The sequence below is a fragment of the Etheostoma spectabile genome, unplaced genomic scaffold (genome assembly GCF_008692095.1).
Source record: "Etheostoma spectabile isolate EspeVRDwgs_2016 unplaced genomic scaffold, UIUC_Espe_1.0 scaffold340, whole genome shotgun sequence".
Classification (NCBI taxonomy): domain Eukaryota; kingdom Metazoa; phylum Chordata; class Actinopteri; order Perciformes; family Percidae; genus Etheostoma; species Etheostoma spectabile.
Window position 1 is genome coordinate 60,943 of NW_022605588.1, and position 71,378 is coordinate 132,320.

At 43.7% G+C, this 71,378-nt stretch overlaps 3 protein-coding genes and 2 long non-coding RNA genes across 5 annotated transcripts; 2 read left to right on the top strand and 3 right to left on the bottom strand.

The window, feature by feature from the left end:
* Positions 1 to 976: 976 nt before the first annotated feature.
* Positions 977 to 34,637, top strand: LOC116686263 (collagen alpha-1(XXVIII) chain). Its single transcript, XM_032511236.1, has 35 exons — positions 977 to 1,092; positions 2,368 to 2,506; positions 2,886 to 3,451; positions 4,415 to 4,435; positions 5,080 to 5,139; positions 6,116 to 6,169; positions 6,268 to 6,312; positions 7,699 to 7,725; positions 8,093 to 8,137; positions 8,229 to 8,273; positions 17,678 to 17,731; positions 17,900 to 17,968; positions 18,085 to 18,153; positions 19,394 to 19,462; positions 20,437 to 20,505; positions 20,592 to 20,660; positions 20,751 to 20,819; positions 21,920 to 21,988; positions 22,082 to 22,153; positions 22,787 to 22,855; positions 23,232 to 23,303; positions 23,649 to 23,717; positions 25,205 to 25,273; positions 25,444 to 25,512; positions 25,622 to 25,690; positions 26,687 to 26,755; positions 26,882 to 26,950; positions 27,859 to 27,927; positions 28,115 to 28,195; positions 28,969 to 29,004; positions 29,104 to 29,140; positions 30,045 to 30,599; positions 31,353 to 31,501; positions 32,394 to 32,655; positions 33,943 to 34,637. The coding sequence occupies exons 2-35, from the start codon at positions 2,380 to 2,382 to the stop codon at positions 34,113 to 34,115; spliced, it is 3,516 nt and encodes a 1,171-aa protein (XP_032367127.1). The 5' UTR covers positions 977 to 1,092; positions 2,368 to 2,379; the 3' UTR covers positions 34,116 to 34,637.
* LOC116686267 (uncharacterized) lies at positions 12,323 to 16,818 on the bottom strand. The gene is made up of 3 exons (XR_004331205.1): positions 16,683 to 16,818; positions 14,661 to 14,665; positions 12,323 to 12,428 (listed from the first exon to the last, which is right to left on the bottom strand). It is a non-coding gene; the product is annotated as an uncharacterized LOC116686267 (long non-coding RNA).
* LOC116686266 (uncharacterized) lies at positions 16,861 to 32,475 on the bottom strand. The gene is made up of 4 exons (XR_004331204.1): positions 32,466 to 32,475; positions 26,968 to 26,977; positions 23,757 to 23,759; positions 16,861 to 16,959 (listed from the first exon to the last, which is right to left on the bottom strand). It is a non-coding gene; the product is annotated as an uncharacterized LOC116686266 (long non-coding RNA).
* A 2,578-nt stretch (positions 34,638 to 37,215) lies between the features above and the next one.
* On the bottom strand, positions 37,216 to 38,827 carry c1galt1a (core 1 synthase, glycoprotein-N-acetylgalactosamine 3-beta-galactosyltransferase 1a). The gene is made up of 2 exons (XM_032511237.1): positions 38,190 to 38,827; positions 37,216 to 37,381 (listed from the first exon to the last, which is right to left on the bottom strand). Exons 1-2 carry the CDS (start codon positions 38,793 to 38,795, stop codon positions 37,220 to 37,222), a joined length of 768 nt encoding a protein of 255 aa, XP_032367128.1. The 5' UTR covers positions 38,796 to 38,827; the 3' UTR covers positions 37,216 to 37,219.
* Positions 38,828 to 41,701: 2,874 nt separating this feature from the next.
* On the top strand, positions 41,702 to 58,126 carry sdhaf3 (succinate dehydrogenase complex assembly factor 3). The gene is made up of 2 exons (XM_032511239.1): positions 41,702 to 42,041; positions 57,083 to 58,126. Exons 1-2 carry the CDS (start codon positions 41,865 to 41,867, stop codon positions 57,275 to 57,277), a joined length of 372 nt encoding a protein of 123 aa, XP_032367130.1. The 5' UTR covers positions 41,702 to 41,864; the 3' UTR covers positions 57,278 to 58,126.
* The last annotated feature ends 13,252 nt before the right edge of the window (positions 58,127 to 71,378 follow it).

Consider the following 71,378-nt stretch of genomic DNA (forward strand, 5'->3'; position numbering starts at 1 on the left):
TAGTGGTCCCTAATACTGTATCTGAAGTCTCTTTATATAGACCTTAGTGGTTCCCTAATACTGTATCTGAAGTCTCTTTATATAGACCTTAGTGGTCCCTAATACTGTATCTGAAGTCTCTTTTATATAGACCTTAGTGGTCCCTAATACTGTATCTGAAGTCTCTTTTATATAGGCCTTAGTGGTCCCTAATACTGTATCTGGAGACTCTTTTATATAGACCTTAGTGGTCCCTAATACTGTATCTGAAGTCTCTTTTATATAGACCTTAGTGGTCCCCTAATACTGTATCTGAAGTCTCTTTTATATAGACCTTAGTGGTCCCTAATTCTGTGTCTAAAGTCTCTTTATATAGACCTTAGTGGTCCCCTAATACTGTATCTGAGGTCTCTTTTATATAGACCTTAGTGGTCTACAGTTACTACGTACTGTCAGGGCCCTCATACTCTGCTATGTTGTTCAATAACACTCTGGAAAAATGATTAGTACTTCTTTTTACTAACTTTTTTCTTCAACAGTTAGCTAATAGGTATGCTGCGTTTTGCAAGGTGTATACTTTTATATTTATTTTTTATTTGTTTTATATTTCAAGAAATATTCTTGAATTGGGGCTTTTTTTCACACGAAAATGCACTAATATAAGAATATGAAATTTCTGTACTATACAGGCTTCTGATATTTGTGGCACACTACCAGTCACTCAATCAGAATCAGTAAAAAGTGAATGTTCGCTGCAGCTGTGGTAGTTTGCAGAAGGATTTGCCTTCAAAATAAAAGCACTTGACACCGTACAGAGCTACAAATAGCATAGTCCTAATTGCTTAGTAAAACGTGTAGCTAAAAGTAAAAATACAAGTGTAAAAATTCTTAACAAAAATCACCTAACGTTGCATGGTTTCTCAAGTAAAGTTTTATTGTGAAGGGAGCGAGAGGAAGTCGTGGTTGCTTGAATGTGGGTGACTTGTCACCGGTGTGCCGGGCCATCCGAACTGCAGCAGGTTGGACTCAGAGCTGAGGGGGACCGCAGACAGCACGGCAGAGCCCGGGCCACGCGCTGATGGGCACACCTGGAGCTCTCATTCTAACACACAGGTACGTGTCTCGTGCTAGAGGAACTTTAGCCAAACTGCCACTGCCATGCTAATGTGGACACTAGCTGTTTGCCTTGTTTTAATGTGTCTTCAAATACATTTTCAAAATGTAGTTCAAATACGTCTTCCAAGACGTTAGCTAGCTAAACACGTCCTGAAACTAGCTAACAGTTAATGGGGTTGAGTCAGTGTGTGAGTGAAATTATCAGGAACAATTTATTGTATGTGTGTGTGTGTGGTGTGTGTGTGTGTGTGTGTGTGTGTGTGTGTGTGGTGTGGTGGGAGGGGGGGGGGCATTTCATACATAGTAGTAGGTCAAAATGTGAGTACCCGTACTACACTGGTGCAGTAGTAGTGGTAACGTTATGGAGTATTTCAGTGGTACCAGCAGAGCAGTGGTAGTATTACACCAGAGTTATTAATGATAATAGCTCTAGTAGCAGGCATTTTAATAGCAGCCCCATTGTAGTGGTAGAAATTGTAATAGGAGATATTGTAATACTATCATTTCTAGTAATTTCAGTAGCCCTAGTGACAGAAGTTTTAGGGGTTGGGTGATATGAATGAAATTCTTTGTCATGGTTTATATGTAGTTTTTTAAAATCACAAAATCAATGCAGCCTACATGTACAGTATATTGTAGCATAAAATTGTGCAATTTATCGAATATCGATCCTCAATTACCAAAACAATGTCATTGAGAAAAACTATGATTTTGCACATTACTTTTTGCAAAGTAAACTCATATTTAGTCTGCGTGGGAATTTTCATAAAGTTTAACAGGAGAAGTATGAAGGCAAAGCCCACTGAGAATGTAACATCTTTCTAAAAGTTAACGACCAACAGTGTTAAATAGTTGTGATTTCAACATTGACCAAAATAATCTTGATGATGATTTTTACACACCCCCGGACCCCCCTAGATGACTTCTCTGGCCCGGGCTAAGCACCCAGTGTTTCAAGATCCTAACAACGCCTCTGCTTCCTTACATCCATGTACAACTCCTAGAATAGTGCTATACATCAGTCAAACAGCCCCCCCCCCCAAAAGCCGACTGAGGGATGGATGCGCCTGCTGAGGACACTCTTCTGTGAGCAGTCCTGTCTCCCTCTGGTGTCCATGTGGACTCTCCTTGCTACTCCTGACTGCGGGTGGATTTAGGTGATGCTGCATGGCTGATGTCGAAGGGCCGATGCTGTGCATCATATTGCAGAATTATACTTCACCACTAATGCTTCGTCTCTATAATCTTCCCTCCGTTTCCCGGGCTGAGCAGCCGGATTGAACCATGACCATGCGGTGGCTCCTAAAGGTTGTGATCCTCACGTTGGCCCTGTCGAGACCGACCACATGCCAGAACAGAAGGAGGAAAGGCCAGAGAGACGATAACCAGGTCATCATTAACGAGGCAAAAAGTAAGTGGTTGTTAAAAAAACTCATAAAGTGACATTTTCATGCCATGGGACCTTTAATTTCTGTTTCAATGATTAAAAAAAGTCAGATTATTGCAATTCCTACATGATCAGAACTCAAAGCCTTATGTCTCACTGTAGGTACTAAGTGTGTAAATGACTATCAATTATCGATTCATCTGCTGGTTATTTTCTAGGTTAATCCATTGATCGTTTGGTCTATACCATGTCAGAATCTAGTGAAAGAAATGTCCCTCAATGTTCAGAATGATGTGTCTAAACTTAAGCTGTCAAGCGCTTAAAAATAACAATCCAATTAATTGCATGGTTTGTGATTAAAAAATCGAAAGTCAGTGCATTTGCATGTATCAACAATGTATAGCCCTGATCTGCCCGGTGGAGATCATGTTCATCGTGGACAGTACCGAGAAAGCCAAATCTCTGCAGTTTGAGCGCCAGAAGGACTTCATCCTGCGCTTCAGCACCAAGCTGATGCAGCTGCAGTCGGCCGGCTGGCGTCTGCGCCTGCGCCTGGCCGCGCTGCAGTACAGCAGCAGAGTGTCTGTGGAGCACAACTTCCGGGACTGGCAGGACGTGGACGTCTTCCAGAGCCGCGTGGCCGCCATGACTTTCATCGGCCACGGCACCTACTCGGCCTACGCCATCACCAACGCCACGCAGGTGTTCACCCGCGAGACGTCGCCCAGCAGCCTGAGGGTGGCGCTGCTGATGACGGATGGAACGGACCACCCGCGCAGCCCCAGCGCCGTGACGGCCGCCGCCGAGGCCAAGCAGCACAACATCAGGGTGTTCACCATCAGGCTGTCGGGCCTGGAGAGGGACGGCCCCATGGGCACAAGACTGAGGTCCATCGCCAGCGCCCCCCCACAGCAGCACGTCCTCAGCCTCACCGACAGCCATCTGGACGACAGACTCTTCAAGGAGCTGGTCAGTCATGTCTGTGTTCAGGGTTGCATCAGTGGTATTCAATAATGATGATGGTTTCTCTCTGCCAAATCAAAAATCACACGTTTTATTCTTTGAACAACGATACAATATTTAGTGATATCACAAAGCCATGATTTCAGTTCAGTTCTGGGTCCTGTGACCTATACGAGATGATACATATTAACACATCTGTTACATTTGTATTTATTCACTAAAAAGCAAATACAATATGATAAGACAATGTCATTACTAAGCTCTTCCAGTCATTTTAATTAAAACAAACTACTCCTTTTAGTAAAAAGAATATATGCAAAGTAGGAATTTCAAAATAAAGGTGACCATATGTATCAATGTTTTCACTTTATATCAATAATATTGGATGGTTGAGGATTGAAACAAAATATCGTTACACCACTCACGTCCACTAGCATTCATAAGGAGAGCAGAGTGTATCTATACTCAGACCATAAAACAAGCAATGAAATGTAGGATTATATACACATACTGTATGCTGTACCAGGGGGTACTTCTGCAGTTGCCAGGGGTTACGGGGAAAGGTTGTAGAGTTGAGCTACTCTACTCTACAGTCTTTCAACTAATTTGAAAAAAATTGAAATTAGGACTTGATGGAAAGAATATAGAAAGAAAGAGGAAGGAGACAGATATCCGGCCAGAAATATATCGATATAACTAGGCTCATTCAGACCATTAATAACACTACAGAGCACTATGTTGCCACTGAGGTAAAAGCTTTGGCAAAACATCCAAAGTTGTTTGGCAAAACAAATGCAAAACCTTTTCCATTGAAATACAATGAAAGTTTAAAAAAAGTTTTGTTTTGACAACTCACGGTACCTGAGAATATAAATGACACATGAGCACCTCTAATGTTTGTGGTTGTGTTGGTCCCTGCAGGACGGGACTATGAGTAACTGTCCATCTTCCTCTCTTTTTTTCTTTCAGAACACAATGGTCAAATCTGGGGTAAGTACCATGAGTCTTAGAACTAGAGGTCAAGTCTCAAGTCTCTGAGCTTGAGTCTATTTTGCAATAAGCAGTTTTTTGTATAGACAGTGTATGAAGTTTTTAAAACTAAAGCTTATAATGAATGGCATAGCAGCAGCAGGTGTGATCAACCTGAGAGGTCAAGGGAGAGAGACCCTGTGCTGTTGGCAGAAGAGCCGTGGACTGGGATTACTCCGAACAGCATGCATGGAAATCACTTCCAATATAATAAATATCTGGCTTTTCCCTGATACTCTGAAGTTGCTAAATTTGTCGCAAGTCACTTAAAGAAAAGAAGGTTTCAAAAAATGTTAAATCTAAGGAGGCATCCTTATGTCATATCATTATTTACTCACATTATTATTATTATTATTATTATTATTATTATTATTATTATTATTATTATCATCATTTAAAACAGTGTTGTATTGTGATACTGGGTGCATGAAACACATTCAAGGTACAAAAAAGACCAAAACCAGACAAAATAATTTTGTCAACACAAGCAAGCATTTTTTTTTCCCTTTCATTTTTTCTTCTTACTATTTCACCTTCTGCTTCGTATCTAAAGCACACTGTTGATAGTTTTGTTTATGTATTTGTCTTTTCCCCCTTTATTACAGTGTCCCCAGCCAAAGAGCTGTCTCTGTGAGAGGGGGGAGAGGGGTCACCCTGGAAGCCCGGTGAGTGTGTTATAGTATGCTCATTCATCTTTATGTGCTAACATCTACTGTATCACACAATCTGTGTTCCAACGTTCATCAATCACTGCATTTCATACCATACTAATTCCTGAAATGACAGACAGACAGACACGCTGGTAGGGGGTGCTAGACAGAGTTATTCAAATCAGGCTGGCATCACAAATAAGATCATAAAGTTCTTTGGAGATATTACGAGTTCTGTTGTTTTGTGTAATGAGGAAATTGTAATGCTGGTGCTAAAGGCAAAGTCAGGGTTGGCGAAGACAAGTGTCATGTAGATGTGGACAATGAACTAAATTCATGCAAATCGGATCATTTCTCTGCATGAGCGGGGAAATGTAATTCCCGACCTTGGAAACAGCAATTTGACAAACAAGGTCCACCTATTAGCTTTTCTATTAGCTTTCATCTTAGGTGATGTGATGTGCAATCTACAGAATATCATCGCAGTTTTCAAAACAATCCTAACTTGAGGTCCACTAACGATAAAGGGATGGACAGGTGGACAGAGCGACTGGCCCGTCTCACCATCCCTGAGCCGTGCTGCTAGCTGCCGAGCTCACTTCCTCCGCCACACAGAGCCCAGTAAGCCTCACACAGTGGCGTGTTATTCCGCCAGCAGGTGCATCTGGCCGGCAGGAAATGTTTCCCACAACGCAAGTGTAGCAGGTGGCGCAGGGGCCCCGCTTTAAGGGCTGTTTTCACTGGGGGAGAGGCCCTCGGAAAGAAGCAAAGGTCAAAGACGGAAGATTAAACACGGGCAAACACACGGGGCTGAGAAGATCTGAGAACCTGCTGCACTGAGGTGGACGTTTGTGTTGGACAGGGGTTACAGACAGGTCACACCGAGAATGTCCCCTTTTCTCACCTTGGGCTAAAAACACACAGGGTCCAAACTGAACAAGGGGCCCAAATATTCTCATTGGCCATAATCTCTCACTTTTCTTTCATGTAGGGGAAACCAGGCGAGCCGGGCTCTGATGGAGCTCCAGGTCCAAAGGGATCTCGTGTAAGTCTCCTATTGTCTCCATAATCCAGCGCTGGTTACAGAAAGAATCCATGAAGTGTCGTTTGATGTGCTGTTTTGTCTGGGCTCGGTCACTGTAGGGGGAACCGGGCATTAATGGACGTCCAGGAATGGAGGGCCTTGAGGTAATCATCCAATGTTTTTCCCAACCTTCTCTTGCCTGGGTCAAGCTGTAAATCGGAATATGGTATTCAGTTAATATTCTCTAATATCTCCATGCTATTATCGAAGCATGCAAGGAGCTCCAAATGGCCCTTTCTGTACAGAGTTGCACCGTTAAAACACTGTACTGTTACATAGGGGTGGGAATCTTCACTGGTCTCACAAACTCAATTTGATTACAATTATCCTGTCAATGGTTGGATACCATTCGATATCACCATGCATCACGTTGCGCCTATTTCTCAAATTTATTATATTTTGCTACACATGGTTTACATCAACAAATTCAAGTTGTCAGACATACAGTACAAGAACTCGCCTCCTGCTCTTAAAAAAACTCTTCCTGAATGTAGCAGAGTCTGAACGCAGCAGACAACAGACAAAAAGCAAACAAAATAAAATCAACAAGTAACGTCGGTAGGCAATAATGGATTATGGTCTGTCGCTGCATCGATGCAGAATGGTCCACGTCCGCACCGTGATGGATTGATGCAACGATTCATTTCAACACCCCTACAGTTAAATACTGCAGTGCAGTCATGTAAGAGCTTGTTGACGTTTTCATTCATCTGTTGGTTTGGCGATATGGAGAAAATCAAATATCACAATATTTTTGACCAAATACCTCGACATTGATACCACAACGATATCAAAGTGTTGACTATTGATGCATTCACAAAATATTTAAAGTACACAATGAGATTTTTGATGAATAATCATCAGTAATGTAGATATAATGACTAAGTGGGTAAAGGCAAATAATAGAACAGTTACAGTCTAATAAGTTCAGAGAATGACATCGCTTTACTGGAATGCAGCCTATAAAACCAGGAAAAGACAATACTTATGTCATATTACAATATTATGATATCCCAAATCTAAGATGATATCTAGTTTCATAACACAATATTGATATAAGATTTATTTATTTACAGAAACTGCCTAAATATTATCGCCGAAACGTATTGTTAATCATGGCCATATTTTGTCCACTAATACCTCCAAGAAAGACTAACCCAAACGTTCATTCCCTCGGCCTTTAAGCTGCTGAATGCGGAGTAGCTGTCTTGATGGAAATGTATTTCGCACAACTATATATTGGTTATGTGTTTAAAATTACTGGGTTGCAATTGTTTGTTGTATCTGCTATCTGCATCTGTGTCTAGTAAGAAGCATTGGGCCAATTGGCTTTATTAGTTATTCAGACAGATTTCCCACTGTCAAGTTTCAGGTTGTCTCTTTCAGACTTTGGTTGGTTGACTTTCTTAAACAGACGCATGATGGTTGGTGGACAGCCAACTGATTTACTGGACCGCTGTCATAGTGAATTAAAATGTCCCTCTCTCTAGGGTCGGCCTGGCAGCAAAGGGGAAAAGGTATGTCTCATCACTATTTTTGATAAAATATGTTTTTTATAAACCATTTCTATTTATAATGCTTCACCACTGCCGAATCCAGATAAAGAAAACGCGTCTTAACTGTTTAATGTTAGAGGGCTGTGTGATCCTACACACACACAGTTAGTGTCAGACTCGGCTCCACTCACCTGGAACTGTACATATTACTGTTATTACTCTCTTCTTATTGTTTTATTTCCTATTTTATTCTTTTTTTATTTTTCTGTCCTATGTATATTTGATGTGTGTGTTGTTTTGTGCTGTGCTACATTAAGCTGCTGTGACAAGTTAATGTCCCCGTTGTGGTGTCAATAGTCTCTTTTATCTTATCTGGTTGTGTTTATAGGGAGAACAGGGTGAATGTGGTGTCTCCGGTAAAAAGGGAGAACAGGTAGGTGTTATTATTTTATCAATTTAATCAACATGTTTTTCTGTTGCTAAGAACTACTTTTAAATGTAGTGATGCTGATGTCTTTCCTTAGGGTGCAGATGGAGCTCCTGGCCTCAGAGGCCCCAGAGGAGAGCAGGTGAAGTTTATTTTTATTTTTATCCCATTAAGCAATACTCTTTATGCTGTAAGAAGCTTCCTGCTTCTTACAGTGCAGACGCTTTGCTGCTTGCTCCTGCTTCTGCTTGCATATTTTTGCTGATATTTTTGCTGATAATCGTGCTTTTCCTCTGAGAAACTATGAGCAGCGGCTCTTGGACACTTCAAAAACACTGGACTATACATTTTTTGTAGACATAGTAGGCTATTGCCATATTTTAAAATTTTTCTGCGTGAGCGTGGCCTACCAATAGCTCAAGCCTGTCCTACAGTGATTGTAGCTAAAGCTAATTAGCAGCAAGATGCCTCCTTTCTCCGTAGAAGACTACTACAAACTCCTTCAGAAGATTGCACTTCTGGAAACCAAGGTTTACCTTCTAGAAGTGAACGTGGAAGTTAACGGATCTTGTGGAAATGACACCACTTTACCATGGACCCATAACAATGGACAGAAGTATGCTAACACACGGCTAATTAGCACCAACAAGACTACAAAGAAACAGGAGGGTGGAACTGGTAACAAATCAACAAGTGGCGGTCCTCCCTGGAACTCGTCTGGTGCGAAGCCTAAGAGTAAATCATTTTCCTGGGAAATGGGAGGACGACTAACGGGCCGGGCACAGCGCCCTGAGGTTTGTGATATGACCGGCTGGCCTGCATTATCATCTGGGCAGAGCGCCTCTTCAACCCCTGTACCTAGTAGGACACAGCCGTGGACAGCTGCAAAAGGGAAAATAAGCATTTGGTTGGATCGTGTCTCAGCTCAGATGTCTTCCCTCTCGTTGCACTCTCAAATACTTATAATAGACAACAAGTAAATCCTGTTAGAGTTATGACTGGCTGAGCTAACATTCACATGGAGGGCATTAGAGGTAAGAAGGGAAAGAGAACTGTTTCACACTGTAACCACCATGTTCTTTTTTTATTGTTACTTTTTATTGACTGTTTTTATTTAGTTTTTTAACTTTGGACCGAGCCAGGCTAGCTGGATGCCCCTGCTTCCATTAAGTTCAGTATGCTAGGCTGGCCTAACCACATGCTGGCTCCAGCTCTGGACTTTACACAGACATGAGGTTTATATAGATCTGAAAAAGCCACTAGCCAAAATGTAATCTATCCTTTTAAGAAATGGCCAACAATGTGTGTCGCTCACATTCAAAGTAGTAGACTAGAATCTCAGGGTCAGTTATTGTTTCAGTAGGTGTTCATGGTTATGTTGGATATTATCATCATGCAGTACACCCATGGAACAGAGGCATGTTTTCATTTAAATATTGAAGAGACTCTATGCGGATGAGTCCTCATACCTGAATGGGTGTGTGGTCAAATTGAATGATTCCTGTGTCCCCCCACATCCGCGCTGAAACAATCAGCGCTGCGGAGAGAGCCACGCACTCCGAGTCCATCTCCTGCTCTGCACTTGTGGAATGTGAGCTGTGGATTAGGTCTTATCCCCCTCCTAATGTAGCCTTTCCAAAGCGGGGAATCCAAGCTCAAAATGTTTGGTTGTAGTCTTTGAGCAAACGTTGTCCCAGAGGATTTGGATTTGAGCACATGTTATCAATTCCCCCTCTTCTTAAATGCCTGTTGCCCCCTCTAGCATCAGTAGAACAACAGCGGCCATCGTCAGCGTGCCATCTCACGTCCTTCTCATCCGTCTATCTCCATATTCCCATGAAATGTACCTACCCACCCTGCCCAGCGGTGTATTCACAAACCAGAGTACACACCATCTCACAGTCTCAGTATGAGACCACCGGGCTCAGTGTAATTTATATCTTATTTAACGTCACAACTTCAAATTAGGAAATTATCTCAATTTAAAGAAACAGTTGTTTTTTTTGCACGTTTGTGCCCACTGACTATTTTCTATTTTCCATTCCATTTTGTAAAAGCATGCTTTTGCCTGGAGCTACATTACAGAAGCTCAGTTTTGCCCCTCAATACAGTACGGGATTAGTTTGAAGAGTCCAGTGGCTTACTGTGTGGGGCCTGTACTTCACCACCAGTGTGTAACTGGTGGCCTCTACGTTATAAACCCAAAACCTGATCTTTTCCAAAACCTCATCAAGTCATTTAATGTGCCTAGAGCAGACTCGCATTACAGATGTATAAAACGCAGTGACAGCTCACTCAGGTGGCAGAATTAAAAAGGTAGTGATTATTAACCAATCACTACATGCCCGCTAGTCTATATCTGGAGGACTAGGTTACCTGGTCCTCAGATCTCTGCAGGGTAAATCCAGACAGCTAGCTAGACTATCTGTCCAATCTTAGGACCATGGTTACCTGGTCCTCAGATCTCTGCAGGGTAAATCCAGACAGCTAGCTAGACTATCTGTCCAATCTGAGGACTATGGTTACCTGGTCCTCAGGTCTCTGCAGGGTAAATCCAGACAGCTAGCTAGACTATCTGTCCAATCTGAGGACTATGGTTACCTGGTCCTCAGATCTCTGCAGGGTAAATCCAGACAGCTAGCTAGACTATCTGTCCAATCTGAGGACTATGGTTACCTGGTCCTCAGATCTCTGCAGGGTAAATCCAGACAGCTAGCTAGACTATCTGTCCAATCTGAGGACTATGGTTACCTGGTCCTCAGGTCTCTGCAGGGTAAACCCAGACACCTAGCTAGACTATCTGTCCAATTGGAGTTTTCTCTCGCACAACTATTTTGCAGAGGCTCCGATGAGATCTTAGCCCCGCCCATGACGATTGTGATTGGTTTAAAGAAATGCCAATAAATCCGTGCAGGTTTTTCTCCCATCCCAGAATGCGATGTGGACTAGCCAGACCCTCCATCTGGCAAAGCGAGACTACATGCCAGCTAAAACCCATTCTCACATGACTAGTGAAATACAATAAATGTTCAGTTAAAGTAAATAAAAAATAAAACTCAAAAGCGAATGAATACAACTGTATATCGATCGCTTTCCCAACTTGCACTCTAAACGCGTACTACGTGTACTACTGAGTACTACTGAGTACTACTGAGTACTCCCAGAGCTGAAGAGTAAAAACGGAAAAAGGAAAGATTGTGACTCAACAATGGTGAAAAACTATGTTCTTTGATTGGATTGAATATAAGGAGTCAAACTCAAAAACACAAACAGTAGTTTAAATGGTATTAATTAAAATATATAATATTTAATATCATAATCAACTTGCTGACGTGTAATTCCTGCTTCAGTCAGGAAGTCTATCCCAGTCAACATTATGCCTGCTGTTGTGGCTAATGCGTAGCACGGTACTGCATTCAAAGGCTTGGCTTGTTTTGAAATATCAAAAATACTAAAACTTTGACATATATTTAACGCAGACATGATCGGATGACTTCTCAAAGTTATCCCAATGTATGGCTTAAAAGATGAACAAACTGGCCAGACAGACTTGTTTGTTTACTTTTTCCTGTTTCTGTGGATGTGTTACATTTGAGGATGTAATGTGTGTCAGAGAGCTTCCGTGTGGAGCAGACATTCCCACTGTGGTCACACTCCTCTCAGCTTCCAGCAGAGGGCAGTCACAGCTCCCCGACCACAGACACACACTCTCTTCCCAATGTTTCACATGTCAAATATGTCGCTCATGGGGCGACCTCTAGCTCAGCCAGTAGAGTGTGCAGCCAGTCCTTGGCAGTGGCCCGGGTTCAAATCCGACCTATGGCTCTTTGCTACGTGTCCTCCCCTCCCTCTCTCTCCCCCCTATCCTATCTATCTACACAACTGCTCAAAAGTTTGGGGTCACTTAGAAATTTTCATTGCACTCCATTATAGACAGAACACCAGCTGAGATCAGTACAAACAGCATTTCTCATATTACATTATATTCTTACATAGTAGCAAAAGGGTTCTCTAATGTTTTCTCAGGTAGTTTTGTAAAATGATATCAGATTAGTGAGCCTTTGGAACATTGGAGGATTTTGTAAGTGACCCCAAATGGTTGACCGGTAGTGTACACCAGGGCTGTCAAACATACCTTAACTGAGGGCCACACTGGAAATGAGAATCACAGTTAAAGTCAAATATCTTTGCATTATTGCATGTCTCATACAGCCTTCTCCCATACAGATTGGTCGACATAAAACCCTTCGTAGAATTGAACAAATCATGAAAAACAAAGATTACTATTTCAAAGCAGCTGTAGTGACTGTGACATACATAATTCACCTTGTTGATAAGTGTTGTTCCACACAAATTTATATTAGACAATTAATTTACTGCCCTTGAGTCACCACAGTTAATGATAACTGTTCAGGGAACACGGCCCCTTTAAATGTTGTGAAGGCGTGATGACGTGTGACGTTATGAGGTTGGCATCAGGCTTAGCACCTTATTCTGTACTCTCTTGGTTTTCCCTGTTGAATAAACGAGCCACGCTTTTCGTGTGCTCAAAGTGAGAAATTGTCTCTTGCATCTTGCCGCAATTTCCACACTGGTGACCCCGACTTTAGTCTGCTGGACGGATCCGGAGACACGTCACGATCATGACCGCAAACGCTGTCACCCTCAAACTCCCCGAATTCTGGGAATCATCGGCGTCTGCATGGTTTGCCCAGACAGAAGCGCAGTTCGCGTTGCGGGAGATCACCGCGGATACAACAAAGTACTACTATGTCGTGTCTGCCCTCGGAAGTTCAACAGCATCCAAGGGTGGTGAACTTGCTAAAAACCCCTACGGCAACTGGGAAGTATGCAGCACTCAAGGCCCACCTGTTGAAAACATTTGAACTGTCAGACGCCGAGAGAGCCAGTAGGCTTTTCTCTCTTCAAGGACTGGGTGACAGCAAACCGTCTGAGCTAATGGACCGCATGCTGGACCTTTTGGGTGAGCACAGACCCGATTTTCTGTTCGTTCAGCTTTTCCTGCGTCAGCTGCCTTCCCAAGTTAGAGCTTAACTAGCTAACACCACAATCGTTGACTGTCGGAGACTGGCTGAGGAGGCGGATACGTTTTTCCTGGCGAGTCAGGGAAATTGTGTGGCGGCGACTTTTCCCGCGCGCATCACTCCTGTGACACTGGACGACTCCACACTCGTCGCTGCAACCACTTCCCGCCAGCGGCAGTCTTCAGGTCCCCAAAGGTCTTCAGGCTTGTGTTTTTACCATGCAAAGTTCGGACCCAAGGCTAGCAAATGCCGTTCGCCATGTAGTTTTTGGCGGGTCGAGAAACGCCGGGGCCGGCGCTCAGTAGTGGCCATGAGCGTCGGCCGCTTGGGCAGGCTGCTTTTCATCTGTGACAGCATCTCCGGACGACGTTTTCTGTGCGACACGGGGGCACAGAGGAGCGTCCTGCCTGCATCCCGTTTGGACATGTTGACCGGTGGCCACGGCCCCCCACTGGAAGCTGCAAACGGTAGCCCCATCCGCACATATGGAACGAGGTTCGTGGAATTGTGTTTTGAAGGACAGCGGTTTGGCTGGGATTTTGTTACAGCAAAGGTCGCCATTCCCCTCCTCGGCGCCGATTTTTTGTGTGCACATGGACTGTTAGTGGATGTAAAGAACCGCCGTTTGATCAATGCTGTCACGTTTTGCTCTTATACGTTCATACTCGGCGGGGGGGATTCTGTAAGACTGTCTAGCATGCTCTCAGTTTCGGATGACTTCCACCGTCTGCTTGCCGGTTTCCCAGCCCTCACGCAGCCCACTTTCTCTGCATCTACCATGAAGCATGGTGTGGAGCATCATATCGCCACTACGGGTCCGCCCGTCTACGCCCGCGCTCGGCGCCTCAACCCGACCAAGCTTGCCGTTGCAAAAGCTGAGTTTGCAAATATGGAACACCTGGGCATAGTCCACCGTTCCAACAGTTCGTGGGCGTCACCCCTCCACATCGCCCCTAAACCTGGCGGCGGCTGGCGCCCGTGCAGCAACTACCGACGGCTTAATGAGGCTACAACACCTGACCGCTACCCAGTCCCGAACATACAGGATTTCTCTGCACACCTGGCGGGTAAGGTGATCTTTTCCAAAGTGGACCTCGTCAGGGGATATCATCAGGTGCCAGTACACCCACTGGACGTTCCCAAAACAGCAGTGATCACGCCGTTTGGTCTGTTCGAGTTCCTGCGCATGCCATTCGGACTGAAAAACGCAGCTCAGTCTTTTCAGCGCCTCATGGACTCAGTTTTGCGGGACCTGCCCTTTCTTTTTGTGTACTTGGATGACATCCTGGTGGCGAGCACATCCAAATCTCAACACCTGGCACACCTTCGCACCCTGTTTGAGCGGCTTAGCCAACATGGACTAATTATCAACCCCGTCAAGTGCCAGTTTGGTCTCTCCACCATAGACTTCCTAGGACACAGAGTCACTGAGAGCGGGGCAGTCCCCCTCCCTTCAAAAGTGGAGGCGGTCGCACAATTCCCACGCCCCCTCACTGTCAAAGCCCTGCAGGAGTTCCTGGGAATGGTGAATTTTTACCATTGCTTCTTTCCTCGTGCCGCTCAGCTCATGCAGCCCTTGCATGAGGCTTTGAAAGGTAAACCCAAGCAGGCTGTGGACTGGACTGAGAGCAGGGAGAAGGCGTTCGCTGCCACTAAGGAAGCCCTAGCGAACGCCACCCTGTTGGCTCACCCTTCTCCCACAGCCCCCATCGCCATCACCTCAGATGCCTCGGACTACGCTGTCGGGGCTCTCTACGAGCAGTGGGTGGGTGGGGCCTGGCAGCCGCTGGCTTTCTTTAGTCGTCAGTTACGCCCCAGTGAGCGGAAGTACAACACTTTCGACCGAGAGCTATTGGGTCTCTACCTCGCCTTCAGACATTTTCGTTCCCTACTGGAAGGCCGACACTTCACTGCTTTTGTGGACCACAAGCCGCTGACTTTTGCCATGGCCAAGGTAGCTGAGCCGTGGTCCGCCCGCCAGCAACGTCATCTGTCCTACATTTCGGAGTTCACTACGGACTTGCAGCACGTTGCCGGTAAGAACAACCACGTGGCGGACTGCCTGTCACGGGCCGTAGCAGGGGCAGTCCATCTCGGTTTGGATTACAATCACATGGCAATGGATCAGACCACAGACCCGGACGTGGAACTCCTGAGGACCTCGACTACTGGGCTGAAAGTTGAGAATGTGGTTTTTGGCGATGCTGGCACCACACTCCTGTGTGACGTCTCCCCAGGCCGTCCTCGGCCACTCGTCCCCACAGGATGGAGACGTAAAGTTTTTGATGCCATTCATGGTCTCTCCCACCAAGTTTCGAAAGTGTCACAAAAACTGGTTGCAGCAAAGTTTGTTTGGCGCGGCCTCAAGAAGGACGTTAGGGACTGGGCCCACACCTGTGTTGACTGCCAACGGTTCAAAGTGAACCGTCACACTAAAGCCCCGTTAGAGGGGTTCCCCGTTCCAGAGAGACGTTTTGACCATGTGAATGTTGATCTGGTTGGTCCCCTGCCCCCCTCTAACGGTTTCACATACCTGTTTACCATGGTTGACAGGACCACCCGCTGGCCTGAGGCTGTACCACTGACGTCAGTGACGGCTGTTGAGATGACACGGGCATTTATCGGCACTTGGGTTGCCATCAGACATCTCCTCTGACAGGGGAGCACAATTCACATCAGAGCTGTGGAATGCTTTTGTCCCTACTGCCACGGTTCCCTGGTCTGCTACTCTCCAGCGGTCTACCTTACTGGACAATGCCAGGCTTTTTGTGCCTGTCCCCACTTCCTGTCACGGACTTCCTCAGTCACACATCCCCGCTGGGCTTCAGACGCCTGACTATGTTTTCGTCCGCCAGGAGGCCCACAGGGGACCGCTATGCCCGCCCTACGAGGGCCCATTTCGAGTTTTGGAGTCAGGTGACAAATATTTTGTAGTGGACAGGGGCGGGAAACCAGAGCGACTTTCCATTGACCGCCTCAAACCTGCTCACTTGGACATGGCCAGGCCTGTTGACCTGTCCAAACCCCCACAACGTGGTCGGCCACCGGCTCTGCCCCTGCCCCAAATCCCGCCCCCTTCCGAGCCTCCCACTGTGGACGCCCTACACCCGTGTCATGACGAGGCACCAGCTGTGGCTGGGCCCCCCCAGCCTCCACAGCGGCGCAGAAAAAATTCTTCTTTTGATATGGTGAATTCTGGGGGACGTGTGTAGTGACTGTGACATACATAATTCACCTTGTTGATAAGTGTTGTTCCACACACATTTAATTAGACAATTAATTTACTTCCCTTGAGTCACCACAGTTCATGATAACTGTTCAGGGAACACGGCCCCTTTAAATGTTGTGAAGGCGTGATGACGTGTGACGTTATGAGGTTGGCATTAGGCTCAGCACCTTATTCTGTACTCTCTTGGTTTTCCCTGTTGAATAAACGAGCCACGCTTCTCGTGTGCTCAAAGTGAGAAATTGTCTCTTGCATCTTGCCGCAATTTCCACACAGCGACCACACAGCCGACTCACAACAACCTGCTTCACAGCCTGAATATGGAAACTCTCTGCTTGTGGGGGGGGGTTTCTGAAGCTCAAAGTCGGCAAAGCTGCCCCAATCTGCTTTGAGTGTCACACAATTACAGTGTGAAAAACAGTTAACTAACTTTTTTGGACAACTAGTCGGGGCAAAATTTGCTGAAAAACCTAAAGTGATATGCGGGCTGGATCAAAATTTGGAAAGGGGCCGGATTTGGTCCCCGGGCCTTGAGTTTGACACGTGATCTACACTACCTAATAAAAAATATATACTATATACATATATAATCACTCGTGCATGATTACCAATTACATTAGAGATGCTCAGCCCTAGTTTCAACTGTCTCTAAGGGGATCTGAAGGGAAAGTAATATCAACATGATCCCATAAATAAAGGGGAACGCCGCTGATTTTACATATCGAGTCTGTCTCCAGGTGTTACTGCATATGTGAAAGAAGTTACATAAAGCCTTTTTCCCTTTGATGAATGGCCTTAACTGATGTCCCTTGAGTCAGTGTCAGTTGGGTCTAAAGCCTACAAGTTTAAACGTTTGGGGGTGGGGGTGCTGCAGGCTACGTTGGCCACTACCAGCATAACGCACCTGAATGTCTGCACCTGGCCGTGCTATGCTAAAAGCGGCTAATGTAGCCGTACCCCAACCCAAGCCTCCGACCAAATTGATGTTGCATTGTGGGTAGCGCACAAGGTTTTTCAAAAGGAAGAAAAACATAAAAAAGACAATATCTCTGGTTCTCTACACCACATTTAACTTCCCATAGTTAATAACCCCCCCCCCAATACGCTAAATATCACGGTGTGTGTCTCAAACCCAAAAGATACCAGCAATATCAACTAGTTCTTCACATTAGAAAATGGAAGACTTTATGTTTTTCTTTCATATTGATTTCCTTTTGTGTTATTTATAGAATCATATGTATTGATTTGCCCTTTCCTGTTTTGTTCCTGTCTCAGGGAGCCAGAGGAGCAACTGGAGATCAGGGTCCAGAGGGGACATCTGGATCTAAAGTAAGAACACTGATAGTCATGTGTGTGTGTGTGTGTGTGTGTGTGTGTGTGTGTGTGTGTGTGTGTGTGTGTGTGTGTGTGTGTGTGTGTGTGTGTATATATATATATATATATATATATGTGTGTGAATGTATATATTTGTAAGTGTCTTTTTCCCTCCCATAAAAGGGTGACCGAGGACTGAGGGGAGCATCTGGACCTCCAGGAGATAATGGCATTGGGTTCCCGGGTCCTAAGGTACGTTTATATCTGGTTTAGCATTTTATTACAATTTTCTTGCCTATCTGCGAGAAAGCCAATGTGTGTCTTGTATACTTTAATTTCTCTCTAATCTGTAAACTTGATTTTTTTAGGGTGACAAGGGGAACCAAGGAAGACCAGGTCCTCTTGGACCAATGGGTTTGGGTGAACCAGGGACACCAGTGAGTTGACAGAAAGTCCCTTTCCCACTGGACAAAACACCCTTTAACATCTGGTGTTTGTCTGCAGTGGGGAAGGTTACAATTGGCCCTAGGGGGTCCTCAGTGTCACTGTGGGGGGGGCCTCGAAATTTTTGTTACTTTTGAAAGTTTTTAAAAAAATGTCTTAACACGACTCCCACTTAGTATCAGCACATCAAAATCAGCCAACTGATGCTAGTCTTACCGGCCAATAGACAAGGTAGTCACGGAAGTAGCCATCCACAGAAACAGTTCATCCTAAGGAACCCTGTGCCACGTGCATGTTTAACATTAAACTAGAATTTATAAAACAATGGCAACTATTTTAATAGCTTAGTATTGTATGCACTAGAAAGGTATGTGTAAAGGCTTTAGGCTGCCCTACACGTTACTGTAGGCCCAGTTTAATATGCACTTTCATTTTATACAGTAGTAGGGTCCCTGCTTTCAGTTAACGGGTCCTTGGCTTAAAAATCATTGAAGCTTCAGAGACAATTTGGTCGGTGGCTGAAAAGTATTTTAAAGTGCGGTGGTGATGGTGTGGAAGGTATGACCCATGCCTTTGGTGTGGGAAATCCGGGATTCATTCCCACTGGAATACATCTACCAATGTGTCCCTGAGCAAGACCCTTAACCCCTAGGCGTGCAACCTCTGATAATTGTAGCACTTGTAAGTTGCTTTGGATAAAAGCGTCGGTACCCAGCCCTACTCCGCAGTAGGGCATCGGGTATTTATCTCCTTTTTGCCCCTTTTCCGGCGCTATGCTTTAGCTTATTGTTTCAGCCACAAATTCCGTCTGTCTTTCTGCAAGCGATGCTCGGACATTGTTCCAAATAAGTGGGCACCGAGTCCTTTTGGGCTGTGTGATGGAAAATCACATTTGTCTATAAACATATCTTACTATTGACTTGTTTTTTGTTTTTTTGCTGTGTCTTTTGTATTTTGATGTATGTACCCTGATGGCCTACCTGGATGTTCTTCTGTTTATCTAAAGTGCAGAGACGGGCTTTTCTCTACCTCCTATTTTGGTCACAGATTTGGGGGTCAGAGGTCAGATGGACTGATAGTCAGAAGGGCTGTTCATTTGACCCCCGGCAGCTTTTATTACAGCAACTTTATACTTTATATTAATATTATAGTGCTTCCAGTTTAAAATTACTAATAAAATGTCATATCTGTTAATGCAACATTTGATATTTCTCTTTGTGTTGCTGAGTTTAGGGTCCAGCAGGGCCACCGGGGATGCAAGGATCGCCAGGGTTTTCCGGTGAGGGTCTCCCAGGGCCCAAGGTCAGTTCCAGGACAAGCGGGCTCACTACGACTAGCATGTGTCAATTTATCCATCCTTTATTTAAGATTGTCTGCAATGCACGGGGATACACAATTCCAAAAACAATGACAAAGTCTTACAAAATATGAGATGTGACAAAAATAGGTTGAAGAACCCTCTAATTTTAAAGTTATTTATAAATTGTGGTATAGGTATTAGGCCTTCCACTGAAAGTGTGAAGGAACCTATTGTTTTGCAAGAATTTTTATTTTTCCGAGTCCTTCGTTGCATTTTTGAAGCGGATAGAACGCACTAAATCTTACAAGAATGTGCACATGCTCTATGTCAGACCTGGGGATAAAGTTCTGTAGTGAGTGGGCTCGGCCGTTGCCAGGGGGCTCCAAAGCGCCCCCTAACATACGCCATGATCAGCAGGTAGTCTCTGTGCATCCTCATGACAAAAAGTTATTAAAAGAATTTTGATAGCAAAAGAATGCGCAAGTTTTAGAGGACAAACTTCCTGTAGTTGGCTGTTGAAACAGGAAGTTGTGTATGTTGGCCACAGTGATTCGGATGGTGGAGTTGGGGATGAGCATCCTTGACATATTTGGAGTGAATTATTTTTTCTTACTTCTCCTAGAACGTTAATCCGAGCTGCACGAAAATTTGCGTGTTGCCTCGGAAAAAATGCACATGTTATGGAGGACTGACTTCCTGGACGTGGTAGTCCAAACAGGAAGGGGCACCCGCTAGTCTGAATCAGAGGGAACTCTGTTCCACTAAGGTTGTGCGCAACCATGCTGGGAGGGGCTAGGGCCCGTTCATTGCTGCTTGCAGCCTTAATGTTATTATTATTAATTGTTACAGGCCTATTTTGTCATTATTCTAATCATTCATATTATAGTTGTAATATTTGAGTGCTAATATGCCAATATGATTTGTTATTTCCTGGGTCGTACTGACTCCGTAACCCCTACCTGTGTGTTTCTTGCAGGGCGATCGGGGGTATGAGGGTCTCAAAGGCAGCCGTGGACCTCCAGGATTTGGATACAAAGGTGATAAGGTACGGTTAAAGACGGTTGGGATCGCAGACACCCTGTGATACTGTGACGGGTGACCCGTCTAACCTGTATCCTGTCTGACCCTCAGGGGAACCCTGGAGCCCCAGGGCTGCCAGGCATGGTGGGCTTTCCAGGGGCAGGCATCCAAGGAGATAAGGCAAGGCCAATAAACATGTCAGGAATCTGCTCCCCCTCATTATCCTTTCATTTGTGTAGCTATATTTTAAATTGTTTCCTTTGTCCATAGGGGGACCAGGGGCCAGCTGGGCCTTCTGGTCCCAGAGGACCTCCTGGACTGGGTATAGTTGGACCAAAGGTTAGTAGCAGTTTTTTTTCAATTCATATGTATTTGAATATTTTAAATGAATGTTGATACATTTTTTATTAATTGTCCAGCCCTGCCCCCACGCCACCCCACCACAGCCCGAGCCAGCCCACCCCTTGTTGGTTGGTGGAGTTGACACTGTGGCGTTTGTATTATCTAAAGGAATGGGTGAAGCGTTACACAGATATTAAGCAGGGCATGACAGGCAACCAGACTTACCAGGGCTCACCTTTTCAATAGTGTGTTTTTTTACATATATAAAAACAAATAAAATCTTTAAAACTTGAAAATAAATATACATTTATTTGGTTGCGTCCTTAAATCTTAAACGCTACGTTCGTGCGCAACAAAATTCAGCTGTTGTGCGACAGCGCGTTTGAAAAGTATGAAAAGAAATCGGGTGCTAATAAGGCACCGCTGCCCGGTTTCGGTGCTTCATTACAGCGCCACTTAAATTACTGCTCCTGCCGTGCATAAATGCAGTAAGAACGTAAATCCACCGTTACCATAGGAATCTGCCATGGAACAAGGCTTTTAAAGAGAATGTGAGATAACGCTCTGATTGGTTTATTGCACGTTACGCCCAAACTACACCTATGAGTAATAGATATAAAACATTTTTCTAAAGGCCATAATGATTAAAATGTTAATGTTGAAACATTTTGGATGCACCTGTTTCAGCTGATTCATGCCCATTGAAAATGAACGCGTATTAGTACAATGCAAATACATTAAAGAAGCATATATGTGTACTACTGAGCATTAACAGGTGTTTCATGGAGCGGAAGATATGATGACTAGTTGCCTATAAGTATTGTAATGATGCAAAAAGTCAAGCTTCAGAGGCATGTTATCAGTAGCCTTTATTGGAATGTAAATGTACATCCACGCTCAGCTGCAGGGATCTGGGAGGACAACGGATTCCCTCTACCCGGATGGCGCCATTTATCCCCCCCACACACACACACACACACACACACACACACAATTGCTGATAGCCAAGGAGGACCAGGAGGATTACAAAAACATGATGAATTCTTCTGGATTTGGCCACCTCATGTGATCAGTCAGTGATTTATATGGTTTCCCAGGGTGACCACGGTTTCCCTGGAGAGCCTGGACCTCAGGGCAAGAGGGGTGTTGGTGAACCAGGATCAAAGGTAGGCCAACCAAACTCCCCTTTAAATAAAGCAGGTTCAGTGGTAAAGCAAAGTGGCACCTAGGAGTTTTGAGTTAATGTGTGGTTTTTTCAGGGGGAGCCCGGGCCTGACGGGACTGCTGGGATACCTGGCATTCCTGGGGAGGATGGAGCTGTTGGGCCTAAGGTGAGTCAGGGACTGCAGGCCAAAGGTACACATTTTATAAGTTTTGTAAGTTGTATGGTCCTTTCTGGCAGATATGGAACATACCCAGTTACCTAACAGTTAGGTAGCCTACTTACTGTATTTTGAAATGGGTAGTCATAGATATAAACTTGCGCAAATGTACTTAGTTACATTCGACCCATCCCTTAGGTAACTTTGCTCCAAGGATGGTATTTTTAATCTGTGGAGACCCTGAGTGTTCCCAGCTCTGATAAATGTATAGCAGGCTCTGTGAACCAATCAGGACCCAGACTTTAACTGTACTATAGTTAGAAATAAGTGAAGAGACAAAACAGGAAGTGGAAAAACAACAACACATAAGTAGTTGTGAACATAAAATGACCCCGCTCTGCATTATGTCCCACCTCAGCCCCTCGCTTCAGCATGGTTGACATATCAAGGAAGTAAAGACACAAAGTCAGGTTGTCTCTAAAAGTAACTCCTGGTACACCCACACTGAAGGTCCTGCACGAGGTCCCAGGATGTTGCTCCCCCCTCCTACACACACACACGCATCACAAAGCAGCATGTGTTTCGCTATTTGCACATGTTGGTTTAATGCTCTGATATGGCGTGGTCTGCTGTTTAATCTAGGGGGAGATGGGGTTGCCAGGTCTGCGAGGTCTAGAAGGAGCGCCGGGCAAAGGTTTCCCGGGTGAAAAGGTAATGCACACTCAGCCATGATCCACCTGCTGCCCAGGTTTTATATTTCCAGAATCTACGAGGATATCCTGATTGCTGTTTGTTTAACGTGAACAAAGTTGCTTTGTATGAATAGCCCTTGCATGTGGGTTCGTTGAAGGTGCAAGTTGTAAAAACTGGCACGTATGCAAGCAGTTGGGTAGGAATTGTGTAAGCGGTTACAGTACATATTTACATATCAGTATTGATACTTACGCAGGTACTGTACATGCAATGATGAATTACTGGATTGTTGTATGAAGCATCAGAGATTCCTTTTGAATTCAACGTATCCCTTCCTATTACAGTACCAGACCTGTTGAGATGTAAGACGTCATGTGCATGTGTTTTTCCACAGGGGGACAGAGGTGACCGTGGAGCGAGGGGCCTTTCAGGGTCTCCAGGTCCCGTTGGACCCGCTGGAGCTAAGGTAAGTGAAATACAGGTTACGCCTAAGCACTGTCAGAATAAGGAGAAGTACATTATTATTCCCCTGGGGGGATTTAAACACCCACGTAGGACACACACACACACAGGACCCATGCAGTTGGAGAGTTGTTGGAGTGGGTCAGGGCCCAGTAACTGCCAAGAAATCCAAAGCATGACACTGAGCAGACATCAGTAGATGACATCACAAATGCAGCGTTGTGTGTTTTTCTGAAGCCTCCTTATCAAAGCTGTTTTACTATATTTTGATTTTATGGTATTTTATATATTTAGTTTTATTATATTTTGTCTTGAGACATGCATTTATCAATGAGCCCTTTGTCTGCAGGGAGAGCCTGGGAGTCCAGGGATGATGGGCCTACCTGGACCGGCCGGGCGTGGCTTAACCGGACCAAAGGTGATGGCACACTCACACACACACACACACAAAACAAACTGACTTACAAGCTTAGTCCTGTGATTGTGTGATGGGTGACGTTCATATTGTTGCACAGTTAAACATGCATTGTGCTTACAATCATCTACATTTCAACATCATTGCAAACAGACTATGTTGCCTCAACCACAAACTGATGACTGGGGCGAGGTATCCTGTGTGATCTCTGTTCCAAACTGTTGCAGCATAGCAACTAAAGCTTTTTTCCTGCTTACTGTACTGTCGCTTTTCAATTTCATGTTCACCTATAAACCACGGTGTTGTTTTTGATCTTTTTATTATTTTATTGTGATTTTAACTATTGGTTTTGGTGCCTAAACTTAAGTGTTTTTGCAGCATGGCGCTCACTTTTTCTGTCTAAATGCCTCTACCACGGCCCCAGAAAGCACCGTCACCTGGCGCTGGTAGCCGGCTTCCCGGAGCTCTGTAGAGGCTGGATACAGCCAGAAACTGCTGCTTGGATTTTATCCTTCTATGGAACTATAGACTGTTCACGTTACAGCGCTTTACTTAAATACTTCTATTTTAAGTATATAATGGCCAATTGTTGGAGTAGCATTGATCACTTTGAGGGGGGGTACATTTTGTCCCCACCGGTGGAAAAAATAATTCAGCAGATGCAGGGGTATGTAGACAAGAAGGGGGGAAAGGCCAAGTTAACAGCTGTTCATATTGTAAATTGAAACACATAAATCTCCCCTGCGTTTTATTCCATTGTTTCTGTAAATGAGAAAAACAGCTGATTGAAGTCATGCAAATACAGTGGATTACAGCTGATTCCCATCTAGGAAACACACTTGAGCTTCTTTCAATCACATGACCATCTGTTTTTACAGTATTCTTTATGAATGTTACAGTAAGTGAGTGTTGTACTTTGACAGCAAGGATTACAGTAACCCAAGTCACAAACGGATTCTATGTTACAGTAGTACACACAGTAAAAGAGGTAATATTTGGGCGGATTTTGTGTGAAAAGGGAACAACACAGTAAAGATGAACACAAAGAAAGGAAGATTCCTGCACGAGGGAGAGGAAGACAAGTGCCTGGACAATTCTGTCTCTGGTTCCCTTTTTTCATGAACCGTACATTCTTGCTCTGCCCGATATAAGTCGAGTGCAGATGTGAGACAAGTGCACCATGATTTATTGGAAACAAAAAAAGCAATTCTATGCAAAATCCGGCATCCATCTCCCCAAATAGGCCAAGTGGAATGCTTCTTTGTTTAATAACTACATATTCAGACTGTGAGATTGGTCGAAACAGCCTACTTAGATTGAATCGCAGAATAGTCAACTATTCAGATTCACATCTACGATATAAGCACTGTACATAATACAAAACACAATTTTGAGGGGGTATATAGTATATATATATAAGTACATAGATTGTATTGCTTATGTTATGAGTCATAATAGTGGGTTGTTTGTTCACTTGTCCAAAAAAACAGGGGGATCCTGGGCCTACAGGACCAGCTGGACCTGTTGGAGAACCTGGAGTAGGAATCATTGGCCCGAAGGTAGCATCTATCTATCATGTCTCATTATTTCCCCAATACTTTAATAATGTAGGGTGTGAATGTTTGAGGTCAGTTAAATCCCATTACAGTAGGTTTGCAATATACCCACCTGTAGGTCAGTTTACCGTTTGTCCCCCAGTACTTTGACTGTTCTTCTGCTCTTCCTTCAGGGTTACAAAGGAAACATGGGACCTGTGGGGCCGCCAGGAATGAAGGGAGATGGCTTCCCAGGACCACAGGTGAGAGGAAACAGCCATCAACAATGAGGGGCACAGTTGAATGATCCTCCTATTCAATGCGTGAGACAGACTTATGTTTGTGGATGAACATCTTTTCCTTGATCATTAGGGGCTGCCTGGCTTACCAGGAGTGCAAGGAGAGATGGGTCCTGAAGGGAAAGGACTCCCGGGAGCTAAGGTGAGGCGTGAGGTGTTTAACAAGGGTCCCAGAGTCAGTCCCAGACTGATGGCAGCATTAATGTAGAGCCCAACAGTTTCTCTGTAAAACTCTATAATCAGAATCTATTGTGGTGCAGTGTCAACATGAATACAGTTCTAACATAAATAAGTACAGTGTGAATAATAAGTAGCAGCAGTGAATAATTAACACATTTTGAGCATGTTGTGGATAAACTACACTAAGTGTCTAACACTCAGAGGGAGGAGCCAGAGGCAGGAACGATCTCCTGTGGTGCTCTGTGGTGCATCATGGGTGTCTGAGTCTGTCGCTGAAGGTGCTCCTCAGACTAACCAGTGTATTGTGGAGTGGGGGGAGGAGTGTATTTTGGACAGCATCATCCTCTCTTGACACTGTCTTTAAGTACAGGTACAAGTACTAGGTGGAAGTACAGCCTTAAGACAGACATAGGGCCCTACATTCAGTCAATAGTAAAAAACTAACGTTACGTCAAAGTTTCCACTGTAACTGTAGTTTTAAAAAACATCTTTAAATACATTCAAAAATAATTCCCAGTGATTTAGGCTCAGTGGGCCGCCGGGCTTTCAATAGACCGGGGGAAACCCTTAGTGTTACTTCATGTTAGAGCCCCACCGATATTATCAGCCAATATTAGGCATTTTCACAATCTATCAGTATTGGCATTTATCAGAATCATTCATAATGACAAATGAATTATTCTGATAAATGAATATTGAAAAACAAAAAAAACGGACGGTCAACCATGTTATAAGTGATGGTGTTGCATAGTCTGTCCACCAGAGGATGCTCTACAACGTTATCAACTTCATAGCAGGCCATGTGGACCGATTGAAACAGATACTGGTAACCTGTGTTTATTGTTGTTGGAAAGAGACAATAGCTGAAATAGAACAAACTAAAATGTGTGTAAGGTGCTGCATAAGATAGATAGATAAGTAGTGGGACATATTTTTATTGCGGTTCTCTGTTTGCCAGGGTGACAGAGGCTCGCCGGGCGTGCCGGGGCCATCGGGCCCTCCTGGAGTTGGGCTTTATGGACCAAAGGTCAGTGTGTGTACATGCAGTCTGAAAGGATTTAACAACTTCTATTGTTCCTAGAATCCATTTCCTCTGCATATCATCATGTTTTAGCCGTATAACTTGAGATGCTGTGATGTGTGGTATTCCCAGGGCTCTACAGGGCAGCCTGGCCCACCGGGCATGATGGGGCATCCAGGAGAGGGCATCCAGGGACCAAAGGTAGGCCATCAAAACACTTAACAAAGGCTGGTATAGTGTCATTCAAGACAATGGGATCACATGTATTAAAACTACGGTCCGGAATCGTTTTTCTTTTTATACCGGTGCTAAAACGATACTTTTTAAACAGTGCCAGTGGCTGTCAATACTTACAAAAGTTTTTTTTTTTTTTTTAAGATATAAGAAAATGGAAGACCACAAAACAACAGGTGGCTTGTTTATTGCTAAGGCCATGTGATCTACATAAAATGATTTATTAAAAAGGTAATAACAATAACTTATTTCACCAGTAAATTGCTTTTAAACAACAAAAACAACCACCAGATGGGAAAAGGTATCTTATTATTATAAGATACCTTTTCCCATCTGGTGGTTGTTTTGAATGCATCTCTTAGGCTACCGTCTGTGTTGTTTTTCCGACAGCAGTAGCAGCAGACTGTTGTATGTGCCGGTGTGAATCCTCTCCTGTGAAATACAGTCACACTTTACACCGTGTAGCTGTCAGCATTTTAACCGCTATTAGCTAGCAGGCTAACGTTACCTGCTGTCAAGTGTAATGTTAACTAGCGGGACATGCAGCGATGGTTCTGTTACCTCTAACGTCTGTGTCGGAGCATCAGAGGGCAGCGGACGCATTTGAGTGGCACCGGTATGAGGCTATGATGCTATTCAGTGTGGTGGAGACCGGTAGTTTAGGCACCCAACGTAAATTCCAACAATATCATATTGTTGACCAAAGGTGGGTTAGGTACAGCTCTGGTGGAGCTGATAGTGTTGATAGGCTGTCCCGGTTGAGACGTACGCCCCTGCTGTTACATCAAACCAATCAATGGGAAGGACTTCCAGATATGTCTATTTGCTGATGATACTCTTGACACACTAACACATTCATCCATCTTTATTCTTAGGGAGAGCCTGGGTTTAGGGGGCCAATTGGCCCTCGGGGGCCAACGGGGGATGGCCTTCCAGGGGAGAAGGTAAGAACAATACAGCTACTGCATGTGCCAGTGGCTGCATGGCCTGTGACATATTGACTCTGATTAGCAATGCTCCAAATTTGCTCTACTAATGACTGCTTTTGCACACACACACACACACACACACACACACACACACACATGCACACACGCACACACACACACACACACGCACACACACACACAGGGTGACAGAGGCATTGCTGGAGACCGGGGAAGGAAAGGAGACAAGGGAGACTATGGAGAACCGGGATCAACTGGACTAATGGTAATATAACATGTCCAGTCTTGGAATATCATTATCACTTGACGGTGTTGGATGGAAACAAACATTAGTTAGCAATACCGGTGAAATCGGAGCGTCCCTTACAACCCGTTGTAACAACTCCCAACTCGTGAAATACTGATGCTTGGTCCTGTTTCTCAGAGCTGGATACTGACTCAAAGATCTCCCTTCGTCGTCTGTAAGGGACGCACCGGGCAGAGCAGCAGCTGGACCGCTGTAACATGACGTAGCATGAGGGGCAGTAACAGTAGAGGTGTCCAAGACTTCAAATCTGCATAAAGACGCAGGTTCGGGGGGGTGGATGGATCAAACAACACAGGACTTTCAACCCGGAGACCGGGGTTCTTGTCCTGTTCTTGTCCCGCGTGTCACATGTTGTATCCCCACCCCCCATCTTTTCTTAAACCAAACTGTTCTTGTGCCGTATGTCAGTTGAACGTACGTCCTGACTAAGTAGAAGAGTCTCGACCCACAGCCTCTATAACTGACGCCAAAGGGCAAGAAAGTGTCAAATAAAGTGTCCCAAATATGTCAAATAGTGACGCCAAGAGTCCCGACCAAGCCCATTCAGATTTGACGCTAAAGGAGACTTTTTGTGTCAATAACAAATGCCAAAAGGCCGCTGACCAAGCATCGCTTTTTGTCTCAATGGGAGTGAGAACGTGTCTCTTACATAAGCTCACTGTGTGCCGGTCCTATGGAGATTGGCCCACACTGTTATCATTCCAATTCCTAATCGGAGTTTAATGTTACAGGGGAGGGCTGGAGAAAAGGGAGAACCAGGACTGACGGTGAGTAAAGTGACTGGCACAAATGACGCTGAGCTTTCTATCTTAACATTGAAATTGAAGACCTTTTTTCTTCTTTGTCTTCTTTGTTTCTGCACGCAGAGAGAAGAGGTCATCAGGATTATAAGGGAAATCTGTGGTAAGTTACACATTTTATCAAGTTTTCAACAGTTTACTCATCAGTCAAGTGTCTAATAAATGTAAATTAAGTCAACAAAATATTAAAAACATCTTATGATTCAATGCAGTCCCACTAAAAAAAGCTTTGAAACGTAGCATAGAGGTGAGTAAAGACAAAAGCATCTTAAGTTAAAGTTAGTGTCAAGAACAAATCCAAGACGCTTGTCTTTAGAAAAAGAAGAAATACCTGTATTCCATGGCCCATTCTAACTAGAATAACATTAAAAACAACAACGCGTTTGGCGTCCAGCCTTCAGCACCAAGTTACAGGAAAGGTATCAGGTGAAAACATAAAGCATCAGGTGGGAAAATTTGGTATTCATGGTCAACCAATCTACTTTGTAACACAGTGTTCCCTTATAGTGCGTTCCATTTGTACTCTGGGGTTGGATTTTCCGAGGTCAAAGTTGGAAACGGCCCTGACCTCAGATTTCTGAGCTCAGAACTTGGACAATATTGCAGTACTACAAGTTTAAAATCTAACATGGCTACCCCCTGCATAAACAGTTATTAGCATCAGTCCTACACACAGTGCTGTCCAACTTCTGTCTGTGGTCCTGTTTGCATTCAATTAACAGCAGTGTACTGTATGGGTTATCAACTGGTAATCATGGCTAACCTGGCTAGAGCTGTCCCCACAATGAAAAATCAGACTGGAACGTATTTGACTCATGGAGTATTTTATTTTAGGTTAAGCGACATTTGTAATGTAAGTTATGTATTGTTTATTCCAGGCTAATGCCTATTGCAGCATATTTGGTCAGAGAGAGTACTTACAGTGTTACATGTTTGTTTTGCAGTGATTCATGTTTTTGTATACTTATATAACGGTATATAATTTATCTGTAACATCTGTTGCCCAGGCTGTGGTCTCAAGTGCCGAGCGGGCCCTCTGGAGCTGGTGTTTGTGATTGACAGCTCCGAGAGCGTGGGCCCAGAGAACTTTGAGCTGGTGAAGGACTTTGTGACCGGCGTCGTGGAGCAGCTGCCTGTGAGCCGAGACGCCGGGCGGGTCGGCGTGGTGCTCTACAGCCACGTGGACAAGGTGGTGGTCAGCTTGCAGCAGCAGCTCAGCCGGGACGACGTCAAGGCCGCCGTCAGGAAGATGCCGTACCTCGGCGAGGGCACCTTCACGGGCAGCGCCATCCACCGCGCCAACCAGCTGTTCCAGGCCTCGCGGCCTGGCGTGAGGAAGGTAGCGGTGGTGTTAACGGACGGCCAGGCCGACGCCCGCGACCTCATGCAGTTTGAAGAAACGGCGACGGATGCCCACGCTGAGGGGGTCGAGATGTTTGTGATAGGAGTCGCGAACAAGACGGACCCTCTCTACGAAGAGTTCCGGGCTCAGATGGAGGTTATTGGTTCTGACCCTGATGAAGAGCACGTCTTCCTCATAGATGACTTCAGGACCCTCCCCAGTAAGCACTCACGCCTCGGACAACCCACAACCACACTGTTGACTAGGGTTGGACATTGTTAGAGTTTAACAATTCTGATTCCAGTTCTTCCTTTTGAATCCGGTTCTGATCCATTCTGCATAGGGGGGAGTTGAGGGGTGGAGTTGAAACGGGGCACATGCTTATTTCACTGAATCACAGATAAGACAAACTATTTTTGATTCCATAGTGATTTACAGTTTTACCGGGCTTTTTCTAGGTAAAATGAAGCCTCACAACAAGCGCCAGGAGTGGTTGCTAGGGAAACCAAAACCTAAAAACCTAACAAAATGAACTCACTAAATCCTAAGAGTTGATTAACGTAAATATGTTGGAGAGCTTCTGTGTGTTCCACTGGTCATGATTTATTTTCATGAATACACATCTTTCAAAAGTTTCTTTTTTAATTCAATCTTGGAACATTGCCATGGAAATGGTGGATGGAAATTATGATGGGAAATGTAGTACCAAAAACTCAAACCATGTTTATGACAGTAGAATGACAAACTCCATATTAGCAATATTATTATTAACTCCAGTAATATCAGTCACACTTCTGTTTGTCCAGTACAAAATCACTCAGAAGGGTAACTAGTTAATATTAGCCAAGGGGGGGTATAAATTACTACTACTACTTTGGTGTATTATTAATCCTGCTTACTATTATAAATCTTTCCTCTGTCATTTCCTGTAAAAACATCATTGCTAAATATGTGTTTGTTCATTTTGGTCCAGCTCTGGAAAGCAAAATACTGAGTCGGCTTTGTGAGCAGGACGACACGTTGGCTTTTCTACCAAACTCCGTCTTTCTACCGATGGAAACCCCCCCGAGGGCTCCAGAAGACCCCCGCTCCAAAGAGTTCCCCGTCGAGGAAAACATCCAAGTACTGCTGCTTTAAACTCGTTTGGAAAAATGATAGATAGAATGAGTACTTGAAAAAACTGTCTTCAGGTGATGAATGGGGCCTTGTTTTCAAGAAGCAGTTGTCACATTTTCATCTTTCTGGTCTACATATCCCTGCGTCTGCTGAATTATGTTGAATGAATAGAGAATAGCGATGTATTACATACCTAAAATAGAAGTACTTTAAACCAAGTAAAGTGATGTAATGTGTGCCATAGAACTAGGGGTGGGAGAAAAAATCGATACAGCGTAGTATCGCAATATTTTCAGTGGCAATACTGGATCGATACACCGTCGCCAAGTATGGATCTTTTGTTATAAATTATATATATATTACATATGTGGTGGTGAGTTTGTCCCATTCTGCAGTAAGAACAGTGGAGTGAGATGAACAAACAGAGAAATGGTTCTTTTTAGATAAAACAGATGTTGACTAAGTTTCAGTTTGGGGACGTCTTTTGAAACTGGATTAGATGTTGGAAAAAAGGTTATAAATTACAATATATTGCAGAATATTGCAATATGTTTAAAATCGCAATCATATTGTAGAAATATTTATTCCCCATTAATCACAGAATTGTCCATAGTTAAAATAAATGAATCACACATTTTTTTATCTGTTCCAAATGTACTTCAATAAGGCTATATTTCAAGTTTCAAGCTAGTTACTGCTGCATTTCCCAAACTCAGGAGTGGCCTGAGGCCAATCACAGAACGCTTGTGTGTAAATTGAGCGTTAAAAGAATTTGTGGCATTAAAAAGGAATTTTCCTAAACTTGTTATTATAGGGTTTATTTTGGCAGCCCTGGAAACCAAATCAAACTGTGTTAAAAGTTATAAGAGTGTCTGACCTGAGCTCCTCTGCTTCCCAGCTTGAACTCCCCGTGGAGACGGGAACCCCCCCCACACCACTGTCCCACGAGGTCCAGCTGCCCGACGGGAACCTGGTCCACACTAAACTGTCGGTGGAGCCCTGGAACGAGCTGCCAGACATCATGCTGGGCTCGCCTGGGGGCCCCGGGGCCATCTCCGTGGTGGGACCCCAGACTCCCACTGACTGGCTGTACGAGGCTGAGAGCACACGGGCTCTGACCAGCGCCCCCCCCCCTCCGCTGACACACTCAGCGCTGCCAGGTAAACACGCAGCAACATGTCAGTACATGTCACTGCTGGTCCAATAATACCATACATAATAATATTTGGGTTACAAATTTTAGGAAGTGTCATTCGGTTTTGTCATGACAAGTTATGGTTATGATACATGTGTTATTACAGTGTCATGTCACTCTTATGTAGATCACTTAAGTAAAATGTTACCGAATATAACACTCAAGGGTGTACTTTTATTATTGATACTTATATTTTACTGATAATACGCTTGTTCTACTTCAGTGCAAGTTTTAAATTGTAGTATTTCAACTTGTTAATACTTAAGTAAAGGATCTGAATACTTCCTCCACTTATGAGTAGATTATACGGAGCTGAGCTTTACAATTAGGAATGTTTTGGGAGAAGGTAGTCCTGCTAGACCCATCTCCACAGGGCTGTGTCTCCTCCACTCATTCTGGGATGGGAGTAAAAACTCTTTTTGTTTTTAACATTTCTGAAACCTGTGTCCAATCGTCTTGGGTGACGCTGAGCTCTGGACCCAGCGATGCTGGCTCTCAGGAAGGAACTGGTTCTGGTGGAACATTTACACCATGCAAAAGAAAATGCAACACACAATATTAAATGAACTTATCTGTTGACACAATACAGTAACCTGATCTATTTAAATCAGCTGATACATGGTTACACCTCATCATCTCTTACCAGTGGATCTCCGTGTGGACTTCGTCCACAGCAACCCCACCAATCAGCCCCAAGACCTCCCAGTTAGAGAGGAGATCATTGTTTAATAATTTATACTGTTTATTGATCCCCAATGGGGAAATTACAATTTACACTCTATTTTGTTAGTAATCATTAGACACAGGCCTGGAATACACACACGTGCTCAGGACCTATTCATGCACTGATGGAGAGATGTCAGAGTGGGGGGGCTGCCAGCTGGACCAGCGCCCTGAGCAGTTGGGGGGGGGGGTACGGTGCCTTGCTCAAGAGCACGTGGCAGTGCCCAGGAGGTGAAGTGGCATCTCTACCGATCCACACTCCGTACTTTGGTCCGTACAGGGACTTGAACCAGCGACCTTCCGGTTCCCAGCCCAACTCCCTACGGACTATAAACATATTCGTTGTAAATCTTTACAATCATTGTTTTTCTTCAGTGTCCTCTGTTTGAACGTTGTCTCCATCACTACAGGATGCGTCAGCAGGTTATGATCCGCCACATGACAGAGCAGTGAAATGCAGTTGGAATGACGGCAGTGGTTTCTTAAGCATCTAAACAACTCATTTATTGCACCCTTGTTGTCCTTCCAGATCGGGGATGCAGTCAGCCTCTGGACCCCGGTCCCTGTCGGCAGTACGTAGTCCGGTGGTACTACGACCCCGAGGCCAACGCTTGCGCCCAGTTCTGGTACGGAGGTTGTCCGGGCAACGCAAACAACTTTGAGACTGAAGCCAGCTGCAAGACTTCCTGTGTCTACACGTAACAAACTGTGAGTTTGGAGAGAAGGGGGTGTGCAAAGCTAACATGCTCCATCACACTGAGCACCACAGCAGACTGATGGTGCTGTGCTCTCACTCTGGACCAGATGGGGATGAAGAGCAGACTTGGCCCTCCTCAGTGTCTCTCAGGCTACGTTCACACTGCAGGTGTTCCTGCTCATTGTTAAACTGCTGCACATGTACCAACTGATCATTCCGGACAACACTTCAATCTGCTCTGGGATTTAAACCTAAATATATACCTAAAAAATAATACAAGCTGACAGGAGTGTCACAGGACTGGTTCAAATTGTCGTCCCCAAACTCAAATGCTCATGTTTTTGCTTTCTTTTTTGTTGCCTCGTTGTCCTCCATGCAAACACTAAGCCTAATTCCTCTTTACACTGGACTGGACCATATAGCTCGGCTTTTGGGGATCACCTCCCATAATCTAAAATCTGAATCAGCAATAACAAGCAAAATTACTTTTCTCTAGTTTATTAACACATTTAAATGTTAAATCTCTGCACCGGATGCAGTTCAGTGTCCCACACCCCCTGTAATGTAACCCCATCGGTACAGGTCCTATCTCCTGACCAATCAGCTATCCTAACCATAACCACTGGAGGTCAGATGTCTAACCCCAACCAATCGTCTCTCCTAACAACTATACAGTATATACATCCATATACCACGCCTACATAATCAGAACAAGGGGATGCGGAGCCGAGGGGTTATTTCTCCATAACAAAGGGACGGCGGACCACTGGGCTGTGGGACCGAAGGGGTTTTTGGGATTACTGAGAGGTCGGAACAATGGAGCGTCGGAGAAATGGACCGTCCCCACCTGGCAGGACTCACAGGTGTGGACAGACAACATATAGAGCGGGGGTGTCAAACTCAGTTTTACTGTGGGCCCGGTGGAACATGAGAATCACATGTTTATTGACATGCATTGATTTAATTGAAAAAGTCAAGCATCTTGGATTATATTACAGCGTGTCACTTTTTCTGACATTTGTTGCATTTTTCATAAATATTTTAGCTTTTCTTCAATTTTTTTGTGGCTTTCTCCGTCTTTTCTTATATGTTTTTAAAGTTTTTTCCCGACTTTTGGAGCATTTTTGTCAACACAAAGCCCTGCATAAGTCAGAAAAAAGGTTTCTTAGCCATCACAGGGTTTAGCAAATCAAGCAAAACTATAGATTAGGTTTTAAAAAGCAGCTAGCCGCCTCTCAGCAACCGGTTTCACGGCCTGGACTCTGTGCTTCTGGGGGACTGTCTGAGTCTCTAAGGCAGAAAATCTGTCTAATTCTGCTGTAATGTCGCGTTATTACAAAAAAATAGTGTCCTGCTTGTCTTTTTGGTTTGGCGCTCGGCCAGGAGGCCAACAATTATTGTGAACTAAAATGAAAATGTGAACCGGGTCAAAATCTGCGAGGGGCCGGATTTGGCCCCGTGGGCCTTGAGTTTGACACGTGGTAAAGAGTATATATATATATATATATATATTATATATATATTTATATATATATGAATATATATATATATATATATATATATATGTGTGTGTTTGTTTCTGTCTATTACTGTGGCAACTCATTTCTGAATTACCGGTATTAACACTGTGTGTAAATGTCATGTTAATTATATATTGGAGTGAGAAGTATGGCATGACATTATTACTATATAAAAAGAGTCCAGGGGCAGACCATCAGAATTGAGGCTCTTTCACCTGCAATGTGAATATAGTTACTGTTACAGATGGAGTTTATGGACCCACCGGTGTCTATATGTGAAACAGCTTGTATTATATTTTAGGGTATTGCATTCTGGGAGTTGTCTTTTTATATCTTGTTTGTAGGTGTTTCTTTAAGATTTGTCCTTTAAGGGCATCAGAACACCTAAACACACAGCTGTATTCTTAAACTCTTATGGTATTTTTATACGTTGTAGCTTCTTCCGTGTTAATTTCTCGAGCTGTAGTTGTTTTAGTTCTTAACACAAATCTGTTAACCTCTATTATGATGAATGTTGAATGGAAAGAGACACACTTGACTGTAAAATAAATTGTTTTATTGTTTAACACTGTAAACGTGCCAGAAGGAATAGGAAACTTAAAACATGGTAGTTCAACAAAATAAAAGATTTCTTCTTTTTTTTCAAAAAAATGAAATATAATTTCTTTCATTTAGATCTGTGGTTCTCAACCTGGGGATCGGGTCCCCCAAGGTTCCAGATGGTTGTGGAGATAATATATTAAAATAACATGACTAGACTGAGGAATGTTTTTTACATTACTGTGGGAGTTTGGTACGTTCACGGTGTTATATTCACAGCTTCATTCACAGGAAGGGGGGGGGGGGAACAGTCACACATCAAAAATCAAGAGAGACTGGAGCACATTGGACAAGGCTAGGTGCTAAAACTAAAACTAAACTGCCATTAAAGTGCTCTATATATCTGTTTTGTATATATTATAGGTTTACAAAGTGAAAAAGCCCAAGGTCCCCCCCAATGGGACTCACCATCTCCAGACCCTTCTTGTTATGAAAACAGACGTGCGTTACCTGACGGGGTAGCCTCACGCTCCTCCCAATGCCATCCCGTATTAATCATAATAAGGTCCATATCAACCAATCAATGAATATTGCAGCCTTGATGACCAATCAGGAAACGGAAAAATGGGAAAAACACGACTCAGTGACTGTGAGGTCGAGGTGTTCTTGCTAAATCTGCCATGCTGTTGATTGGTTAGAACACACAGGCCATGGGGAACCGGGGGGCTGTTTATTTATAGTCCTGATAGGTTCATGAAGTCCGGTAACCGGTAGTGGATTAGAGTCCTATTGGCTCCGTCAGGGTCACTAAGGGGCGCAGGTGTTCTGGAGACCGGCTGGGCGCTCTGCATCCAGAGTACTGGATCCATGTGTTAGGTGGTGTTACCGTCGGAGGTCACTAACACTCCGCCTACAAAGCCTCGGGAGCGTTACACACCAACACACACACGGTCAAAAGGTTGCAGAAAACTGTGTAAATGTAAAAATGTAACTCTGCTTCACGCAACCTTTTCTTGCGTAACAGGTTTTCTAAATGAGGCCCCAGCATTTTATGTGGACATAGTTGTGTTAAATTCTTCTTCACTATCCGGATTAAATCTGTATTTGTATCCATATGGCCGCAGGTGGTACGTCAGGTACTCCAAAACGTACTGCTGGACGGCGTAAATGTAGTGAAAGGACACAACAAAGTCTGAGCAGCAGCCTGGACCCTGGAGAGAAAGAGAGAGGAACACTTGAGAGGCGTGCAGGTACGATCCAGACTGCTCCAACCATCCATCTGAGGATCAGAACTCAGGTAGACTGCTACAGGACAACATTCTTACGGGTCACAGATTTTGGTGTAACACCGTAAAAGCCTGTTTTTTACAGGCTTTTACAGTGGAGCAGGAGAAATATTTATTTAGACCTAACTGTATTTAAATGTTTCTTTAGAAGTTATCTGCTGTAGTTATGGCTGATACTGGGGCAGGGCCCTCACAGGGAAGAAGGAAATGAACCGAAAAGATAAAAGGGAGAGTGACGGAGGACGAGCAAAAACCGAGTAAGTCTCGGTTGAGGTTCTAACAGCCTCAGATTAGGGACTGTTCTGTATTTATGGAACGTAGCCTATTGTGGTCTGAAATGTTATAATTGTAAAAGTGTATTATTTTAGTATTATTCATTGTTGAACTATGTTTTTTCACTTGGCATATGTTTTTATGTTACGCTTGTCCTTTTATTTACTCTTATGAATTTGCACATAAAGCATTAATAGAAAGAAATGTAAAGTCATTGCAGGTTTCATCAAATACACAAGACATTAACATCAGGGAGACAACATTGCATCACTCACTAATTTAACCGTGACTTAATTTAGAAAATAATTCACAATTACGCATTCTGACCGATTACGCACTTAAATTGGGGGGTGCAGAATCGTCCGATGTGACATCTTGAGACGCTGAGCTCGTACTGTGGGATTTCTTAAGACCAGTCTAAAGAGATTCTCATCAGGAACTTGTGTATTGTGTTGCATACCTCTACTGGAGTATAATGGTCGTAAATCAGATACCAAGGCCGTGGTCTCGGGGGCGTCCGGACCAGGTAACGGTCTGGAGGATAAGGATGAAACGTTTGTCTCCCCCTCACGTCTCTGGAGTCGGCGGGCTTCACCTCCATCGTCTCCATACATTTGCCCAGAGCCAGGTCCTCGATGGGGGAGAAGTGGGTACATGCCCCAGTATTAAACCCTGTGACAAACCTCCTGAGTGCCTCCTTACTGAGGACATACCCTGCTCCCCCACTCATGTAGCCTTGCCTGATGAAGGGGGTAAACCTCCTGCCCAGGTATAACGGCTGTTCTGGATCATACTTGGACAAGATGTAGCGTAGGTTCTCCATGACCACGAAGGTGTCATCGTCCGCCTTCAGGAACCAGTCTGCTTGGTCCAGGTGGTGCTGGTGGACGTACTGAAAGGCCCGGATGGTCTTCCAGTACAGATTGTCCCTCCCCTCGCTCACGTTCAGCGCCACAGTGGGGAAGTCAGTCTTCACAGAGCTCATGTACAGCACCTGGTTGCAACGCTTGGCCCATGTTTCCCTGATGTGCTTGGTGCGGGACTCCAAGTTCTTGGGGCCCGTCATGATCCAGCACAGGACCCGTGTTGTGTCAGGGGGGTTATTGTTCTTGACTGGAAACATGTCAGAACAAAGTATCAGGAATGTGCTGCATGGACATTATAGTCCTGTGTGTTTAAGAGCTAAGGATTCTCAGTACAGAACACCTGGACTAGTCCAAAGGGACTTCATAAGGAGGACAGTTCACAAGTGTGAATCACCACATTCCCTCTAAACATGCTCTGTTTTATAATTATTACACATATGAAGAAGCAAAACCCTCAACCCAATGTTACAACCTACCCCGAGCACAAAGAAGACGGACGGAGGAGTCCCTCTCTACGCATACACACACAAATATCAAGTTAAAAAAAAGAAGTCATTTAATTGTTGAATACTAGTTTTTTATCAAGCTTTTGTAATCATCCTAATTTTATGATATTACAGGTGCATAGGTCAGTAAGAGCCTACAGCTCATTTTTACCACATTCATAAAATGAAACTGAAAACCTCGACTCTGTGGGGGCCAAACTTTAAAAAAGATTCTTTGTTAGGGTGACATTTTTAGATTTAGCTCTTACAAAAACACCCCTCAATGACTCCATATGTATTCTGTATTATGATAATTTTCAGGCGGGAAAATGTCCCGGGATGTAATGCTATGTGCTACGGCCCGTACTGTTCACATGTCAGGAGACAAATAAACGAGAAGAGAGAAATTTGCTCCCCTCCTCCTAAAATAATATAAAAAAAGCTTTGCAACTGTTCAAAAGATGTTTTATATAATGTATAAACACAACATGTAGATTTATTTTATGACAATTTAACATGTATTTAACAATATTTTATACATGCTGTATGTTATGCATTGATTTGCCCTTTTAGGGAAATTGTTTTTAAGAGACAATGTCGACACCAAGAACTACTGCTTTAAAGACAAGACATCAGCCATCAAATGTGCAAATTATAAATAAAAACCCAATGGAATAAAGCCTGGAGACGAAGCGGACCTGTGTGTGCGTGCTGTGAACCGTGCTGGACCTCCTGCTCCACAGCCCTCATGAAGGAGGACACTTGTTGTGTTGAAGGGTTTGGGTCCAACACGAAGCGAAGGGAAAGAAATCCCATCATCAGTCCCGTGATGAAGAATAAATGAGACGTGGTGCTCCTCATCCTCCTGATTTACCTGTCAGACACATGAGGAACTAGTCAAATGGTGCAGCTCATTCCCCACCTGCAAGATGTAGCCTCGAATAAAATAGGACAGCTGAAGCTAAACTGATAACTTACTGCAATAGAACCGTAAAAATATATTTAATCAAATAACTTAAGGGCAGAAAATACTTACGATATTTTGGTAATATATATTGAGTTATTTCACCTGTCCGCTGAGGAGCCCCGAGCCTTCAGACAAGAGATGCAGAGTGCACACATCCAGTCCCACAGCTGTCCCCTGGATGTCTGATTTATGACAGGTGGAGCTAAAATAAACACATCCTGACGTCATTAAGACATCAGAGGAACTTTTACATTGACCCCACTTTTATGAGAATGTTTTATTCCTTTATTGAATCTGTTTCAACCTGGTTTGGTTCTCTGTCCATAAAGAACCACTAGAGACATGAAGCATGACTCCCCCCCTCTGTCCCACACCGACTCCAACAGAGAAGGCCCGATCCATTGCAGCTGACCCTCCACCCAGCCTGACGTGGTCATACTCAGATTCTAGTCAGAACACGAGTCTGATTCTGCTCCATTGGGCTGGGATTAATGGGCGTGTTTTACCCCAACCAGAAAAGAAAATGACTGCTCCCAAATGGATGGCCCCCCCAACCATGTTTGAGCATGTGACACATGTTGCACCTTTGCCAACTCGCGTAGGAAGGACGGGAGAAACATCTTTCTGATCGACACGTGCCTCGATGTTTCAGAATCTGTGGGTATTTCATGTTTGTGTGTATTGTTGTGTGTCTTGACCTTATGTCTGTCTGCTGGCTGTACAAACAATTGCCCCTCTGGGACGATAAAGTTACCTTGACCCTACCTACTGATAAGGGACTGTGTGGTTTTTATGGAACGGACCACCAGAGGAAATCAAGGGAGGATCGTGTCTTTTTAGTCTTTGTTGAGGGGTGGATCACTATCATGAAAACAGTGGTGTGTTTGGGTGAATGAAGGTTTGTTTGCCCTTCAGACACAGTCGGGGCCTCCGCTCTCACCCGCTGCGTCCCCTGTATGTCTCCTTTATGTGTCCTTTATGTCTCCTTTATGTCCCCTTTATGACAGGCGGAGCTAGAACACACCCATCCTGAGACCATCAAGGGGAAAGGGTGTAATACTACCAGCATGGGACTGTAGTACATGGTGCTAATGTTGGACCCTGATATAAGATACAGTATAAGGGTCAATGTAATAGTAGAGAAAGTAATAATATGTAAAAAGGTCATTTATGCAAAATGCGTGGCAAAAATACTAGGGTGTTATGAAACAAGAAGGCTTTACTTAATCTGGACTTTATGCAGCCTCGTGTATTTCAGCATTCTTGTATTGTATTGAATGTGAAACTGTATGTTGTATTGCTTATGATTTCTTGGACAGGTCGCCGTTGCAAATGAGAACCTATTCTACCTGGTTAAATTAAAAAAATACAAATTCAAAATTTTAAATTCTGGAAGGAGTAAACCTTACCCATTTTAGGGTTAAAAAAACCTTGATACTACTGTAGTCAAACAGAATCTGTTGACCTGTGTGAGAAACGAAGTAAAAAAATTATATTTGTGGGAGGGCATCTGGGAAAATGTATAGATACTTCATTAACTCCAGAGAAAATAGAAAGTGTTTGTGTTGAATGTTTTTTCGTTAATAAATCTCGAGTGTATACTGCTTCCGGCCGGTAGGTGGCGGGCATGCGCCCTTTGGCTCGTTTGAACCAGAAGAAGAAGGTTCCTTTCCGGGATAAACAAGGACATGTTTTGAGTAACTATCCTTGGGAATGTCTTGCTGTCTCTGTCCTTTAACGCCGTTATGTCTGTCCGCTGTTAACAGTTGAATCAAACAGTCCCTGGTAGGCCCCGTTAGTCTGCGGTCCTCGACGTTATGGCGGCTTCCGCTCATGTCTCCAAAGTCCGGTCATTGTACAAGAGGATTCTGGTCCTGCACCGGTTCCTGCCCATCGATTTGAGAGCCCTCGGGGACCAGTATGTGAAGGACGAGTTCAGGAGAAACAAAGGGGCGTCGTCCGAGGAGGTGAAGTGCTTCATGACAGAGTGGGAGGTAAACCGTTTCATACTTAGAAGTCGCACCAACCAAACCCCATTCATAAATCTCTCCATTTAACCCTCATGTTGCCCTCATGTTGCCTTCATGTTGTCCTCATGTTGCCCTCATGTTGCCCTCATGTTGTCCTCATGTTGCCTTCATGTTGTCCTTATGTTGCCCTCATGTTGCCTTCATGTTGCCTTCATGTTGTCCTCATGTTGCCCTCATGTTGTCCTCATGTTGCCTTCATGTTGTCCTCATGTTGCCTTCATGTTGCCCTCATGTTGTCCTCATGTTGCCTTCATGTTGTCCTCATGTTGCCTTCATGTTGTCCTTATGTTGTCCTCATGTTGCCTTCATGTTGTCCTCATGTTGCCTTCATGTTGTCCTCATGTTGCCTTCATGTTGTCCTCATGTTGTCCTCATGTTGCCTTCATGTTGTCCTCATGTTGCCTTCATGTTGTCCTCATGTTGTCCTCATGTTGCCTTCATGTTGTCCTCATGTTGTCCTCATGTTGCCTTCATGTTGTCCTCATGTTGTCCTCATGTTGTCCTCATGTTGCCTTCATGTTGTCCTCATGTTGCCTTCATGTTGCCTTCATGTTGTCCTCATGTTGCCTTCATGTTGCCCTCATGTTGCCCTCATGTTGCCCTCATGTTGCCTTCATGTTGTCCTCATGTTGTCCTCATGTTGTCCTCATGTTGTCCTCATGTTGTCCTCATGTTGCCTTCATGTTGCCTTCATGTTGCCCTCATGTTGCCTTCATGTTGTCCTCATGTTGCCTTCATGTTGTCCTCATGTTGCCTTCATGTTGTCCTCATGCTGTCCTCATGCTGTCCTCATGCTGTCCTAATGTTGCCTTCATGTTGCCCTCATGTTGTCCTCATGTTGTCTTCATGTTGTCCTCATGTTGCCTTCATGTTGTCCTCATGTTGTCCTCATGTTGTCCTCATGTTGTCCTCATGTTGCCTTCATGTTGTTCTCATGTTGTCCTCATGTTGTCCTCATGTTGTCCTCATGTTGTCCTCATGTTGTCCTCATGTTGCTTTCATGTTGCCTTCATGTTGTCCTCATGTTGCCTTCATGTTGCCTTCATGTTGTCCTCATGTTGCCTTCATGTTGCCCTTATGTTGCCCTCATGTTGTCCTCATGTTGCCTTCATGTTGTCCTCATGTTGTCCTCATGTTGTCCTCATGTTGTCCTCATGTTGCCTTCATGTTGTTCTCATGTTGCCTTCATGTTGTCCTCATGTTGTCCTCATGTTGTCCTCATGTTGCCTTCATGTTGTCTTCATGTTGTCCTCATGTTGCCTTCATGTTGTCCTCATGTTGTCCTCATGTTGCCTTCATGTTGTCCTCATGTTGTCCTCATGTTGTCCTCATGTTGTCCTCATGTTGCCTTCATGTTGTCCTCATGTTGTCCTCATGTTGTCTTCATGTTGCCTTCATGTTGTCCTCATGTTGTCCTCATGTTGCCCTCATGTTGCCCTCATGTTGCCCTCATGTTGTCCTCATGTTGTCCTCATGTTGTCCTCATGTTGCCTTCATGTTGTCCTCATGTTGTCCTCATGTTGTCCTCATGTTGCTTTCATGTTGCCTTCATGTTGTCCTCATGTTGCCTTCATGTTGTCCTCATGTTGTCCTCATGCTGTCCTCATGTTGCCTTCATGTTGTCCTCATGTTGTCCTCATGTTGCCTTCATGTTGCCTTCATGTTGCCTTCATGTTGTCCTCATGTTGTCCTCATGTTGCCCTCATGTTTCCTTCATGTTGTCCTCATGTTGCCTTCATGTTGTCCTCATGTTGTCCCCATGTTGCCTTGATGTTGTCCCCATGTTGTCCCCATGTTGTCCCCATGTTGTCCTCATGTTGCCTTGATGTTGTCCTTATGTTGTCCCCATGTTGTCTCCATGTTTTCTTCATGTTGACCTCATGTTGCCCTTTTGTTGCCTTGATGTTGTCCTCATGTTGTCCTCATGTTGTCCCCATGTTGCCTTGATGTTGTCCTCATGTTGTCCCCATGTTGCCTTGATGTTGTCCTCATGTTGTCCTATATCAATGTTCTTTTTAATTACCCAAAATATAAAAAAGTAAAAAGAATTACATTTGGACAGGAAGGCAACACAAGGGTTAAATTTTACATGATTGTTGATAGGCTCACTGTTCTACTCTATACTCAGACCCACATATTCATCTTTTTTTACAATGAACTTACTAAACGCCACCTCTTACTTACAGCACAATGTAATAATTCATTAGTTATCATTAGCCTCGTTATTCCCTGGTCATAGCCAACATGGTGGACAGAGGTATTCAAGTGTCTCCTGTGGATTTCTATCCCAAATTAGCCACACCTACCATTCATTAAATGTATCTAGTCGTTTTTTTACGAGTTAATATTTTTTACTTTGATTAAGAAGGATGCATTATATTGGTAGATTTCAAAGGATGTTTGTTCTCAGTGGGTGTTCAAGTAACCCACTTCAATACTAGCATGGTCCTCCCAAACTCTGGTCCCTTTCATTAGAACAGAGTCTGGCTTTCACTCCCGGATGTGAGTCGAGACCAGATGTGTGCCGAGTGCAGATGTGTGCCGAGTGCAGATGTGTGCCGAGACCAGATGTGAGCCGAGACCAGATGTGAGCCGAGTGCAGATGTGAGCCGAGTGCAGATGTGAGTTGAGACCAGATGTGTGCTGAGTGCAGATGTGAGCCGAGACCAGATGTGAGCCGAGTGCAGATGTGAGTCGAGACCAGATGTGAGCCGAGTGCAGATGTGAGTTGAGACCAGATGTGTGCTGAGTGCAGATGTGAGCCGAGTGCAGATGTGTGCCGAGTGCAGATGTGTGCCAAGTGCAGATGTGAGCCGAGACCAGATGTGAGCCGAGTGCAGATGTGAGCCGAGTGCAGATGTGAGCCGAGTGCAGATGTGAGCCGAGTGCAGATGTGAGCCGAGTGCAGATGTGAGCCGAGTGCAGATGTGAGCCGAGTGCAGATGTGAGCCGAGTGCAGATGTGAGCCGAGTGCAGATGTGAGTCGAGAGCAGATGTGAGCTGAGTGCAGATGTGAGCTGAGTGCAGATGTGAGCTGAGTGCAGATGTGAGTCATGCATGCTCAGATTTAAACAGTTTACGGCATAACGTGTCATACTGAAATTAGTGAAAACCATGAAATAATAAAGTTTTCTCATTTCAAACAACAGAAGATGGAAATCCTTTTAGAAACATTGTAGCTATCTATGGTTGTTTGATGCTAACGTTAGCTCTAAACTCCATTCCACTGACAGCCTTTGTTGTGTTTGATGCTAACTTGTAGCCAGCAGTGAACCAACTTGGTTAAGTAGGTCCATTTTTACTGGGTTGACATTCCAGAAGTCTCTCGTTAACATCTTGGAGGCTACTTGTTGCAAAGTGGTGCAAAGTGTTGACTTCCTTGAAGGCGGGTCCTCTGTTAAAGTTTAGAACTACTGGATCTGCTCCGAGCCACTCTGGATCTGCCCTCACCAGTCGCTACCTTTTGGTCGTGACATCGGCTCAGCATCACCAGCATTCCCCTTAAGGCCTCTGTACAGGCTCCGGTCCCGACCTGGCGCGCGCCAGTGAGATCTACGTCATTTTGACGTCACGTTGGCGCGCGCCAGGTCGGGATTTAAAGTGCCCCACCTCCTCTTCTTGAGTCTGAGGGGAACCAGATGCCAGGACTCAGAGTGACTGCAGGTCTCTCTGGTAAACGTCCTGGGTTAACATCACTTCTTCTATGGTGAATGAAAGGCTCGATCCGAACAAGTAGCTCATCCAATCGTTGTGCAGACATTCTGAAGTATTCAAAGTGCTTTTCTTTGCCATTGTTTACCTTTTTCTTCTTCTTTTAGTCCGTAGAAATAGCAAAGTCGGTAGCCTTTCCTCAGTAGCTCCGCCTCTTACCAGATTACATATCAGGCCTAGGGAATAATCAGCTAATTGCGGCCCTGTTAAAAAGCATTCATATATTAATCAAATATGGGTGCTACATGCTGTTTCAAAGCCCTGTGTACACTGTTGGGGATAGTTCTAAAAGTTCTGGTGGATAAATGATAAATCATTGATTTCTTGGGCCTAAAAGTGGTCAAATTGTAAAATATTGAGTCTGAATCAGCCTATAAAATAGGCACCTTAAGGGTGTCCATTGTAGAGTGTAAGGTCCACCTGAGGTGCCCCCACATTTCACTGAAAATGACTGGGGACATGAACTTGTTGTCAGTGATGGCTGCTGAATATGTTTACCATATTTCATCTCTAACTGGGACAATGAGGAACCGATTGGTGGGATTACTGTGGACGAAGTAGACACACACAGTATTGGCAATTTGGTTACGGCACCCAATGGTAACTTTTTATTTCAGTACTTTCACTCTGTAGTACTTTTTTTTTTTTTTTTCAGTTGTAAAAATAATTCCAAACCTATTTACATGGATGGATGGATGGATGGATGGATGGATGGATGGATGGATGGATGGATGGATGGATGGATGGATGGATGGATGGATGGATGGATGGATGGATGGATAGATGGATAGATAGATAGATAGATAGATAGATAGATAGATAGATAGATAGATAGATAGATAGATAGATAGATAGATAGATAGATAGATAGATAGATAGATAGATAGATAGATAGATACTTTATTGATCTCCAAGGGGAAATTCAGGGTCCCAGGATCTTAAAGACATCACACACAACATACACATACATCATAAACAGCATGATAAAATGACAAATAAACATGAAAAATATGGACAATAAAAGAAAAGATACTAAAAAAAGCCACATGGCTGTACTAAGGATGTTTAAGCATGAGACACTGGACAGGGACAGGGGCAGGGACAGGGACTGACCCCTTGAGTCAGTCTGCATAGTAAGGTATGGTGCTCTATGAGAGTGTGTGTCATAATATGTGTGTTGTGCAAATAAGTCCAATAATGCAAGGATAAAGCCTAAAGACCAGCATTAAATATGGACATCGTGAGAGAATAATGTAGACATATTGTAGTAATATAAAAACTGCAAGGATGAAGTTTAAAAAAGTCCAAATTAAATATGGGCATTATAAAGGAATAAAGTAGACCGCAGGATAGACACAAAGGGATGGATGCTTCACTTGTCATGATGTAGTCTTTGGCGACTTATTCATAGACAGTAATAAACAGTATGAATTATTATAGCCGTGTTATGTCAGCCCTTCACCACATGAGGGCAGAGCAGCTTCACTAACCAGTGAGTCACACCACGGGACTGGAACGCATATTAATAGTTAGGTTATAGTTTTCACCTACAGCGTAAATCTGCTTACTGCTCAACATGTGTTATTGTTGGTAGTTTATTATTATTATTATTACTATTACTATTATCTTCAGACAGTTAGGAAAGGTCTGTAGGGAAGTAACTTTCACTGTCCGCTTTAGGAATGTTTAATATTAAATATATCAGAGATAATCAGATCTTCTTGGCCAATATTACCTTGTTATGTAAACAGTGAAATAATGAGTTGTCATGTTAGAATGCTTTTAAGTAAAAAGTACCGGTAACAAACTTTTTGGGGTCATTTCTAAATGAAAACATCAACCTGGTGCATTCAAATAAATAGTTGAGGGTTGCTGCTTGCCTGTCCAATTTACAGCATATGTTCTCATAAGCATAAGAATGCAAAATTGGTATTGTAACTTAAATGTCCCTAACGTATTGGATATTGATTCCAACATGTAATCAAATCGGGACCTGGTGAATCAGAGTCAAATAGTTTCAGAAAGTCCTTGGTACTCCCAGTCCTGGTATGTTGAAAAGAAATTGGCGTCTGCGGCAGGGTTGTGCGGCGGTGTGAGTGTCATCAAACGGCCCGTGTGTGTGACTTCCTGTTGTGTTCTTTAACCCCCCCCCCCCCCCAATGCACAAGTAGACGTTATGTTTCAGTTACTGTTTTCCGTCAGATTGTGGCTTGGTAGCGTTGCATTTCCCCCCCGAGTCATTTCCTGGTTCTCCTGCTCCATGAACAACATGAACTTCTCCTGCTGCCGATGTCCCACCGTGGTCAGAAAGACCAGGGGAGACTCTTTGTTTCTCTCACTAGGACTCTAGAGTCTGAACTCGCTCCGGAGCTAATCGCTGTCACTCGCTCCAACACCCACCCCCCACGCACACAACATGCCGGACCTGCTATTCTCTTAAAGAGATGGATGCACACACCAATTATAAACTTCAGACCACTCACGTAGCTTAGGACAAGAGCTCTGTGTGGAGCCTTGACAGAAGCATCAATCACGCTTTATGGCCCAGAGCCTGACTCTAGCATCAGACAACCTACCTGGGTTCATGTGGTGATGGGGGATCAGTATATTTGCGACTCCTCCTCCAGTTCCCAGAATAATCATGAGACTATGCCAGGTCCTTTCTGTATGTCACTATGGGTGAGAGCCAATGTTTTCCAGCACAATTATGCACCGCTGGGGACGGTAAAGCACCCATCTGCAGCCAATCTGCCTAATGAAGTAGATGGTGATTGCAGCTGGAATCCCTTTGTCAGTGCAGTAGCTGTGAAGCCACCGGGGAGGAGGTAGGCTCTTTCATTATGCCTCACTGTATCAGTATGCAGAGTCCATTTGCTTTGGTCCCAGTCGGGATGACTTGGCGTTTCATTATATACGCACTCTTTTGGCTGTGTTTTTTTAAATGGAAAAAATCCTAGGCAAAACTTAGTGTGACTAAAACCTCTGTGTGACACTCATGTCTGGATTTGGTTGGGCATGTACAGAGAAATGACACTAAGGTCTCTGCCTAATTGCTGGATAAACTTAGCCAAACCAAAACAACAAAAAGCCAAAGTTGTCCATGATAAATCGGTGAGTCAAACACCTGAGCTGGACTGCTGGCCCCGTGTGGACAGATACTCTCATGGCGCGAGTTTTAATAGCTTATTATTTTAATTTTAGGTTCGCTGTATTGGCCAAATGGGGAACACCAGTGAAACCTAAATGATGTATGGCGTTCATATTCAGAGCATTGTAAGGGGGGGCAGCTCAGGTCTCGAAGGTAACTTTTCCCAGAGCGTGTGTGTGCTCCTAAATTAAAAAAAAAATGTATTGTAGCTGTATTTATTTATGTATGTAATTATTCATACTTAAAACTGCTTTAAACAGTATATGGTTTAAGATTAATGTATTGCCATTATACAACACAGGGTTGCACAACAAAATGCAATATATTCCCTTTATGCTACACAAAGAATCTGTGCATTACTGTAGTGCATTTTCATAAATGTGCATGAGGAGGAATGTAAACAACACACATACACACATATAGTGCGTGGCACTATCTTTGTGGGGACCCATCATTGATCATCAATCATCAATGCATTCCCTTGCCCCTATCCCTCACCTTAACCATAACCTAATTCTAACCCTAATCCTAAAACCAGGTCTTAACCCTCAAACAGCCCTTAAAAGTTGTGGGGTCCAACATTTTGACCCCACAAAGCTGTTGAGACCCCACAAGTATACTGAACTCCCGGTTTGTGGACCCCATGAATATGGTTAAACAAGAACACACACACAGGAACGGATCGATCCAGCTGATTCTGTGTTTGTTTGGAACAAAAACCCAAGTCTCCAAACAAGTTGTGGTTAGACGATAAGATGAATGAATCTCACAATCAGCTCCCCACAACATTTCTTCTTTTCCACATTTTCCACGTTTAACATTATAGCAATGGACATGGTGATTTTCTGTTCTTGCTGAACTAAAAAGTATAGGAAACCTGATTTAGAATTGCATTCCATTTCTGTATATGTAAATATACATGTAGGCTATATGTGTACAGTATATTAGGGCTCTCACTCAATTAAATTATTCACGATTAGTCGCTTGATTGGCCATAGTTAACTCGTGAGGAATTGCAAATTAATCACATATTGTTTATCTGTGTGAAAACTAAGTGATAAGATATAGTTTTTTAACTGTCTGATGTTACGGGAGTTTTTGTAAAAAATCGCAATAAAAGTTGCGATGTTTTTTGTGTGTTTGTTGCGGGAGACAAAGAAAGTTGCAAAAAAGTTTAAAAATTATTGCATAAATTAAATATCAACATGTCTGTCAGTTGGTTGTTGAGGTGTGTGTGTGTGTGTGTGTGTGTGTGTGTGTGTGTGTGTGTGTTGTGTGTGTGTGTGTGTGTGTGTGTGTGTGTGTGTGTGTGTGTGTGTGTGTGTGTGTGTGTGTGTGTGTGTGTGTGTGTGTGTGTGTGTGTGTGGTAAATGTGAGATGTTCGAGTCAACACGCGTCTCGTCAGAAAAAGGCTCTCAGAGTCACATGCTCCACAGAGTCTGGCACATGGACTGCTGGGATTGGTTGAAGTCAAGGGGAACTCTGGTTATTGGTCAAATTTGCAAAAATGTTGTGATTGGTTGAATTGGCGTTAAAATCCTGGAGGGACTCATTAATACACATGAAAATCTAATTCCCATACATACCAGTTTGCACCATTTGCTGTATTTGACAGTTATTAAGAACACAGCAAAGTGCATTATGTAATGAATATAGCAGAGCTCTACCAAAACAAACTCTCACCTAACTGTCATTCCCCCCCGTCCATTCTTTCGAAAGCAGGCTGTATCTCGGCGTCCTCGGAAAAATACCAAGGAGTGGGAACAGACGACGGGCAGGACTCCAAATGAGATTATGACACTGAGTGTTCACTGTGTAATCCATTTATTTCAGATGCACCCATGGGAGTTTGAAAACTCCCATGGGTGCCTCTGAAATAAATGGATCAAAATAAATAAATGTGCTCTGTTGGGCAAGCAAGCTTTCCCCAAAGAGAAATGTGTTTGTAGGGAACAAAGGAAAAGATGAGGGAGTATTAAAATGCAGTGAAGAGATGTCGAGATGTTAGCAGTAAAACACCTGTAGAGGATGTGATGGCCAAAGCCCAAATGGATAAAAAGCTTAAATTCGCCATATGGAACACTGATCATCAGCTGAGTCATTTAACAGTTTATTGTTATGAGAGGTATACATATTTAATTTACCCAGTTAGATCTTGCCTTTGGTACTCCGAAGCTCAAACTGTCCATACAGAGGATGAAGAGGACACCCTAAAATCGTTGCTAGGTAACATTGTTTCAAAAGACATTGAGTACGTTTGGGGGGGGCAGTAGCTCAGTCCGCCGGGATGTGGGTTAGGAACCGGAGGGTTGCTGGTTCAAGTCCCCTTACGGAGTGTGGATCAGTAGCTGGAGAGATGCCACTTCACCTCCTGGGCACTGCCAGCTGCCCTTGAGCAAGGCACCGTACCCCCCCAACTGCTCAGGGTGCTGGTCCAGCTGGCAGCCCCCCCCACTCTGACATCTCTCCATTAGTGCATGAATAGGTCCTGAGCATGTGTGTGTGTGTGTGTGTGTGTGTGTGTGTGTGTGTGTGTGTTCCAGGCCTGTGTGTGTAGTGATTACTACCAAACAGAGTGTAAATTGTAATTTCCTCACTGGGGATCAATGAACAGTATATATTATTATTATTTACATGCACACTGTTAATACGAATATGACAGTTTTCCAGTCATGTATGCAGCATATTCTGGTTGGATATTCAGAATAAGGCCTTGTTCTGAACATAGCATTTTGAGATCAGGACATGTGGGATATTCCGGTATTATTCAGGTTTTAGAGGCATTCTTTAGATATGTATACAGTGCGTTCAGAATAGAATATGCATCTCAAACTGGGTTTTTATTCAGCTCTGTACATTGCTATGGTTACTGTACACAATTCAACCAGCCGACAGTTTAATATAAGAAGGAGAAACACAGCTACTTTTAAACATTATTAAAGACTTGGATATCAGCAGGTTACATCGCTATGCCGACTTGGTTTGAAAGAGGGACGCTGTGTTCCACCTCTGGAACTCAATCTTACTTTGCACCCTACAAACGGGAATATTACTGGAATATTCCCTTTCATTACCCGTGTGAACAGCTTAGTCGGAATATCGTCTTTTTCGGAATAAGGCCGAAAATCCGAATATTGTGTGCATGTAAAAGTAGTCAGTGAGAATTTGTGTTAATTAATCATGATTTTAATATTGACCAACAAATTTGTGATCACGATTTTTCCATAAACAGTCCTACCTACAAGTAACATCTAAAATAGTATTAGGCCGTTTAGGCCAAAGTAGTAAAAGTAAAGTTTTAAAAGAGTACATTCTGTCACGGTTTAGATTTGTATTAATGTGCAATCAGAGGCGTTATCATGATTCCCAAAATAAACTTTGATTTCAGAAGGTGAACAACTCAAGTAAAGTGCCCTCTTCCTACACAACAGTGTAACGGTCGTGTCGCTCTGTTGCAAAGGCTATTCACTTCCTGTTTTTTTGAGGTAGCAGTACGTAACATTCTAATAAACGGAACAAAAAGAAATCAGAGAGGACAAGTCCGTTGCAAAGGCTTAGGTTGTTTAAAAAAAAAATACACATTCTTGAAATCTCTGAAGTAAATTGCAGTGTGATTAAATACACCAAACAATCAACCAAAGATGAAATAATATGTTGGAATCCTTGTTTTTTGGATATTATTTTTTTGCCTTTTATTAATAAGATAGTACAGATAGACGGGAAGGATCCATCTCACTGTCTGCATGGGGTGTGGACACTTCCCCATCTATCACCTTTTTGGGGATGGGGCAGCAGATGTGGGGTCCGCCGCTGCAGTTACCCCACCCGAGGGCTTCTTTGTTGCGTGTGTTCAGCCTCGGGGCTCGGGGGTGTGGTGAACACGCTGTATGATTCCTCCTGCCTCGCTGTCAGCGTGCTGAGTTTTAAATCATCAGTGGTGGGATCCTCCTCGTTGGCAGGGAGCTAGTCGAGAATGGCCGTCTTCATTGTTTTCGTTGGTCGTCGTCGACATGTTGAGGCGTGACGCGTTACTGCGAGCAGTCAAGAAGGTCATATTTCAGTAGCGGTGGGAGTGGTCTTTGTTCACTAGAATGATCACATGTGTCGGGTTGACAAGACCATGTATGGTGGAGTTACTGTGACAACTATTTGGTTCTGCCCGAAGGCTTGCTCCAACCTAAGTCAAATTCCTCGTATGTGTCTTCATACCTGGCGAATAAAGCTGATTCTGATTCTGAAGGCGATGAAAGAGCAGAGTAAAAAAAAACACAAAAGCAAAGTTTAAACACTGCGGGGAAGAAAAGCCATGACTTTGAGGTGCTTTCCCGCCACCACGTGGTCGGAAGTGGTCTCATTAAATCCACCCGGGAGCGGTTGCTGAGTACAGTACGGCACCTAGTGGTAAAGGTTGGCATACCGGTCCGTTCTTTAGCATAATACAGAACCGGTTTTAAGATGTAACACTAGCACGAGCCTACAGGCAGAGCCCTGTTAAAGCTGTAGTGAGTAGTTTCTGTCGCCCCCATGAGGAATTCAAAGTAATAACAAGGACACCGCCGGCTTATCCACATGATACAAGCCTTCTGTGATCACAGACCACCCCCACCACTCCTCCACACAGATGCTAGTTGCCAAGGAGGACACAGAATTAAAAAAACATAGACTCCTCAGAAGAGGTCCTTATCTTCACTCGAGTTTCTGCCGGACGACAATCTCCTGAACATAGCCGGACTGAGACATCCAGAGAGAGTTGTGTGGAGATGATAGGCTTGATTAGCTTGTCATTAATATCAAAAAGTCACGCACTATAGCTTTAATGTTACGAATCCAGATGCAAAAGACTTCTTCAAAAAGTCTTTGAATGCTGAAGTAAGCATGAGCACTGGGTCACGCTGTGGTAGTGTTCCTTTAAGATGCCTCTGGAGGATACTTCCCCTTGGCAAATGGTCAACATAATTACATTATGTGCAGGAGAAAAAACCCATCTCTGAGATAAAATGGATTTATTGCTTAACATTGACGTGCACAAAACCCCGAGATGCGTTCAGAATGGACAAACATCAGACAGTCGCTGTGCGCCCATGTCCAAGTGCTGGACAGTTCCTCAGCAGTGAAGCAGACGGAGGTGATTCACACGCACCACTGACAGCACTGACTCACCACACAACTAGACCCTTCACTCTGTAGGATCTGGACAGCTTGGGTCTGAGCAATATCAATACTGTAAATCAAAAAAACCTAACCTTGAGTTTACTATACAGTGAACCTTCATATTTTTAATGTTGTGATGACTAGATAGGAATAAGAAATGTGCAGTTATGTCCTATGGTTGGACCTATGACATCAGTGGTGCTAACCATTGATGTTCGGCTTGACCGCGGTGCCCCGTCCTCCTCTTCCATTGCAGATCTCTTACCGCATCACGCGTGAGACAAGCATGGCTGGTTGTCATAGCAACACGGCGGGAAACTTTCGTGACCTAATGCGACACACACAGAACGTGGAAGATGTGTGTGATTCTTTTGTCAGAAACGCATTTAGTTTCTAAAGAAGCTGGAGGCATCAAAAAATAAAAACCCGTCTGTCGCTAGCGGTGACGACGCAGTGATTAGTGACGATTCTCTCCGACCAATCAGCAGTCTGCAGTTTATCACGTCACCTTTTGGTGTCGCCTCAGCAGCTTGGAGCCTGGACTGAGGTGGTACCAAATAAAGTACCTGTTAGCAGGTACCAGGGACGTTTTATCAGAATGAAAACCGTAGCGGTGACATGTAATCGCCAGGTCATCACCGTCGTCATCACCGTGGTGACGTCGACCTGGAAGAGGCGTCAGCCCTGGCGGGTGTTTGACACACCTGATGAAACAGATTAGTGCAGTGTTGCTTAGTCATGAATTGTTTATATTTTTAGAAAAATACATAAGATTTGAAACCATGTTTTATGGGTCTACAATAAAAAATATCAATGCATGAAAACTAGTGCTGTCAAACAATTCAAATATTTAATCATGATCAATCGCATTAATGTCATAGCCTACTGCAGTGTTCAAGACCCCCCCCCCAGCATATAGCCTACTGTAGTGTTCAAGACCCCCCCTCAGCATATAGCCTAATGTAGTGTTCAAGACCCCCCCCAGCATATAGCCTACTGTAGTGTTCAAGACCCCCCCCAGCATATAGCCTACTGTAGTGTTCAAGACCCCCCCCAGCATATAGCCTACTGTAGTGTTCAAGACCCCCCCTCAGCATATAGCCTAATGTAGTGTTCAAGACCCCCCCCAGCATATAGCCTACTGTAGTGTTCAAGACCCCCCCCCAGCATATAGCCTACTGTAGTGTTCCTAAGAAGACCCCCCCCCCAGCATATAGCCTACTGTAGTGTTCAAGACCCCCCCTCAGCATATAGCCTAATGTAGTGTTCAAGACCCCCCCCCAGCATATAGCCTACTGTAGTGTTCAAGACCCCCCCTCAGCATATAGCCTACTGTAGTGTTCAAGACCCCCCCTCAGCATATAGCCTAATGTAGTGTTCAAGACCCCCCCCAGCATATAGCCTACTGTAGTGTTCAAGACCCCCCCCAGCATATAGCCTACTGTAGTGTTCAAGACCCCCCCCCCCAGCATATAGCCTACTGTAATGTCCAAGACCAACAGCATCAATTTGAGAATTTACCCACCGCTACATTGTACAAATGGTGATTATAGGGAAAAAGAATTCATCACATTCCTACAGAGATGCTAAATACTTATTTTTTTTGTTTGTATCATACTTTATTAATTCCACAAGGGAAACTACATTTTACACTCTGTTGTTAATACACAAAGGCCTGAATTCCACACACATGCTCAGGACCTATACAGTTACTAATGGAGAGATGTCAGAGTGGGGGGGCTGCCCATGGAAAGGTGCTGTGAGCAGTTTGGGGTTTTGTGCTTTGCACAAGAGCACCTTGGCAGTGCCCAGGAGGTGAACTACCACCTCTCAAGCTACCAGTCCACCACCAGACTTTGGTCCATATGGGGACTTGAACCAGCGACCCTCCGGTTCCCAACCCAACTCCCTACGGACTGAGCTACTGGGACGTAACTTGCCAGATGTTGAAAAGGTTTTTTTTTTAAATGCCAAAGTGTCCCTGATTTCAGGCTGGGAGTGTCTTGGTCTGAGCTTTACATTCATTCAAAGGAGAACATGGTTGTTATTCTATATTCCTCTTACCATCAACAAAAGCCAAAACCAACGATGTGTTAAACCTGCGGACTTCACTGACCTGTCTGTGGCAGGTTGATTGGTGTCTGCTGACGGAGGCTCAGCATATCAAACGTTACTCCAACAGGAGGAGGTATTAGTTGGGGACTATTTTCAGCAGTGGATTAATCCACATTTGGTGTTGTAGTGAGTGTTTGGGGCAGCATGATGGTGTGTGTGGGATTGAGTCAAAAGAAACTGCTGTGTGTGTGTGTGTGTGTGTGTGTGTGTGTGTGTGTGTGTGTGTGTGTGTGTGTGTGTGGTGTGTGTGTGTGTGTGGTGTGTGTGTGTGTGTGTGTGTGTGTGTGTGTGTGTGTGGTGTGTGTGTGTGGTGTCACAGAGAAATACGCCTTATGAGGCTTTGGAGGAGACATTTACTGTTGATATGACTCAGCACATGGGATTTAGTTACAAAAAAAGAATATCTTGTCTTCCAACAGGTGTGGACTAAACCCTCTTATTGTTGTGATAATTTATTACATAACCATTAGGACGGGTATCACCAGTGATTTCCCGATTTACAGGGTCCTGATTCAGTTAACTTTGTACTTGTCTCTTCTGTTGTCAGTCTCTTGGTGCATTCAAGTTATTGTATATTGTTTTTTGTTGTTTAACTGCAATTTACTGGGGAAATAAGTAATTATTGTTGAAAGTTTTATTTCAAATTTAAAGTTTTATTAAATCATATCTTAATTCCCCTTTTTGTGCTGATCCAAAAACTGATCTGATGGTGAGTTTTGGGACCCGTTCCACCCCTATCTGGTACCGTGTGTTCCACCTGTCACACTGCGTGATGTGTTTAATGAATGGGAAAGTGGAGTTGGGGTGGAAGACCAGGTGCTAAACAACGCTGCTATTCCTGTCCTGTCCCCTGTCCTGTCCCCCCCCACACCCTTCACAGAAATACAAGGACACCCTGCAGACTCAGGTACTGCAGTCAGCGGGGAGGCCCCTCAGCTCAGTGAAGTTTGGGGCCGACCTGTCGGAGGGGGCCCTCAGCAGCTTCCAGGACGACCAGATAGGCCAGCTGTACGAACTCATGCTGGAATCCACCAAGTCCAGCAGACAGTTTGACATCCAGGAGGACAGCAAGTGAAGCAGCGGGACACAGAACTTTACCAGAATATTACCTGTGAGTGCTTAACCCTTGTGTTGTCTTCCCGTCCACTGGAGGACATCTCTCCATCATTAAATGCCAGAAATCAATGTGTGGTAACCGTGGGGATTCTCTGCACTACTGTATCTCTGCCTTACAACTAAATGAGATTACCTGCGCCCATCTGTGCACCCATGGGCATGCTGGTCTTACAGGAAGGTGTGTTCAGGTGCATTCTGGGAGTATTGTTATCTCGCGGCAGCAGAAAGTGATATAACGCAGGTCAATAACGCAGCATTTCATTGTTATTTTACCGGTTATTTATTAAAATGTGCCCAGCCACGGCCCAGAACACACCTGATTAATGAAGACAGGAAGCACGACCCTTTTGAACCCCGCGTCTGGCGCATTCACCCTTTTGACCGCTGTCAAACTTGCTAAAATGGATCTGGACACGCCCTAAACATATCAAATAATAGCCTACCTCATTTTTAGTTGGAAAATAAATTTTGTCCAGTTACAATTAGTCATGATTGAGTAGAAAATCAGATACTATCAAAGTTTAATCAGGATACTGTTTTTTTTTATCTCAAATGCTATAAAATGTAATAATAAAACATGCTAAATTCAGTGAAAGTAGAGATCTGATAATGTTTTATTTGCGAAGAGTTTTGTATGGAACCATGTTTTATTTTTTGCTTGAAAGAAACCCACATTTCTCAAAATGAAACTTTCAAAACTGGTCGAGTTCGACCTGAAGACAACAGGGGGGTTAAGATGATGGGTCTCAGAGGCCGAGGAGAGGCTTTTAAGGATATGTGGTTGTATTAAAGTGCTGCTGGGTAAAAGCCTTGTGTTCCCGTGCTTGTTTTTTTACCGTGACATAACAGAGGTCCCTCCACAGGTGCATGAAGGTTTCACTGATTCCTTCTCTTAGTCAGCTAGTTCACGGCCGTGAAGAAAAGGCCCCGGGGTGCGTCTGCTCGCCAGAGGCCCCCAGAGCTCCCATCCGCCATGCTCTGAGCCTCGATGATGAGGTCAAAGCTGTTAAAAAGTCAACTCATAGTTGTTGAGAGAGAGGGAGAGAGGCTTTGTTGTCCACGGTGTAAATGTGTTTTCCCAGGGTTTGGGACAGGTCCTCCCAAATATACATACAGGACATACACATACAGCGGCTGCGTTTCATTAGTCTGTTCAACATGCCCTCCTTCCCTTCCCCACAGCCCTTGGTATGACGTTGGAACATACAAGGCATGGAGGCTCCATGGACAGCACAGGGAAATGAAATGGAACGCACCTGTCCTCGTTCCCTTTCAGCCCTTTACAGATCGAACTTTACAGATCAAACTTTACGGATCAAACTTTACAGATTGAACTTTACAGATCAAACTTTACAGATCAAACTTTACAGATCGAACTTTACAGATCAAACTTTACAGATCAAACTTTACAGATTGAACTTTACAGATCAAACTTTACAGATCGAACTTTACAGATCAATTTTTACAGATCAAACTTTACAGATCAAACTTTACAGATTGAACTTTACAGATCAAACTTTACAGATCGAACTTTACAGATCAATTTTTACAGATCGAACTTTACAGATCAATTTTTACAGATCGAACTTTACAGATCAAACTTTACAGATCGAACTTTACAGATCAATTTTTACAGATCGAACTTTACAGATCAAACTTTACAGATCGAACTTTACAGATCCATTTTTACAGATCAAACTTTACAGATCAAACTTTACAGATCAACGGCCAGTTGTAGGCTTGGCGCTACTGCTTCAAGTGTGTTTTTATTATCCTTTTTGTTTTCTGTTAATAATCACATTCTTTCCCAGTTTTTATGTCCGTTCTATGTCTGCTTGTGTCATGCGGTGTCCTTATTGTACAGGAGGACTGTTTCTTGTACAAATTGGCGCAATACCAATATTATTTATGAAAAAGTATTATTACTGCTTTTTATTCATCATAAATACCTGCAGACTTATTTAAAGAGGTTTAGTAATCAGCTGCATTAGTTTCAGATTATGACATTTGTGATTTGCGTGCGTATACACAAAAGAAGTGTAAAATCTGTAAACGATGCAGTAGTGGTGGACACTTCAGAAAATGTCTAACTGAATCAGTCAGACACACAGTCCTGTCCATCTTCTATCTGTGGACAATTTGGTACGCTGTTTGCATGCACAACAACACGCTAATGTGTCGTTATCAACTTCGACTGCTAACCATTGCTAACCTGGCAGCAGCTAACGGATATCTGGAGAAAAAGAGGGACATCTGGTGGAATTTCCGGCGGCACCTGAATAATCCTGGAAGTGGCAGGTTTTGGATCTAGACTACATTCGGTCCAACACTTTGATCCAGACTAAAATATCTCCACAATGATTGGATGGATTATCACCATGTTCCCTACAGGGGGAATTCTCATGACTTTGGTGATCCTTTAGGCTTTCATGTTGCAGTTATTGGGTCAAACTATCAGCCTGTCCAATGCTTTACTTTATGAACAAATATCTGCAAAACTGATATGAATAGTGAGAATGAGCTGATGCTGAACAGGTGTCTTGTATTCTCCTTTGTGCCGCTTTCAATGAAATTCCTGAATAAGATATGGGATGTGTGTGTGCATTTGGGGGGGGGGGGACTTGAATATGCTGAGTTTAAGCGCAGGTGATACCACTCACCAATGTGGTTATAGAATGTGCAATATCTAGAAAGGCATTGGTGCAATACTCAATACTTGGATGAGATAATGTATTTCCTTTGTTTTATGTACAGTATGTTTATGTGCAATGCATCACCATTTCTTGTCCTGTTAATAATGAATGTGATGTTTTATTTAGCAGAATTACATTGGGTTGTTCTATGCTATAGTTCCTATATTTCTAAGTAGATTTTCTCTGCTGTGTTCTGATCACATTGTTACAGGTCTAGCTGTCAGTCCTCCACCTTACACCTTCTACATGAGACTAAACCCACAGCTTTGGATAGCCCCAGTGATGGTGAATGTAACCCCCACTCTTTAAACATAGACATATCAATGCATAAAAAATGAATAAATCATCAGTCAGCCCCTCCATAATAAAAACACGGTTGATGTGATCCTCTGAAGCAGCCTTCCTGGACCTGTTGCTCCACTCTCTCCTGCAGCCTTGCCTCCATCTCCGTAGCTCCTGTAATCCCCCCTGAGACCCACAGCAGGCAGGTCCTGGGTTGGTTAGTTCCATAGATTCTTTATCCATATCTATCTCTTCATCCTCCTCTTGCTCGTTTAGTTCTTCCTCTTCCTCATCTTCCTTCCAACAACCACGCTGACCGACGTGGCCTACTTGATTCTGTCTTGAAATTTCCAGTAGGCATTGCTTCATTTTAACTTTTGCAAACAAATAATTAAATAAAGGAAATTCAGGAAGATTTGTTGATTTCAAATCTGAATGAGGCATTTCACTACAAAACAATGCAGACTGTAGAGGGTAACTATGACTGTGGTATTGAGAGACTCATGTGGTTTACATACTGATCAGATTACTCTACTGGTGAGAGTAATCCTGTGAAGGACTTGGAGAAGCTTGTTATTGACGCTTGAAAGGGGGCCAAGAGAAATGATACGGGCCCCCGGGGCCACATGGCTGCGGCTCTCTGATTGGCCGGCTGTCCCAAACTGACCATGAACCCGCGTCCCCTCCGGCGTCTGCACAGATTCCAGATTACCGGTCCGTCACTGGTGACAGGCGAGAGAAACGCTTGTGTGTCCCACAGGGCTCCGCGCTGCTTAATGACAATCACCAGTCCCTCCCCAAACCAGGCGGTAGGTAACAAATCAATACTTTACAGCTTCATTTGCAGTCTTGTGTGAGCTGAATTCACTCCGAGGGATTATCCCTAAGTGTTAACTTGCTAATCAATTCGGAAATTAAGTCTTTTTGTTTGCAGCCGTGAGCAAGAGGCAGACACCGAGGTTTGAGTGTAAACTGACGGATGACTGAACATGCACCGGAATCTAAAGAGGACATCCAGCAGTAGAGACATTTTCATTACAGTATGGGCCTGTAAACCTGCCAAAGCTGCCAGCATTGGTGATATCCAAATGTAAATATAGCTTTAATACAGGATCTCAGCGGTGTCTTAAAAGGTCTTAAAAGGTCAGACATTTCTAAATCAAACTTTAAGGCCTTGAAAGTCTTGTATCTGTTCAAGTATTGTGTTCTAAGTCTTAATTTTCCTAGGTCAATGTAACGCTACCTAATGCTCTTTTTTTTAGCCCGTGGTTGTGTAGTTCTTTCTTTTGTAGTCCAGATGTAATTCGCTGTACTATGACTACAAATGAGACCAACATGTAACTTCCAGTGTGTTGCAGCCAATCGGCTTTCCTGTTTCGCCAGTCTTGTTCAAATTGAGCGTAAAGGGAAAACTGAATTTAGGGCTTAGTTGGTGTGGTGATGAATATCTTAAATGTCATTCATAATGATAATAAAAGGTCTTAAATTGGATTTGGTAAAAACCTGCAGAAACTGTAATAACTGAAACTTTTACCTATTCATTGATTTCTGCAAGCTGTACCACACTATTGACATTTATCATCTCATGGATATCTTGCATTGCCAGACCTATCTCCACAGCACCGTGGAGTAAGGTCTGCCTACACCACACAGAGGCATTCTGGGATAGAAGAAAAAGTGCTCTGGGTTGTTTACATTTCTTTGAACCAATTGCAATCGTCATGGGAGCGACGGTGGTTCTACTAAATAATCTTTTTGCATCCGGTAAAAGAAAACGCCTCATCCAATATTCCTGACACAATACGGTAAGGTGATCTATGTAAATCAGCTGATACATTATCTCCTACCAGTGTATCTCCGTGTGGAGCAGCGACCACCCCCCCCCCCCCCCAATCTGTCCCAAAACGTCTCAGTTAGAAAGGAACTGACATAATCATATTCTTTGTATTCTTTCCATCGTTCCAAGCAGGTCTGCCTTACAAATGTTCTTCAAAACTTGATATTTTTTTAATCCAATCCAATCCACTTTATTTATATAGCACAATTTTAACAAACACAAGGTTTCCAAAGTGCTGCACAAAATGATCATACAGAATAAATAGATAACACAATAAAAGCACAAATATAATAAGGTATAATAAAATAAAAACAATAAAATGCACTAGCGGCATGTGGTAAAGGTATACACATAAAATCATCACTCTACCTGGTGTTAAAAGCCAAAGAAAAGAGGCGGGTTTTAAGAAGAGTTTTAAAATGAGACAGAGAGGAGGCCTGTCTAATGTGCAGAGGCAGCCCATTCCAAAGTTTTGGAGCTGCGACGGCAAACGCACGGTCCCCCCTGAGCTTAAGCCTAGCTTTAGGCACCGTCAGGAGCAGCTGGTCAGCTGACCTGAGAGATCGGCTAGGGTTGTAGGGGTGCAGCAGCTCAGAGAGGTAAGGGGGGGCAAGGCCATTCAAGGCTTTAAAAGCAATTAAAAGAATTTTAAAATGAATCCTAAAATTGACGGGCAGCCAGTGGAGTGAAGCTAAAATAGGTGAAATGTGCTCATACTTGCTAGTGCCTGTTAAAAGACGTGCAGCAGCATTTTGTACAAGCTGAAGACGAGCAATGGAGGACCCGCTAGCCCCCATATAAAGTGCATTACAGTAATCCAGCCGAGTAATATGTAGCTTGCTAGCTCGAAGTTGGTGGTTCTCCAACTTCTGTTGATCCAGACCAGCTTAGAGACAGCTGAGGTCGTGATGTCCCATCTGCTATGGCTGCGGTTGCTCTAGCGTTTTTTTCATTCAGGTCTTTGATGCAGAGTTAAAGGTGGCGTGCTGAAGCTAGCGGGGTTATCTACAAAGGACCAGAGCCACAGCACATTAATCAATTATGAATGGCTGACACTGTGTGGTATTAGTGTGAAATTAGAGTGTTGGAGAACAAACAACATTCAATAATATCCAGAACAATAGTAAATGATTTATCTCATAATAAAACACTGCATATGGTTTGGGCTGTTGGACTGGTCCAGGTCCATTGTGTGGCGTGCAGGTTGAAAGAAGCCCTGTGCCATTTTTTTTAATTTAGTTTTTCTGTTATTCTTTGGTTTGGTTTCTAGTGATTCTTACACAATTTTGGTTAAGGATTCAAATGACGGCCAGCAAGGTACAGCAGCGTTTTCCCAACTTTCTCATACAGTACATACATGCAGTAGTGGAACATGCATTCAGATCCTTTACTTAAGGAAAAGTACTCAGAGTAGATAGTTAATCAATCCGACTTCTTGGTGGGCCTCAGTCCTCCATCAGCTGGTTGTCAAAAGGGCGCGACAGTAGACCCTCTAATGAGTCTAGTTTTACTCTCAATACCAACTTATTTATACATAATTCAACAAAATTAAAGTTGACATCAAAATTTTAATATTGGCTCTGACACATAGTTTATCTGGTGCATTGACAGGTTTTTTTTATATAATCACTAACATCCCTTTGTCCAATCTGTAGTCACATTTAGCCCAACATCAGTCTGGTAAGGCCATACCAGTAACACAATAGATGTTTCTGTTATGGTTGGGGTCCGGCTGTCAGTGAGTATTTGTTTTTTCTTTTTCTACTATTTTTCTATCTGAGTATTTCTGTCGGCCTGCCCTGTTTGTCCCTGCTGTTTTCTGTTTTTCCACTCTTCCTCCTGCTGAAGCCAGCTGACCGCGCACACCTGAATCTCATCCATAATCACCTGCTCACACCGCTCACACCTGCCGCCCCCCCCCAATCAACAACAGTACTTAGAATAGAATAGAAAGCCTTTATTGTCATTGTACACAAGTGATTTAAGCAACCCCTTTACAGTGTCAGGACTTCAACCCTGGCTCAAACCATCTTCGCTTGATCGCTGCTCCAGTCCCCCTTATATCTTTGGGCATTCTGTACCGCTGGCCTTTTTTGTCTTTCCCCCTCAGTCATCTTCTCCACTCCTGTTTCCCGTCTCCGGTCAGCTGGCTCCTTCTCTCCGACCCCCCCCACAGCACCCTGCTTCCACTTATCCTCGGCTCCCTGCTCCAGTGTCTCCTCCTCAGCTCCACAACCCCAGCTCCTCCACGCTCTCCCCAAGTCCTCTCTCCCCTGAGACTCTCCTTCTCTCCATCTCTTCGTCCCTGTCCCTGGCGTCTGCCTTCCAACTTCCTCTCTCCCTCAGAACAATAATTCCATTTGCCTTCCTTTGCGCCTTGCGTTTGAGTCCTCTTTCTGGTTAGATTTGCCAATGGTTGCACACACCACGTCAGAATTGAAGACATTACATTCAAAACCTTAAATACTTTGCAAGGAATAGTGATCGGGTCAAGGAACTCAGGCACCAATACGTCCAGGTAAAGTATGTTGTCTCTCTAAGTCTTGTTCTGTAGTGACTTTTATAACTTCTTACTCTACATGTAAACATGATACTGCGTTGGATATCTATCCGAGAGGAACGGAGTTTGAGGCAGATCAAGCCCTACATCATACCATCTACAGTATGCATGGATAAGCCTTGCCAAGTGTTTCTATCCAAGGTGCATAGTGAGAGACAACATGCTTTAAGATGGGATGTGGATGACAACGTGTGGCCAAATGCTGAAAATTGCATAGTTTAGAACATGACTGCATTTTTATGTATTTTTCCCCTTCTGTGCCTTTTGTGTTTCTACTAGCTGTCCAATCTGAGTTCTCAGGCGGAGGAGGGGGGTGTGGCCTTGACCAACTGTCACTTTGCTTGTTTGAAAGCCATGATGTCTTTCTCTCATGAGGGGTTAAATTCTCTGGGCGGGCAAAGTAGAGAAAGGGGAGGTAACATTGCCCCTTATGACCTCATAAGGAGCAAGATTCCAGATGGGTCCATCTGAGCTTTAATTTTCTCAAAGGCAGAGCAGGATACCCAGGGCTCGGTTTACACCTATCACCATTTCTAGCCACTGGGGGGGCCATAGGCTGGCTGGGGGAACACATATTAATGTTAAAAAAACTCATTAAGGGACATTTTCATGCAATGGGATCTTTAAAGAATAAAATGTGGTTTAGAGCAAAAAATGCATTATTTGGCTTAGTATGTGAGGTAGGTGGGTTGCTGTGTTAAAAGGTTTGAAATAGTAGCTTAACTATAGGTAAGCGCTTGTTAGCAGTTGAAAAAAAACTGTATCATTAAACACATTTGCTTCATATTTAAATAGTTCCGCATGAAAAAGCTGAGGTTGAAAGAAGATTCTGTGGAGCGATGTGACGGCGCTGACGGCCCGGCAGCCTCCTGCTCTCAGACCTGGGGGGGTTCGTGGTGTTTCATGCCACTTTTTAAAAGCCGACGCTGACTAAATCGAGTGTTTGAACTACCTGTAATAACTCCTTTTGCTGAAGCACAGGCCAATACTATTTGTGATGCACTCCATGTTGACTCGAAGGATCACATGTGACTCACTCTGCCTCCCTGTTCACAAAAACAAAGATGATGTAGGTTCAACAGCTGCGCTGTCTGTGTGTGTGTGTGTGTGTGTGTGTGTGTGTGTTACACCTCCCCCTCAAGAACCCTACGACTCAGCCCACAGTCTTCAGTACTGTACATGTGCCTTGATGCCGGTGCGTTTACTGCGGGGTATTTTCCTCTATACTGCATTGTGACGTGTCAAAAATGAAAGTTATCAACCTCGGGACCTTTTTATATTTCATTTATAGAAAAAAATGATGTTGATTTTTACTGCAAAAAACGTACCGTATTGTTTTAATCCAGACTGAGAGCTGCAGAGAATCGCTTCCATTTAACTGATGGTTGTGGCTCATAGAATAGATTATAAATTAGATTTTTAGCCCGGAACCCAGACAGAGCTCATGTTTAATTCGCTCGGGCGGATCCATCTGGCCCCCCTCCTGTTCAGACTGAGAGAGAGTTCTAGCCAGCCGGGCCCGGAGTGGACCAATCACAACCATTTAGGCAAGGAGGCAAGGAAGCAAGGAAGCAAGGAGGCACGGGGGCACGGATGCAGGGATGCAGGGATGCAGGGGCGATTCCAGGATTTTCTAGGGGGGGGAGGCAGGGGGAACAATAATCAATCGGGGGGCAGGGCATTATATCAGAATACAACATAGAAAATCTTCTTAGAAATATAGGAAGTATTGAATAGGTTGAACAACATAATGTAAATCTGCTAAACAAAACACATCATATTCATTATTAATAAGGGCCCAAGCACCAACAGGCCCTACTGAAACTGAAGGAATTTTTCTTTCTTTCTTTCTTCCTTTCTTTCTTTGAAAAATGGCTCGCTTGCGCCTTGTACAACGTTAAAAGAATTGAGCCCCTGCAGCACGTTTAACTAGACATTTAAACATAGGCATTGAGCAGAAAGAGCAGTTTTTACACATAATGCGTGTTTTTGTAAAACAAATAATCTATGTAAACATCATATGAATCTATGGCTCTGGTACTCAACCTGTTGTTTAGGTTGGGAGACTTATGGGTAATGTCAATAAACCATAAGTCCTCATATGATTATTATAGGAATGCAGAGGGATGCAGATCAAATTATTCTTAAGTGTTGCCTTTAAATGAGTTTGTTATCACATTCAGAACATTAATATAGCAGTATACAATAATAAGTAATAGTGTCCTCACTTATGGTGTTAAGTAACCCACTTTCTGTGTTTGTGTGTGAGTGTGTGTGTGTGTGTGTGTGTGTATTAGCTGAAGTTCTAGCCATCTAGAACTTCAGCTGACGTCGGCTTACCAGAGTCCCAGGTGACGTGCAGCTTTGACAGCTCTCCCAGAGTTTACGCTGACCTGCCCCCCAGAGTCTCAGCTGACCAGACTCCCAGTGCTTTTGTTGACCACTCTCGCCATCCTACTCCAGCCCTCGCCATCCTACTCCAGCCCTCAGGACCCTCACCATCCCATCCCAGCCCTCGCCATCCCACTCCAGCCCTCAGGTCTCTCACCATCCTATCCCAGCCCTTGTCATCCTGCTCCAGCCCTCAGGACCCTCACCATCCTATCCCAGCCCTTGTCATCCTGCTCCAGCCCTCAGGACCCTCACCATCCTGTCCCAGCCCTCGCCATCCCACTCCAGCCCTCAGGACCCTCACCATCCTATCCCAGCCCTTGTCATCCTGCTCCAGCCCTCAGGTCTCTCACCATCCTATCCCAGCCCTTGTCATCCTGCTCCAGCCCTTAGGTCTCTCGCCATCCTATCCCAGCCCTCGCCATTCTACTCCTGTTTTTTGGCGTCCTCCTCCCCACCCCTCCTTCCCTACTATGGTTATAAACCAGATTTTGTTGAGCCTTGCATTTGGGTCCATTCTGTATCCCAGCGTCACAAACATAACCATAACCATAACTTGTCATGACAAAACCGGATGACACTTACTAAAAGAAGCATTCAATCATAAACGTTAATGGCTTGTTTATGTTTGTGACACGTTCATGACAGTTTCATGTCACCCGGCCCATCAGAGCTTTCATTTTCTCAAGGCAGAGCAGGATACCCAGGGCTCGGTTTACACCTATCACCATTTCTAGCCACTGGGGGGCCATGGGCAGGCTGGGGGAACTCATATTAATGTTAAAAAGAACCTAATAAAAAAACCCTTTTCAGGCCATGGGACCTTTGAGTAAGTGTCAGAGATGATTAAGGGGCTGTTTTGATGACGTCTACTCCTTCTACTTAACACTTTTTTCCTCCCTGTCATCCTGGTTTTAAAATAACATGATGAGGTGTATTCTGTAACGCTGGGAAATTGGATACATTTTGCAGTAGAATCATCATAATCACCGTCATGTTACTTCCGTAGACTGAACAGTCATGAAAGCGTCCTCTCCTCCTGAACATTCCACACAGCCTTCATGGAAATGAATAGGGAGCCGGGGAGAGCATCTATTATTCAAAGTCAATTACTCAGCAGGGTTTTTATTCTATAAAACAGAGTGGATGATATCTGCAGCTTGCTGCACAGTTATTTTTTTAAGACTTTATTATGCAGGAGTCAGTGCCTCAGTAATTGATGGACAACAATAAAAAACCTCTCCTCTCCACTCTTTCTAATGAGTCAACACGACACATGGGAAGTATGTTTGAACCTTAAACATTTCCAAAACCTTTTTGTTTTGTAGAAAGCTCTGTGTACTTGGTTTAATCTTAATTTAAAGTAAAACACGCTGTTTACAACATAACTTTTAATGGTATCCGGAAAGAGAAGTACTGAATGCTCTGAAAGCTCCAATCTTAGCTTTGGTATTTGAGGCCTCAAGGACCAGAATTCTTTTTTTTTTCATCACAGATGGCATCTGTTCAGTGGGGAAAAAAAGCATATTTTCAAACTAACATTTTTATTATTTTGACACATCTGAAAAAGTCCCTCCAGGGACATTCATCCATCTGAGGAACAACCAGGCTTAAATAGAAGCAGCAGACCAACACTCACTCTGAAGAAGAGTGTGATGCTGGTATTCACTATCCCTTACCAATGTAAACTCAGACATATGCCTATTTATGCCTAATATCAGTTCTTATATTTAGTTTAATGTGATGATAGATCAGCTCAGATTCATCCCAGGAAATGGAATACAGCATTTGACTTTGCACAATGTGCATATACTAGGCTATGTACACATTCAATTCCATTGGATTTATAGTATCAAATCATAACAGAGTTGTCTTGAGACACTTTACAGATAGAGTAGTACACGGAGGATTAAAAAAACATGATGGATTCTTTAGAAGAGGTAATTATCTTCGCTGGAGTTTCTGCTGGACGGAACCATTTAGTGGACGTGTCCATCCTGAGACATCCAGAGAGAGTGGTGTGGAGCTGGTGGTCTTAATTAGCTTTGTAGCAACTCATTTGGCGATGGCTTGAATGTAACGGTTGATTAATTAATATTTTAGAAAAAGTTCCGCACTAAAGCTTGATGGAGAGGCTAGATAATTCACATGAACCAGGGACGCCAGGGTGGCTCAGCTGGTAGAGAGGGGGCTCCATGATCAAAGGCTCAGTCCTCGGCTCAGCTGTTCTGCATAATGAAGGCCTAAAATGACCAAAGATATTGTTTTTAAATTCTGCTAAACCAAACTTCCACATTCAAGCAGACAGATACAAGCTAATTTTGAGCAGAAAGAACAGTTTCTATACACAATGTGTTTTTTGTAAGACAAATCATCTATATAAACACCATATGAGTCTATGTGATGTAGTACAGTGTATTACAATAATCTAGTGTTGAGTTCTAAATTAGGCAGATTAAAATAAAATGTATGTCATATTGTTTTGGAAGGCTCTGGTACTCAACCTGTTGTTTAGGTTGGGAGACTTATGGGTAATGTCAATGAACCATAAGTCCTCATATGATTATTATAGGAATGCAGAAGGATGCAGATCAAATTATTCTTAAGTGTAACCTTCAAATGAGTTTGTTATCCCACTCAGAACATTAATATAGCTGTATACAATAATAAGTAATAGTGTCTTCACTTACGGTGTTCTGAGCGGAGAATTAAGTCACCCTTTTTCTCTGTGTGTGTGTGTGTGTGTGTGTGTGTACAGCCCCTTTCAACACCTCTGTACAATGATGGATTGATGGTGTCTAATTATGATTTCCCATGCCTTAGAAAATGTGAACGAGTCAATTGAAAAAGACCTATTCTTATTTTGATCATCATTATGCTCTTTGTATTTCTCTTTGATTACGAGAGCTGCGTGCTCAGACAACTGGGATCTGTCTTATCTAGACAACGCTGATGGGAACTAGTTTGAAATAGCCAGTTATTAGCCCTGATGGAGGTTAGAACCCTTACAGCTCAGTATTTATAGCATGTGATGAAGCGCATGGCTGCCGTCACGCTAGCTATATGCTACCTATTTTAGCCCTCAAAGGCTGTATATAGGTTTATTTATCGAGTTCATATGTTCTGTTAATAATCACGATATTGAAATCAACTGTTAACTTAGCCATTCCTCATACTGTTAATGGGAATCATATATATGTCTAGTTTCATAGATAAATTCTTCTTGGCTGTATGGACCTTTTAAACTGACCAGTCACCTGACCAGGATCTAATTTGAGGGGCGGGGCTTCAGGCATGTATAGTCTGGCTGTTGCGTTTGCTCAAAAACCTGAGGGAGGAGGGTGTAAGTCCAATGGATGTCCTCAGTAATGACTTGTCTATATGTCAATAGGAAGCCGTGCATGTTTTTATAATGTGGTCTTTTTGTTGTGTTTGCCTTGATTCGGGTAATTTCTGTATCACTATTTTGCCTCGGCAGCCTTACTGAGCTATAAATAACAATAAATATCCCATCTTGGATATGTCATCTCGGACCCACCTTGAGTGTTTTTCCACTTGCTCACGACTACTAGCTACATCTACCCACAACATAGCACCTCAGGCTCAGCAACGATCTGGGCTGCTGTCAAACCAGAGACCTTCCTCAGATTATTATAAGGAATAACTGACCAGGTTGTCATAATTGGAAAATTAGACAACGTTACCAAGTTGCTAAGACCAGAAGTCTAATTTTTATTGTTTCAATGGACTGAAGTGAGAGACAAAGAGGAGCTCTGATGTTGTGTTTGTTTTACTTGAATGTACAGAGATTGTGCGGTACAGCGGGGGGGCATCGATCAGGAGCCTAATGTGAAGAGGCAGCAGAGAGAATAGAGTCAGCACTCTGAGTGACACCTTCTTGAAAAGGCATGACATTTCATCTGGGCATGTTTCCGCCACAGCGTCCGGCAGTGACACACTCCATACCAGCTCACATACTCACACACACACACTCACACACACACACACACACATCACAACGCTCTCGAGCTTCGGAGCCGCACAATGATGTGACATAACGTGTTAGCTTGGGCTTTTTTCTCCGTCCAGTTAGTAGGATGGCTCTGGGTTTGTGTTACCACACATCTCTTACTCACTCACCGTTCACTGGTCAGAGCTTGGAGATGAGTACAGAGAGTCTGATACAAATGATCAGCGGAAGGAATCAAGACATCATGCTGTCACCCAGCGAACGTTAGACGGTTTGTTGGTTTGGGGATTAAAGGAGGTAGCAGTGGTGAAATGAACACTGTTCAGT

Bases quoted from the DNA above. Each gene is read 5' to 3' on its own strand.
- c1galt1a (XM_032511237.1), bottom strand. From the start codon at position 38,795: ATGACGGGCCCCAAGAACTTGGAGTCCCGCACCAAGCACATCAGGGAA. The intron at 37,382-38,189 runs GTATGCAACACA...CTTTCTCTCCAG, and splicing joins ACCATTATACTCCAGTAGAG to GGTCCAGGCTGCTGCTCAGA.
- LOC116686263 (XM_032511236.1), top strand. From the start codon at position 2,380: ATGACCATGCGGTGGCTCCTAAAGGTTGTGATCCTCACGTTGGCCCTG. The intron at 3,452-4,414 runs GTCAGTCATGTC...TTTTTCTTTCAG, and splicing joins ACAGACTCTTCAAGGAGCTG to AACACAATGGTCAAATCTGG. The intron at 4,436-5,079 runs GTAAGTACCATG...CCTTTATTACAG, and splicing joins ACACAATGGTCAAATCTGGG to TGTCCCCAGCCAAAGAGCTG.
- sdhaf3 (XM_032511239.1), top strand. From the start codon at position 41,865: ATGGCGGCTTCCGCTCATGTCTCCAAAGTCCGGTCATTGTACAAGAGG. The intron at 42,042-57,082 runs GTAAACCGTTTC...CACCCTTCACAG, and splicing joins GCTTCATGACAGAGTGGGAG to AAATACAAGGACACCCTGCA.